Consider the following 72089-nt stretch of genomic DNA (forward strand, 5'->3'; position numbering starts at 1 on the left):
GTACGTTGAAGCTTTACTCCGAAACTTTACTGTATTTCCGGGATAATTCCTTTCTAATTCTCTTATCCAATCAAGCAACAAAAAAACTTCCAAACACAAAAGGTACCTACTCTTGAACACAACATACCCCTATTCTTTAACTTTCTATATACCAACAATTTTCCACACCTCGCAACTTTTCATAGATTTCCAATAAAGATAACTGCACAGTGGAAACTTGTTTGTGAAACATGAAAATTTTATCAATTAAAATTAATTACAGAGTTGTTTCCTTTGGGTGTGGCGATGAATTAGTAGAAGGAGGTGATGGAGGTGTAGCACATCCAGATGACGGAATTCCTGTGCGTGCTCGCGAAACGCAATAGAAAAGCGGATGAGTTGCACAGAGTTGCAATAAATTAATTATCGGGAGCTTCTCAAGCGATTAAAGTGATCTTTATTAGATACCTGTGAGCCACTTGTATTGGATTTCTATGGTGTGGAGAAGACAGCTCTAAAGGTGGAATTCACAACATGAGATGCAATACTCATAGAAATGTCTCATAAATAGCTCGATGGTGTATCCATAAAGCGGCGTATTTAATAATTCAGAGAAGCAATAAGATATTTCAAATTAAATGAACCGAGTCTGGTTGCTTCCAATATGAAATTACTTTTATAAAGTTATTTATTTCTTAATTTTAAAATGGAGCAAACCAATGTTATTTAATCACGATATTGAGGAGAGACGGAAGAGACTCTTTGGTTGTATCTTGAGGAAGTGATCTTTAGAAGAAAATTAAGAAAGTACGAAAGGAGTTTATTCTTTTCTTTAATAAGTTTCAAGAAAATCACAATACACAAAAATCAGTCACAAAAAATTAGAAAAATTTCTCAAAAAACAAAAACAATGACGTAATCATTGTGTTTTTGTTGCATTTAATTAATTAAGCATTAAAAAATTAAAAGAAATATTTTATTGCTTCGTGATGATTTAAGATGAAGCATTTTTATGTTTCAAGCCGAGCTTCAACCAATAAGAGGCAAAAAAGACAGGTGACGTCACATGTTTGTATTTTTGAAAAAAAAGTCTTTAACAATTTTATACCTATATTTTTAAATTCAAATTTGAAGAAGTTTTTATTATATTTAATTAAATATTTAAATAGCTGTAATACCGAGAATTTTTAAAGATTTTGTTACGTAAATCAAGATTTAAAAAAATTTAACTGCTTTTGCTTGAAAAATATATTTCTAAAAGATTTATTTTTTTCATTTCAAAACTTGAAATAGTTTTTAATTAAATGACTGAACAGTTGTAAATGATGAGAATTTTCAAATCTTTTGTTACTTAAATCAAAATTAAAGAAAAAATAATTTTTTAACTGCTTTTATCTGAAAAAGAAATTCTTCTGCTAAACAGAGCCGGCTTAAAATTGTGCCAGCTTGGGTCTTTTCGGTGTAAAATGTTTTTTAACCCTTTCACGTCCAACGTGAAACATAAAAACATTGAAACATGCGCTCTTTTATCGCGATTTTTATTCTATGAATTTTTTTAGAGGACTTTTCTCAGTCAGAACGTGTTCTTTGGCCTTTTATGCGAGAATTTGATGCATTTGTAATATGGAAAAACAATATCATCCATAAATAATTGAAAAAATAAAATGTTTCACATTTGGTCAGCATATGACCCAATGGACCTTAAAGGGTTAAGACTATTATTGAAAAATAGTAAAAATAATGGTCCATCTCTGAGAATGTGTTAGAGAATTTATATTTTTTCATTAAAAAATGTAAAATAAAAGGAAAATCTTTAAAACTTTTATTTTAATTGAAATAAATAAATAAAAATAATGAAAACGTCTAAAAAAAAACAATTTCCAGCATTTTTCACGAGATAGATCCTATTTTAAACAAGTCTTTAAACTTTTCCTTTAAATGATTTAATAATTTATTGCTTCATACATTGTGCATAACGTCCTTTTCGTTGGAGTTTGCAGCCCCTTGGTGGGCAATAGTGCGTAAATGGAGACATGTATAGGAGACCACTTCGATGGAAGGGCCTTCCATCATCATCGCAAGTGATACCGGACTCGTTAAAGTCGCGGTGTGAAGATGGGGAAGTACCCGATGTGGCCAGATGACTTCGACGCGTGCTCGGAATATGGTGAGGTTCCACAGCAGAGGTGTATGGAGTGCTGTCGTGCACCACATAGCAGGAGGTCTTCGTCTCACTGCCGAATCCCGGAGAGTGCGAGAGAGTTGGCCGACGCTGGCGTCGGGGCCGAATGCATATGGATGGTGGTGTACTGTAGTGTTGCTCTGGAGGAGAATCCCACGAACACTGAGGTCTTCCACCACTCGCTCATCGGTGAGCGATTCAGTACTAAGGCGAGTTCGTCGATACGTGGACCGTGGAGTGAATTAACGCTCAACTTCCGCTTGGGATTGCAGTGATTTAATCAGGAAGTGTGTAATTTTGGTGTATCACGCTGATCTGCTCTCCCGTTGTCGTCTGAGCCGGGCTCCGCGGCCGGAGTGGGGCGATGTGCCAATTGGGCATGGTGTGATGGTGAAGGTGATTGAGTTGATTGAATTATGAAAAAGACACCACAAAAGACCCCAACCGCCGAGGGGAGCACAGCATCGTGTACAGTGAATCTGGTGCTGTTCGTGCTATGCATCTCGTCGGTGGGCACCTCCTTCTATGCCAACTTCCGCCAGTCGATCCTCGAGGATCGCGTGCGGTATTTCTCACATCTCGACGATAGGCTAACCGTTGTTGAGGCAAAGTTGCAAACGCTGCAACCGAATGCCTTTGTGGAGCCACCCTTTGGGGATGTGGCCAGTGTTGTGCGGAAGCTATCGCTGGAGGTGGCGGGAATTCAGAGACTGAGACGTGATGTGTCACACTTGAAAGTAACCCGTCAACAGCGTCAGACTGCTATTCAGCAAACACCAGATTGTGTCTGCCCCCCGGGTCCACCAGGTACACACATCATCCTCCCCCATACACAACCCTTTTATTCAATTTCCTATCCCACCCGCAACATACATGTTTTGCGCGCGGAGGTGAAACCATTTCAAAAGCCATCCGAAGCACTCGGGCAACATTGTCAAATGGGTCCGCTAAGGAAAAAGAGAAACCGAGTGAGAAAACTCAATTCAGAGTTAAGAGGGTGCGAAAGGACTCAATGGGGGGAAACCGCAGAGAGAGGGTAGAAAAAAAAGCGAGTGAAAAATTGTCAGACACGTGCTTCAAATGGAAATTTACATTTCCGTGTGTTATGTTGAAGGGTAAAAAAAAACTGCAATATATCCTTGCCAGACTACTTGACATACCTACCTACCAGCCAAAGCTGGGTAGTCTGTCCTTTCTCACGACTTTTAAATTTTGATATACAGAGAGACCCTTTTTTGGGGTTCCGCACACCGGATGCCTTCAATTAGCAACCAATCAAACGATCAAAAGCCACAATACTTGACCTCAAGTACTGTCGTGGGACTATTATTATTTGTCATGAGCTGTTGAATCTCACATTGTATGCGGCAACTCTTGAACACCATGAATATACATATTTCTAAAATTATGCTTAAATGGTCGTCGAAACAGAGTGATGGAGTGCAATACTTGAGACGCTACTAGGGCCAAGCCCTGAGATACTTATCTAGAAGGACTTTCTAAAAGCAATTTCGTGGAAGTAATATGTATATGTATAATTATGTGTAGTTGAAAAGAATTATTAACTACTTTGCATAGTTCAATAATAACTCGAGTTAATTTACTCTATAGTGCGCACCAACTTGGGGGGGAATGAAAGTTTTTTTTGTTAGTAAAAGAAACTTCTTAAAAGTTTGTTAATGAGAAAATTAGCGTTATGCTATTATTGAAGTTGTGCTTTTTCTTTCTATTAAACTATATGAAAACCACAACAGAAATATTAAATTTTCATTAAGAGTTTTATCTTTATGTGCAAAGCTCATTAAGTAATTCCTAAACTTTGAAAATCCTTGAAGGTGTGGTAATGAATACATTGACAAAACATCCCAAAAATTACAAATAAGAACTAAATCAAATCAAATAGTTTGAAATAGAAATTTTCCTCAAAGAACTAAAATTTCTCTTTAACTCAATGAAACTGATTCAAACTTTAGAAACCCTCACTATGTTAGTACATACAAAAAAGCTCCCAAACCCCAAAGCAAAGCAGGGACTTTTGTGTGAGAAAGTACGGAGAACATATAGAAATTCACTACCGTCACAGGTCATCGCTTTTGGTCTGGTAAAACTTCCCACATTCACCGCATTTTCCGCACAAAACGTGATTTTTCCCATTGAAGCTACAGGAGGGAGTTGTGTCCGTAAAAGAGGAAATTATAAAGTAGAAAATTTATGCAATGTGGCAAACGAGGAGGCTGCTGCCATTGGGGGGGGGGGAGAGGTTTGATGTACAACTGCAGCGATAAAAGAGCAAAATTACCCCCGAGATGCATTAAATGAGATTACACAAATAAAACTATGTGCGCACCGAAATATGACGCTCTTCTCCTCTAAAACTAACAATGGCAGTCATTAATGCCGAAGAGACTTTTATGAGATGAATATTCCCTGTGAGAGTGGTTTGGAGTTGTAAAAAAGTGCAATGGGAGATATGGCGCGCGCGGTTATATCATGCCGTGTCGCATCTTTAATGTCTTTTTGATGGATATTCCATTTCTCGAGGCGTGAAAAATAGTCAAAAAGAACGACGGTTTAACATGATGAAGTGCCTTGTGGGCAAATTAGAATATTCTTTCTTCTTCTTCTCTATATAAGATTATTCCTCCTTCTTCACCCCTTCCCCGGGCTCCATTTGAAGATGTCTCTGCGCGGATCTGCGTGATCGTGCATGGGATGATAAATCGTGTGGCATTTGCGTGGTAATGAAAATTGTATTGAGATGGGATTTATATTGTGCGCTAAAACGGCGGCTTGAGGAGGAGACTTTCCACAAGCACACCCGCCGATAAATCAAAAATGCTTCGAGGCTGCTTTTTTTTTTGAAAGATTCCGAATTCATTTGTTGGTCTCACTTTTTTTATGAATGGGTTGGGCAGAGAGAGCAATCCCCCCTTTGGAAATCGCTTCGCAGCTGAATAAATATTATTTATTGGGTCATTTCATACAATAAAAGACACTTTAGGTATGAAATACTGGACTTTTGTCCAAATGCCAACCCCATTGTTGCCATCGATATTTATAAGTAACATCGTGTGTGGGTGGCTATTGTTGTTTTTATGACCCCTCGCACTCATTGAAGCCGAGTAAATGTCAGAAAAGGAGTTCAATTATACTCGAGTGCTTTGAAATTCAGAAGTTGATCTTCCGGAAAAAATGGGTTAGGTCTCGGTGAATGAAATATCCATTTCATGGGATCATTATAGGATTATTATGATTTTCTCGAGAAGATTTAAAGCAGCAACAGTTTGAAGAAAGAATTTATCATTAAATTCTTCAGTTAGAGGATTGAAATTCCTAAAATCTTGAAATCAAAATATTCTAACATAAGACGTTCTAGGAGTTCCAAAAGCCTAAGATCAAAAACCTAGAATTTTTTTAAATTCTTCTTTTTTAAGACAAAAGAGAGTTTCAGATTTTGCTTAAATATAAAACTTAGAAATCTAGGTCTATTCTTAAAATTTCTAGAAAGTCTTGTAAATGTCATAAAAGAATTTTTTAAGGACATCAGAGCATAAAATCTAGAAAATTTTCTAGGCTAGAATTTTTTCTATAATCCTAATTTTTTAGTTAATTATTTGGAATCTTCTTGGGAATTCTTATTTTTAAACATAATTTTACAAGACGCTAAAATATAGAATCATTCTTATAATTTCCGGTGCCAGGAAGCTATAAATTCTGTAATGTTTCTAAGTCTTTAAATTCCTTAAACAATTAACAGTTCCTTAAGTCGATCTGACTAAAGAAAACTTTAAAGAAATAACTAATTTTTAAATATTTCTTTAAACAACCGAAACAACCCCAGATGGGCCATTTCAACCCCGCATGAAACTTAATAATAAACCCAAAAGACGCGCAAGTATGCATAGAGGAGTAAATTGTGGCAAACCTCCCGGTTGTAGAGCTTCAATATCTGCATAAAAGTAATTATAAAACAAGAATAGCAATTTGTCAAAACAATGCTCACATTAAAAGCGTATAGCATAAATAAGCGGACGAGTTTGGGTGTTGGAAATGAATCCCATAACTCACATACGTAGCACACGGAGCAAATTACGCCATCAAAATTTTAATTATTACTTCGCTAAAATCCACACTCATACACACGACATCCCTAAATACCGGGGGAATGGTGTTAAAATTTCATGTTGGGTCTCCTGGTGATGCATAAAATAGGGGATATTTAGTGCAACTGCGGGAAATTCCATTGTTTTCCTTTTTTTTATTATTTTTTTGTTGTTGTACTGCAGTGTGAGTCACGTGTGGTGAATCACCTGGGGTAAATTGCATCGTCAAAGGGTCGTCGTAATTTAGTATACTTTTCCATGGAAAATTCATACACTGAGAAATCTATCTCATCGTAAATAGCGACGTAGTCATAACTTTTCACAAGAGGGTACATCAATCGAATAGCACAGTGCAACCAACCTGTTGGGATGAGGCTCAGTATGAAAAACCTCAGAGAATTCTCACAGCAAATATATTTATTAAACCCACAGACAAATATTGTGGGTACACTGAGAAAATTACTGGGTTGTTGCTCACTACATACATACATACATAGTCAATAAATTAATCCAATTCCTCATCCAATTGGTGTGCCCGATTGCGTGTGCTTGGGCAAGAGTCAATCAAAGGATTGGATTCCAGGAATTCTGCATTCGATGGACTTGATAAAGGAATGATGCATTTTATGGAATTCAAAGGTCGAAGGAAAACTATGCACATGTGTATGTTTTCCGTCGGGGAAATGAAGAGAAGCAATATGTGAAAGGCAGTACCTCCGGAGGGGGTAGTATTCACAGTCAAGCACATTCTATCCATCATGCTTGATTTCTGGTTTTGGAATTGCTTCTGATGAATTTGGCACAAGAGTATTGATTTTGCGTTTGCGTTAGATTTTCACAAATAAACCACCAAGTTTAAAATACATTCAGCTTTGAGAAGTTTTCCTGTGAATTTTCCGAAACGTTAAGGAAATTAGGACAGGTGGGAAAACATTAAATAAACTTGTTTTTATTACTCTGCATACAAGGAGGAGAATGAGAACATATTTATGCTCTGTGGTGCATTTCTTAAACTGCAAGGAAAACTCATTAAAAATTCAGAGGTTGTGGTGTTGCTTAATTTTCATACTATTGAGCTCAATTTTCAAGTGAAGGAACAATTTTAGGATTCTGAAAAATAAAATGAAAGTATCTTTTTTTATTTTTGCGTATATTTCTAATTTTGTTTAAGTTCCTTCATTTTCGTAAACCCGTCAGAAAACTACCCTTATCTTTTTTCAGACGTTGGTAAAGCAATCTTCTAGTCTGGGTAAAACTGGTTAAGACTTTACGATCTTCAAACGATCCATTGAAATTAAACTAACACACATTGTGCATGGTACCAGGCGTCTCCACTGCTTCACCTAATTTTCAAAGTTCAAACTCCTAAATATTTTAAAGGCCACCAATAAATAAGCAAAATACTTTTTTATGTCAATTTTATTAGATTTTTCAATCTCAAAAATTTACCACCCTCATCCCAGAAATGATTTCTTACTTAAAATTCAACAAGAGAACAAAATGAGTGCAATAAAATTCTGAAATTACTGCACTCTGTGAAAGTTTCATGTGGAAATTTTCTCACATTCCCGTGAAAATTCTCACAATCTCACACCCCGCTTGTGGAAGTCTTTTGCTCACCCAATCTTTTCCATGAGGGTATTAATTTTAAATCTCTCACCATAAAGATTTTGGTCATATACACAGGCTCAAGGCAGAGGAGGGGGGCTGTGTATGAGTGGAAATGTGTCTAATAAAAGAGCATTAAACAATTCGCATCATTAACTTTCTGCTATGCAAATCACATATACATTTGACTCGAAAGATGCCGGAAAAAGCGGCGTGGGAGTTGGCAGTTTTTGGTCCAAAGAATATTGTTGGTATAATATAAACTTTTCTCCTTCTCTTATGTGTTTCCGACATCCCACACCGCCGAAGTGGCAATAATTTCCATGATGGGGTACGGCGGGGGTGGTGGCAACCACATTTTCCATCTGAGTCGTTTTCCATCGGAAAACTCGGGGTGTGATGGAGAGAAAAACGGGCGTGGGGGTTTGTCGGAAAAAGACTGTTCCGGGAGGTTGATTCCGGAGCTTGGGGTGGTGTGGGTGGAGATGGTGAATGGTTTGGTTTTTGGGGGTTGCCGAAAACTCGTGGTGGAGAGGAAACTCATCTCTCTGCCATAGGAAATTATTTAAATGATGTGTGGGAATGACTCCATATGTGTCGAGAGGAGTTCCCTTGATGGGAATGTGAGCCACCGAGGCATGTTTGGAAAATTGAACGTGGCGTTTTTGCGTGCACAGGGGCCCGGGGGAGGGGGGAGGTGTGGGGAATTTCGGGGCATCCAGGGAAGGGGAATCGAAATGGTGATGAAATCCAATCACACAAGTGTATCGAAAGATGTTCCTTGTGTGTAAACACCTCAGAATTCAATGGGGATTCATTATGTTGGCTTACTGTGGGATAATACGGTGGTCCAATGCATTCCATCTCACATCTACAAACACCATCTCCATCAATGGCATCATCAAGATTACTTTTTTGAAAAGTTTACTTCCCCACACGTTGAAAATTCAATTCAATTCCTTTTCAATCACACCTTCCCGATCCCATTCTTCGCCCACCATTTCTTTTTATTGAATTTTAATCCTCCAAAAATGTTTGCTCTCATCTTCAGTCTCTCTTTTTTGTGCCTTCTTACACCGACGCGACCCAACTTCCTGACTTCCTCTCATTCCATCTTTTGAATTTTCTAAGTCGCACTTCAAACTTGATAATTTGCTACATTGTAATAAATCAACGTGTATAAAATTGTCATCTCATAGCTGCTCTAGGGAAGTTGGTATTGCTTGTTGAAAGCTCTGAAAAATCTATATTTTGAATTTAATATTTATAAATTATTTTCTTTCTAAAATTAAATGATTTTATGCTTTTAAATAGTTCTGAATGATTAAATGATAAAAAAACATAAAATTAAGTAACAAAAACTCGGAAATTTCGTCATAATAAAGCTTTTAGCTGTGATTCTTTCTTCAAAGAAGCACAGCTTCTGTGTACACTCAAAAATGCAAAGTCGTCAGATCGTGCTCAAACTTGGGATAAGCACGAATTAGGGTCCCCACATTCCAAAAAACGGTGGCGCCAAAAATTTTTCCGTCCGGCCGTCCGGCCGTCCGGAGTATAACGCTAAATTGCGCGAAAACGGTAATAGATAGAGACTTGCGGTCAACGGCAAAGTTAATATATCGGGTGAAAGAATTCCGATTATGAGGTCCAATTTTACCCCCCACCCCCCCGACCGCCATTTTGAAACACCCCTAAATTTTGTTTTCGCTATATCTCAGCCCCTGTAATAGCTAGAGAGCTGAAATTTTGATATGTTGTAGGGGCCATCAATACCTTTCCAACGATACCTTATTTTCAAAAATCGGCCAAGCCGTTTAGCCAATATGGCCGCCACAATTTTTCATCGAAAATTGGCTATAACTCGAGAACGGCTTGACCGATTTTGATCAACTCGGGCTCAAATGAAAGATATTAACGAGCCCTACAACTGCTCGAAACATCGCAAGTCCAAAAAATGACCGCAAGTGGCGCTAAAATCGAAAACAAAATTTTCGATGAGTTTTCGATGAATATCTCGAGCACGGCTTTATAGAATTGCTTCATTTTTTGATATATTATAGTTGACTATAATATCTTTCATCATGCCAAAAATGAAGAAAATTTATGTAGCCGTTCCGGAGATATCGCGTTTTAAAGTTAACATGTCATATCTTGAGTTGCATAAGTCCAACGCCCCGCGAAGCGGGGCGTTTTATATATATACATATACAAAAGTAAAGTGAAATATATGTATATACATAAATGCATAGATATATACATTATATATACATATAAAAATGCAAAGATAAATATATATAACTGCAAAGATAAAAATTAAATATAGCATGGATGGAACAGTATAAAGCGAAAGAACGGTAAGTAAAACTTACGGGCTGTGATTCTTTCTTTGTCAGTGAAATGTGAAGATGGCTGAAAATTGAGGATGGGCAAATTTTGAGGAGAGATGTACTCGTGAGCCGAATCACAGCCAACGCCCGCTAGGATTAAAGCTTTCTTCAAAATTTCTGCGCGTTGGCTGTGATTCGGCTCGCGAGTACGTCTCTCCTCAAAATTTGCCCATCCTCAATTTTCAGCCATCTTCACATTTCACTGACAAAGAAAGAATCACAGCCCGTAAGTTTTACTTACCGTTCTTTCGCTTTATACTGTTCCATCCATGCTATATTTAATTTTTATCTTTGCATTTTTATTATAATCTTTTTGATTTAAATCATTATATATAATAAAATTAATAAGACAATTATTCGCTCAGCTACCAACCCCCTGAGACATTTTCCTCTTCGTCGCTGTATGGACCATTAAATTGAAAGAGAAAAATTCAACGATATATCTCACAGATAAAATATCTAAATCTCTGTCAAAGGCAGAAGACGATGAACAAGTTGGATTTCTTTGCGTAGGAAAAAATATGCAAATATGTGCATTATTCAGTGAAATCCATCTCTGACTTTGCTATGAATATTTTAGGATCTACGGTGCATAATAGCCCGTAAAGAGCATTAAATGCAGTGATATTTATTGCGATACACGCGCAGATGAGCAATAAAAAGACAAACCATCAATCATCGAGTCTCTGTGGTGAGTTCCAACCCACTCCACATTGTGTGTCGGTCTTCTCCTCTAACTGAAAAGATGGAAAATTGCAGTAGCGAAACATTTTGCTATTCTTCATCAATTTTATATAATTCACCAAATGTGACGATGATGTTGTCACTCGGCATTAGTCGTTTACTTTACTGCTCCCTCCGCCAAGCCCGCGCGGGATGGTGATGAATGAGGCAAAGTTGAAAAACTATTGCAAGATAAAGGGCGTCTTACACAGCAACCCCCATCCACCCCCTTCTGTGGATCGCATTTCCGTGCTCCCCAATCGGCTTGACACGATATTTATTTCTCGCAAAGGGTCTTTTCATTCCCTGCGAGTCACCCTGGTTGTGTTTCTTTTTTGCTCACCGTGAACTTTATCACAAACTTCCAGCCAAGTGATTTCACCCCGTCGTGCCATCGCCCCCACAACAACCCCCAACCGTCCGCGTGATTTTTGTATTCAGTGTGACGTTTGATGTATTGTATTTATTGAAGTCACTTTGCCCACGTCCTGTCTATGTTCAACATCCCCAAAGAGAAAGGTCGGTGGCTTTCTTTCCCCAGACCACCATCACCCCCTCACCTCCCGAAGCCAGGCGTCTCTAGTTCCTTGTCATCCATACTCTTCCGCATTGACGTTGTTGGGTAAAAAGGGGAGAGGCTGGTGGAGTTTCGTGCCACCACGTCATCTTCCATAGAAGACACCACATTCTCAATTTCATGCCAAAGGGATGAGACGTCAATTTACATTTTATTGTCATCATTATCATTTTCATACGATCAAAAGTGCACTTGTAGCACAATGAGAATTTATCCGCACAGTCATTCTCATGTGATTAACAGCATTTTCATATTTTACGGCCACGCCATATTGTAATCAGTTGCAAAAGGGAAAGGTCCCGAAGGAATCTCAATGGTAGAGTTGAAAGAAAAATTCCGCGAAGGAAAATATAGTTTTTAGATAAAGAGTTTTATTCATGTTGTATGGAGTCAGTGCCTAAGATGTAACCAATTTTCGTTTTTTTTTTTATTAATCGTGTAGGATATTTTAAAGATTCAAGAAAAGTGTGTGAATTTTTCGGGAAAGTTCTGGAAAATATACGAATTTTCTCTTTTTAAAAGCAAAATTAATTTTCTTCCTATTTTTTTATACATTCATCATTAAATTACAAATTTTTCCAGAGAATTTCCGGCGAGAATAAACATCTATTACAAGTTAACCAAAAACGGAAAAATTTATACATTTTCCAGCGCTTTTCCGAGTAATGCCCACACTTTACTTGAGTCGTTGACAATGCTCTATAACAGTTTAAAATAAAAATGAAAATTCGTGTCACCTTAAGTATAGGGGAGGGCGGGGCTAATAAAGTCATTTAAGGGTTTAGAAAAAGTCTAAAATATCATATTTCCTAGATAGATAGAACAAAATGAACTGAGAAAGAGTTATAGGGCAGTAAATCTCCTAAAGAAATGAGCTATACATTTCGCTTTATCTATTTGGGAAATATGATATTTTGAGCTTTTTCCAAACCCTTAAGTGACTTTATTAGCCCCGCCCTCCCCTACTGTGTTCATTTCGGAAATTAATTCATTTAGTAAATGTTGGAAAATTTCTAGCTGCAAAATAAGCATAATTTTAGGATTTATTGAGCTATTTGTTCCTTTAGTCTCTAATCGGATCATCCCTTATTTAATTATATATGTATGTACATATGTAGTTCTTCCGTCTTGTTATTTTCCATTCTTTTTTAAAATTTCTCAAATAGAATTTTACAAGTGTTTCATTTTTGCCTAATCTTTATTCTCAAATAAAAAATAAATTAATAAATCTAGATTCTTTCAACTCTGTCAGCGACAAAAACGCCAGAGACGACAGAGAGCATGCAAGATTAAAAAAGGCATTATTTTTTCTCCACGACAATCATTCATTTATCATCGCGGTGTGGCATCAATTTTATGAAATATGACAGTGTTGTGTTTACCCAGGACAAAACACGGTGTAAGAATTGCCCACAATTCACATGATGCTCGTGGGCAAGAAATCCCCGCGACCCCTTAACTTTCGTCTTACATGTCACATGAACATGCTTTTCTGACACACATCCTCCCGTTCTCGGACACACAGCCCCGCATTTATTGGGAAAATATTTAAATTGTCTTCTGAGAAAATATTTGTCGCCTTCTGTGTGCTCGAGCCATGTTTCTCATCGATATTCCTCGTAGAGTTTGTCTTGGGGATAAATTCACTTTCATGGGCCCTTCCATTTTGCCCTTTATATGTAGGTATGTTGAACAAGCAGCATTGAATTAAGATGAAAAGTGAAAGAGATCTCGTCAATTTTGTCTCCGTAATACGGATAAAATCTTCACACCGGGTTGATGGGTTCAGAGACCTCTTGACTTCTTGATGAGAGAGGACTGAAATTTCTTGGACAGAGAGTCATTAATCAGTAATTAATTAATTCAGATTGATAATTGAGTAGCAGGAGGAATGTTTTAAATGACATGGCAAGAGTTAACGAACACTCCAAACTGGTGTAAGGTTTTTACCTGTGCGATGGAAAAACGTTAAAGAAAAAGAAAATAAAAACTCCGATGGTGAATCATGAAAAGGAATTTATTTAATCTTTTTTTTTCTCTCTCTGACAATATCCCAACCCTCTTATGTGTGGCACACTGAAGGTAGCACAGCCACTAAAGGGTAAATAAAATATTCTGTGGGAATAGTAATTTGTATCTGTCACATTGAATAACAACATTTTCTCTTATAGAGACTTTTCATTCAACCTTTCCATCCATATATAACAGAAAAAAAAGAAAAAAAAACACGATATCTCGTCTGCCCTTTTAGAGAATATAAAAACGAAGAGAATGTTTTCATTTCGAAAAACATTAATTTGCATTAAAAGGCTACCCCTGCTCAGGAATATTTTTCCTCTCTAATGCTCTGAATATAACATGAAGAGCTCTATACGTACAAAATTGGTTTTATTTTACATGAATTGAGTGAGGATATAAAATTACATGACGCTCTAAATGAAATTATCTTGTATTTTATTTAATTTCAACTTGTAAAGTTATCGCAATTGCTCGTGCTAAATTTTTAATTATGAAATTAACTTTTTTATTGTTATTTTTTCATGAATTTAGTGTGAAGTATTTTCTTAAAATTTTTTTAAAGCATTTTAATTCTTTGTTTTCTTTCAATAATTTCGCACCAAGAACTTGTTGAGAATTTTCAAAATAATTTAAATTATTTAAATTTATTAATCTTTTCCCTCTTTTCCTAATAAATTAATAAAAAAAATCACTCTGTTATTCGTGTACTTATTCACCCCCTATTAGCACGGGGAGGAGCATAAAAGTCTGCCGGAGATGAAATTAAAATGGATAAAAGTTTAATTGAACATTTTTATCGGGATCTCGTCTAAATTTCATGAGGGAAAACTTTTAAACCGTAGCGCTGAGGGCTCGATTAAAGAACATTTTGAAGCACTTAACTATGAAGTATCTGTGAAAGAAAAATCACCGTGATAGACATTTTCCGGCGATTTTCTCACACTAACCTGCGGGATTTGTCAGAGGGGTTCTTGCGCTGTGTGTGTGTGTGTGTCTAACATTGCACCCTCATCCCCCAAAATGTGATTGCCAAGGTGGAACGGATAAAAAACACACGTTTGGGTAAAGAAGTGACAAAGTTTGTTCGATCTATTCGTCTTTTCTCAAACTTTCACAGGGGGTGTGCGGGATAAATTGAGTGGTGAGCAGGAAGAAAGGAATCCTTCGGGAGGTTGGGGGTAAAAGGACTTTTTGTGGCGGGTGATTTATTGATCGAATACCCGGATAAATTAAGACGTGACTTTTTCCCGTTTTCACGCAGAACACGATAGATTTAGAGTGGAAATGCTGCTCAATGGGCTACGTACCTCATGGAGGACCTACTTTGGGGCATTGGGATTTTTTTCGGTATGTGTGCGTGCATCTAGCGAGGTCCTGTAAATCGCTATCGGCATTGTTGCGCGCCATTGAGAGTATTAAAAATGATAAATCATTTTAACGAGAATTCCACCCCTTTGTTTGCCGGTGCGTTTCACACAACCCTTTTTTTGAACAAAAAAAGTACCCTCACGCCACGACTGGTCGGTTGAAGGGTTGGTTTTGTCGCACGGCGACAAAATGAATCATTTTCAGTTTCTCCCGCACCCCTACTCTACACTCCAACAAATAGCACACACATTGCGAGATAATGCTATGGGGTGGTTGACGGTCAGTAAGGGTTGCGTCGACAGAAGTCCTCAATCCACTTTCCAGTTCATTAAGGGAACTCTCTCTCTGCCATACCCCTAACCATACCATGGACAATATATACCCTCTGGTGTGTCCTTCTCCCTTTCATCCCTCCATATAAGTACTTCCGAGAAGCAATTTTTGTCAAGCATCGTGTTTGTGGCACTTAATGAAATGGTAAATAAACTGCCCCTCGAGTTTATCTGCAGGGATTGCAGCAGACGCACAAAAAGGACATGGGAGAGAGTGGGACTGTATATGAAGGATAAATAATCTCTACCAATAATTCGGTGAATTAGATGTCCATGTGTCTGAGAAGAGAAGAAAAAATGGGACTCAACCCCTCTCTATATGAAAGACGCGCTCATATAATTTTTATCTACCCGCAAACGTTGCTCACTTGAGTGCCATCAATTTGGGCCTTGCAGGCCCTTATAATTTTCCGATAGACCGAGATTGAGATTAATGTAATTGCATGTCTCTGCCGGGAGGCTGCTCAATTGGTACTTAAAGGCCAGCATGAATTTAGGATAGAAAACAGCTTTTTAGAAAAAAAAAAAATAGGGTTTAGGGCGATATATTTTTGAAACTTATGCCGCCAGAGGCAGTCAAAAGAGCCAATTTTGAGAATGTTTTTTCTAAAGGAATAAAAGCAGATGTGAAAACACTAAAGGGGAAAGAAAAATATTAGGAAATTTTGTATTTTAAATACAGTGGGATCCCAAGAAGCAGCCTTGAATATTTTAGAGGATTTCTCTAGGAAATATTTAAGGATATTTTTTTCTCAGAAAAAGTCTGTCCCAAATGCCTTATAAAGAACATAATACGTGTCCTTTAAATTCAAAAAAAATCTTCAAGAGTTTTATAGTTGAAAGAAAAAGTTCCTGCAGAGATTTTCTATTAAATTTATTAACCGCCATTCTCCATTTTAATCTCCTTCTCTCGCTTAAAGTGTGCAAAATGCATTTTCAAAGTGTCCCCTTCATCATAATCCCACCACCCAAGTGATCATTAATCTCACTGCGAGTGTTGCGTGTGTAATGAAAATCGATTCTAGGCAAAGAATAAAGTCATTGGATGGAGAACTAGTTAGGCGATGACCGATTGACTTTTAGCTCCTCAGAGGAGACTGGCACGACATTCAGCGGCATCACCTGTCGCACCTGCGACCCCATCAACGAGTTTCCAACCACACCGATTTGTCGTGCTCGATGAATTAGTGCCGCGGAATTCACCTGATAAATCAATTAAATCAACCGCGATGGATGGCGCATTTGTCACTCTTCGCTACACCCTAATGGAAGATCCGTGTCTTCTTGGTCGTATAAGAATGCTATAATCCATTAATTTGCATTTGTGAGGGGCATCCTCTACAGGGGGTGCCACACCTCATCATTTAAAAGAGAAAAATTATACTCTGCTTGGTGAATCCCTAGAAAGTCATGAAAACTCTTAACAAAGCTATATAGAAAGTTGGGTAAAAGGTGGATTTACGTTTACTCCCTTTTTCTTAGCTGTTGATTAAATTTAATTCCATTAGCTGAGCTCTCTGATGGGAGGAAGGGTTCTTCCGAGTGGACTTTAATGCATTTTCAACACGATTGCATTTTACTTTGGAAAATATTTCCATTCTTACATTTCTTTCCCATTTACCTTAAGGACTGTGCAAGTCCTTTGGTTCAAGATTTTTTTTACATCGTTTTTCGATCAATCTTCTCTGCTCTTATGAAAGTTTTTTTTTTGAGATTCAATAATGAATTTTTCGCTGAAAGTAGAATTCTCAACTTACAACGTAATCCACCTGAAGAATTCTTGATTGTCTACAATCCCTCGGCATTGCTTCCCCACGAACAATTAGCAAGATATTGCAACTAAACCCCTTAAAGTACTCGGATGCAACGAAGATTCCTCTTGACAACGAGAAAGCAATTAGAGAGAGCAAGAGTGGGATTCCTCTCAGGATTTTCTGTTGAAAAATGGAAAAATACAGAATTTCTAGGATCTATGAGAGGACAATACCCAGCAGCATTGTCCCAATTCCATCGTTGTTTCCTGCACGTGACAGCAACCAAGTAGCGTGAAATTTAAGAGAACATCTCCCATATAGCCCCATGGCCACCCCCGAAACTTCCCAGAGAGAGAATTGCTAAATTCCCTGGTCCATGTCAGCTTTTCCGGGGGAGCCAAGCGAATTATTTCGTGAACTCAGTCTTTGATGTCAAATGCATTGCTTCTCTTACTCGCGAAAAATTGAATGCACTCGGGGGTGGAAAATTTATAGCCATGCGTGATTTTTTTCACTCGGAATTTAAAAGAGTTTTCCCCAGTTTTCCGTGGATGATTTCAAAGTGGAACTCCACTCATTTGGTAGACTGATAAGGGTTGTCTTGCTAAAGTGTTCTCGCACAAACCGCGCGTAGCTTCACTAACGAGGCAGATGTGTCGCCAGACTCAAGTTTCACCTTCCATCAGCCGCTTGTCACTCACAAAATCCTTTAGAGAATTGTAGGAGAAGATTCACGTGGAGTTGAGAGCCAAAGGGGATTTTATTTTCAAAATATTCTGCGGGGATTTTATGATTTTCTCTTTCTTCATTTGCAGGGAATTTTCAATGCTTATCCAAACTCATCTCAAACTTTATTAAGTATAGACCGCCCTCAAAAAATTTAACTCTGTAATTTTCTCTTTGCCCCGAAGATTAATTTAGGGTATTTAATAATTACTTATAAATCCTCCTTCGCCTCATCGGCCTACACCTCTTTATGTGACCTCCCTGTGCCGACGCGAAGGTATACAAAAAGGGCTTCTTTGGGCAACAACATGTCGGTGTCAAGTGGCATGCGACAGGCATTCCTTCGCCAACATCAAAAGGTCGAAAGAGAAAACCAACCCCATTAGAGGAGAAAAGAATTTTCTCGAGTTTCTCGAAGAGGTCCTATATATAAAATGTCTGTGGAGGAAGGAGAAAGGCGCGCAGACACTCTTGAAATAATAACTTTTTTTTTCCTCTCTTCACGAGCTCTCGTATTATGAAGTGAACTTGGGTAATCCGAGAAGAGGCTACGAGACACTCGCGAACCATTTCGCATCAACATAAAATGCAGAGAGTGTATTTATGGTTGAGCAATTATCGTTTGCGTATTTGATGTTGGGCAAGCAACAAACATCCTGACCTTCTCAATTGAGGCTAAAATTGATTGCTGAAAGTATCGTCCATTTATCAGCTTTTAGTGTTTTAAATGATAGCTCCTACATGCATTTTAGCTAAATGCTTCCTCTTTGTCTTCATGTTGGGAGTGTGGGGGACCTTTGAAGTCCCGGCAGAGCCAAAAATGCGCGCCCTGTTGATTGCTTGAGCGTTAACGATCCCCATGTGAGAAGATGGTGAAGAAGAATGGACCAAAAAGCCGCAATCTCGTGCCTTGTTGCTACACAATGCACATGACAGAGAACACACATAATTACGGATCATTATCAATGTTTTTCATGATAATATTTGCAACGAAATAATTTAAGACTCCATTGTCTCGCAGAAAGGTCCCTTCGTTGCACATAAATTTTCTGTTAAGAGAATGAGGAGCAATTGCGCAACGATTTTAAGTACAAAAAAGAGTCTCAAAGGCATTTTTACTTTGTTTAGCTACTGATTAGGGATAATAATTTTGTACACTATTTTGTAAATCCTTGTTCAAACTACTTTAAAACATTTAATCTCTATTGCTTTCATGAGCAGCCTCCATTAAAGCTTAAAACGCTAATTCCTTTTTCATTTGACAAGGCAACTTCCTAAAATACGAATTAATAGTTTTGTGTGCAATTTGCACTGCATTATCAATATCTGGGCGATAATACTCGCTTCGCGCGACCATGGAGGGAACAAAATCAATTTGGTGAATAAGCAATTTATTGGAATTAATCTTGCAAGCATTAAGTGGTCGGCAGCTATTAAGCAGTGTAATTATCATTGGCAATTTGTTCGCTCCTACCTCTTAATCTCTTTTCATATATGAAGTCTATATTATGAGTTATTTAAGTAGCAAATGGGCAGGTTTCTGCGTTATACTAAAAATGGACACTCTGAGCGTGATTTGATTTTGCACACACACACAATATTGTGAGAAAGCTTGACAGACTAAAGTGCTATGCAAAGTGAGATAAGTGCGTGATTATAGAAAGCATAATTAAATTCATATAAGTAGGTAAATAAGATCAAGAAAAATATCCAATAAGAATGCTTAACCTTTTCATTGAGGAAACAAGAATGAATAGAGTCCTTCAATTAATTTATAAAGAAAAAAATAAGATGAAAATTTTCTTCTCAACTGACATTCCCCCAAAGGCATTCTCCTAATCAACCAAAAAGGAAAACAAGCACATCATTTTACATTATCTTCATGCCCATAAAACGCCATGTAATTCAGCAGGATGTTCCTCGCACTTAATGCGAAAAGCATATATTGGGGGGAAAAGACATTCCCGCAGTGAAGGAGAAAATTTTCCGCGCTCAACTCCATAGCCCCGGAAAGACGTTGCCGCGTGTGTTTGTAATCAATTTCAAAGGGAACGATGTGTGCTTGGGTTCACTCCAGAAACACCACATGCATTAATTGACTCAAATTATGTGGGTGGATCGACGACAGTTTGAGCGACAAGAGTCGACATCTCAATTTCCTTACAGCCTATATGTATTGACTATGCCTCCACCGCAGCTTCAATTTATTTATCTCCCATGTGGGTGCATTTTTATTGTTATTGGAGCACTTAGTCCAGAGACACACTGCGTCGCGCTTCTTCCGCTGCTAGGTGGTCACATATCCACGAAGACACACCGTGAGCACTTTTGTCAGTGGGTGTTGTTGTTAATTAACGTGCTTTGCTCCCCTTTTTCGGAATCTGCGTGTGTAAAAAGTTGCGTGTTATTTATTTTATGCGATCGACGAGGGCTACCTACACGGCGCATTAGACTCCGGCTGGGTATCAGAGTTGATCACCGGGGTGTGGGCCATAGATTGCAATTAATTCACTGTGAGAGCTTGGACTGAGAGGTTGTGAATGCCACAAGAGAACAAAGAAATTATTGTAATAGCTTCAAAAGTTATGGCTTCACTTGAGAGGAATTAAATGTTATATAATTGAAACTAGTTTTATTGGAATAAATTACACGAACTATTTAAACTGATTTCGGGCTATCAATTTCAAGAATATTTACTTTCGAAAATGTATTAATTTCATTGTCATTCATAAGGAGTTAATTCATTTTGAGACTATTATTGTATTGAAATAGGAAAAATATTAGAAAGAATATTAATATTCTCAAGAAAGAATCAAACAGATTTTTCTTTTTAACTGAAATGCTCTGAAATTTTTTAACCCTTTCTCGTCCATATTGCAATTTCTCAATTTTAATTTGATCTAATTATTTTTCTAAGATTTAATTGCATTTAATTTACGTAGAAGATGTAAAAGAACCTGTATTGCAAATATCATGATAAAAAATCGAATGTTTCTATGTTTCATGCGATCGAGAAAGGGTTAAACCACGCCCATATTGTATCCGTATTTTTACATAAAGCAAATGCATCCATTAGATGATCTATTTCAATCCATGAACAGAAAATTTATTGATTTGAGCACTTATCCTGTCTATAAGATTTATGCAAGAAGAGAACTAAATAAAAGCCTTGAAGCATTTGTTTCATGGACAGAGAAGCAGTTGTAATGTGGGCGTGGTTAGTGATTTTATTGACAAATCTTTTATAATTAATTTAGTATTTCAGCCCAATGGCTGATTATCTTGTAATTCAACGATTTCTGTGTCTGTTATGCATCTTCTAGAATTTTTTAAAGAATCGCTGCAAAACGAATAGACTCCTTTTCTTGGATACAATAAAAAATCTGTTTTGTAAGAGATTTTGATTATCCTAAAATACATCGAAAAATCATTTCAAGATACAAAAACTGTTTGATTTTATGCTTTTCACATCCAAACAAAGTTCTTATCCAACATTTTCATAACTCTGACACGGTGTCCTTTTTTCTACATCCCCTACGAGCGCAGTTTTTGTGCATTGAGGCAAAATTATACATATATCCCACGTGTATGGACAGTATGATCGATCTGTGGTCGTTTCAGTGGCAATGTGAGATGCGTCATTGGACACAGTGTTGGATTTATGTGCTAAATTTTGCGTTGCTCAGCAGTGGTGCCCCGGCTGGCCAATGAAATTGTTTATTTTTCTCGGTATTGAAAAGAATTTTATTGCATTGTCGCGACACAATCATAAATAAAATCACGCTTAAATCTGATTAATTTGTTTCATCCGTTTTATGTGCATTTGCCTCTGTGGCGCATATATATAGTGTTGTTTTGTCCAAACTGAAAACTATATATATGGATGCGCTGCGAGGGGTGGACAGTCGGGCGAGTATGGTTTCCATATATCATGATGCTTTCAGCGTTACCCTCGCACTCTTTTTCCCATTCATACCATTTTATCTGTTTATGTTTCATTTTGGAACTCGCAAAGCGCAATTCTTGTGCACAGACAAAACATAGGATTCGCACGGCAGGAATGGGGAAAATGTGCTTGTATATGGGAAAAATACTACAAAAGCGTTGAAGTAGCACAAAAAGAGAAATATACGAAGATTTATAGATAAAATATTTTTCGGCAAATGCCTGGGTGAGGGTTTTTGTACTAATAATAAAGAGAAATTGAGTGGATATAGGCATTATTTTTGGGTTTCAATTTTAATCACATACCTCTCTTTTTCATTTCCAGGACCTCCAGGGAAGCGAGGGAAGAAGGGCAAGAAGGGTGATCCCGGCGAAATTGGACCAGCTGTAAGTTTTATCATCAAACACAAACCTCTATCTCGGTTGAGATTTAAATCAAAAACCTCCAAAACTCTCACGTCCAAAATACCACAACTCGGTGGTTATCGTGAAATTCCAAGAAATTTAATTCGCTCGTGATTTATTTGATCTCATTGGAGCTTTCGTGGGGGTTATTTTGGGGCTTCTCCAACAAACACATTTTTTATCAGCTCTTTTATTGTTTGATTTACAGGGACCCTCAGGCCTCAATGGTATTCCGGTACAAAAACATTCGCTCCATCCTCCTCACTTTTATCGTACAAAATCCTAACACATACCCTTTGTAAACTCAATAAAAATCTCAACCATACAGCCTGTGGTGTGTGTGTGGATGAGTAGAAAAAAAAGCACTTTTCCTCGCAATTGCTTCCAAGTCGCTTTGGGGAAGAAATGCAAACCATTTTAAATCACAAGAGCATGAAATGTATGAGGACAAATGGCACCATCTGAGAGTTGGAAAACTAATAGAGTGACGCCATTCGCTGTACTTTGCACCGCACCATCCATTCTCATTGTGATCCCAGCACTGAAAAATTATCCTACGCTAGGACTTCTCCCCTGGGGGGGCTATATATGCAATTATATTATAGAGAAAAAATACCCCACTGTCATAGTGTCGTAGTCAATTTCCATCAAAGTTCTTTTAAGTGGCAGTTTCTTTTCTATGTGGGAGTTTTTTTAATAGAGAAATATGAGTTAGTTCATGTTAGATGGGTCTTGCACAAGGGGTGATTATCTGTGCATAATTGTTTATATTATTTCTTGAGGAATTTGTCAATAATAAGTGATTTTTGAGGTATTAAAATTTATTGAAGCGTCGCTATATGACAGAGAATTGTAGCTGCTTCATTGATGGTCTTTCCGATTTTATTTATTTTTTATTATTCTTTGTCAATATTTGGCAAAATCTCTCAAAATCCATTTAGAACATTTATTCTAATGGGACAAGACTAGATTTTATTTTCTGTCGCTTGGTGCATCTTTTCTAAAGTTTGATGCTTCTTTTCCAACGTTTAAAGTTTATTTTATTAACAAAATTGACGTTTTATTCCTAACGATTGGAGATTCTTTTTCTAATATTTGACTTTATTTCTAAAGTTTGACGTTAATTTTATTATTCAACTTTTTCGTACATTTGACATATCTTTCTTTTGACATTTGGTTCCTTTTGTTTGACGTTCCTATTCTAAAGTATAAAGTTTATTATAACTTTTGACGTTTCATTTCTATGACGGTTCTTTTTTCTAATGTTTGACTTATCTTTACATACGTTTGACGTTTCTTTAATATTTGACATTTCATTTATTTCTAACGTTTTACGTTTATTTTCTAATGTTCAATGATCATTTTAATATATTTTATTATTATTTTAGACACTCAAAAATTATAAAAAATAAAATTTCAAAATATTCGAAAAGCCAAACGCAGGAGACAGCAAAAATTGAAGTTATTAAAATTTTGCAAAACATTATTTTTAGCAATGATCAACCCCTTAAAGTTTCACACACTGAATCTCCCCTGTTCAAAAGAATGCAAAATATCAAACACAAAAGGGAAAGTTTGTATTTCCTGCAACTTCTGAGGAAATTTTCCGGCATGCACCCCGAATGGGGGGATATGCAGAATAAATTCTAGAACACAAACGTGGTGCACCTTAAAGCTTTTGGCAATTGCAACGATTTAAAAGGGTATCTTATGAAAATTGTAGAGAATGAAGCCATATTCATGAATTTTCCAAGTAATTTGAGAGTGAGAAGTTACTTCACATAATTGGGGTGATATTAATGCTGCTTCTTCCGGGTGAGGGGGGGGGGGGGGTTTACGCAATTTTGGCATTTAGTTTAGAAATTATGGGCTGTATTTGGGAACCAATTTGGTAGACAATAAACTCCCATTCACATTGTCCTGCATAATTTATTCGGTGAGGAATGAATGTGAATTACATATGTGGCATTATTAAATGCATTTTCCTTTCGCAGAGTTTACAATTAATTAATCCCACAATGTTTTGCATTATAAATAATTTCTCATTTTCTTCTCCTCCATCATCTCCATCCATTCTGCATCCCAAGGCGGGGCATTTAATTTATTGATCGATGTATTTAATATTCAGAGTATAATTTAGGGTGAATGCCACTTCATTAGTGAATGACACGGAGTGGCGATGGTGCAAACACGGCCACAGAGAGACTCTGAGGAATTTTTTCTTTACCCCTGAAAAGAGACGAGAAAAAATGCTTTTTAAATCTCCTTGATATCAGAATTTGTACCCGCGGGGGAATTATTTTGTTCTTTTTTTTCCATTGAAATTCTTGTATCGAATAACAAGAGGATCACTGGAGGATTCTTCTTCACACAGGCAACTAAATATCTTCACGAGTAGGGCGTGTTTTTCAATAATTTTGCTCCTTCCACACATAAAAGGGTCCAAAAGAGCGCCATCCTCCGCAGCAATAATAACAATAATAGTGGGCACATCCCGCAAGCATTTGCCAAAATTTTAATCAAACCCCGCAATTTTGGTGCCAACAATGAAGTTCAACGCATAAATTTCATCTTCAATGTACCCGCACACAGAAATATCGCATAAACGGGGTTTTGATGTCCTCCGGGTTATTCCATGCTTTTGGCTTCGACTCAATGAAATTGTGTCACTGAATGCCTTCAATTAATTTATTTCATTTCTCTCTCTCTACCCATAGTGTTATATATTTTTTCTCACCACTTGCAATATTTTATCATTTTATTTAACATTGGACAATTGGAATTCTTGTGGGCGTACCATGATGTGGAATTTTTGTTCACATCACCAATCGAGAGAGCATATTATTGAATGGGCAACGCATAAATTGCAATATTTAGTGCTCCACACTATTTTTTTTCTTTCGTTTTTTTTTGCTTTTGACCCCATGGGGAGCATATGGGCAAATATTTGTGGTTTGATGGCATAAAAGTTTTTTCAGCATGTTTATTTCTGTAGTACCTAATTCATGTGTAGTAATGAAGTGGGTCATTGGGAATGTTTCAATTGGTTCTATATACGTGGTACTACGCGGTTGAATTTTTGCTGTAAAAAATAATTGCTGTTCAGCAATTTCAAATATTGTGAAAAATTCTCTGGGGCGCATTTTGAGTTGATTTTGTATGGCTGAAAGTTTTTATTTCAGTCCCAAATGCACTTGTAAATATTTTCAATAATTTGCAAAAAAAATCGCGTAAAAAATCATGGAAATGAGAATGTTTTTGTTCGTTTCTTTTTTTAAACTTTAAAAATATTTAAATTACTTTTGTTTCTTTTTGGTTCTAAAAAAAAGAAAAATGTTTTTCTCTAATAATTCGAACAATTAGAGAAAAATATTTATAGTTGAAATTAAATTCCTTTATTAAAAATTACAGAAATTTAATTATTCTCTTTCACAATTTAAAGAAAATCTTTTAATTAAAATTCGTAATAAAAAAAGACAAATTTTCAATTATCCGTTACAGTTTACGGAGTTTAAAGGAAACAAGAGTGCCTGTAAATTGCATTACAACAATTAGCCCCAGTTTCTCCTATAAATTTCTTAAATAACCATTTAAGTTTGTAAAATACCCCACACACCTGACGCTAAATGAATCTCTTTAATCAATCGTTGCAATTTCATTATCCATCAGAAAGAACCCCATTCACCTTACAGAGATTCTCATTTGCATTTTTCATCATTTCCCTTTTGCTTGTGCATTCATTCACGCCCATCGCTTTGCAGGGACCCATTGGTCTGGATGGACCGAAGGGCGAAAGTGGATCACCGGGCCTGAAGGGCCAGAAAGGCGATCTTGGGGCATTTGCCTTCGATGTGTTCTCGTCAAAAGGGCTCAAGCGCTCCGTGACGACCCTGCGCGGAGGATCACTCGGCTATGCGGAGATTGTGGCCGTGAAAGGTGAACCGGGTGCGCCGGGACCACCGGGTGAGCCTGGGCCCCCTGGGCTAGCGGGAATTCCCGGGGAAGACGGCAAAATTGGTCCAGCAGGAGCGATCGGACCACCTGGGGAACGAGGTCAACCCGGAGAAATTGGAGCACCTGGCCCGGCAGGACCAAAGGTCAGTACAAAGATGAATTCTTTCCTTTTAAATCTATATAATATGTATTCCCACACCTTCATGATTTATTTCCCCACCACCATCTTATTTCATCTTGGAAATAGAGAAATTAATAAAAATCACGTATCAATTTAAAAAGAAAAATTCCATGGCTCTTAGAGAGACACATCCATTTGATTACCTTTTCTCATGAATCATGCATTGTAGGGTGAAAAAGGTCAAGTCGGTTACAGAGGGGTGCCAGGATTTCCAGGGATGCCGGTACGTTAATTTATCATTTTAAAACAAAAAAAAAAAACACGAGAAAAAGAACACGAGAAAGAATGTGGATAAGAGGTCCTAAAAGCATCCACAGGACACGAGCTGTGTAAAATGTTTAAATTGTAATTAGTTCTATTATGTTTATCTTTGGATCTCAAACAAAAACAGGGTCTACCCGGATTTAAAGGTGAACGTGGCCCAATGGGATGGCGAGTAAGAAATTCCATCATTTATGAAGCATAATCTTATGTAAACAGAAAATCTACCTTCTCATCCCTTCTCTCATATTACCATGTATAGTATACCCTCTTAATGTTTCCGAAACTTGACTCTCAACATGCTCTCCTTGTACAAAATCCTCCTCAAAGCTTAGCGATGTACGAGACATGCCAATGGGATTGGGGAATAAAATGATGAAAAAAAAGAAACTTCTAACAATACAAGAATGTTAAATTAGTTTTCGTAGTTATATTTTGGTGATTGGCATATGATTTCTGAATACTAATTTCACGTGATGGCAGAGTTGCAAAAGGAGATCACTTTACGATTTTATAGATTAGAGATGAAGATATATTTTTTAAAGCTTTATTTAAGCTTTTAAATAAAAAGAGAAAAAAAAGAATATTTGTAAGATCTAATGGATTTTCATCGTTTCACTCACAATGTACATTATGTAGGGGAACGTGGCCCAATTGCGACCCCCTAAATTCTGTTTCAGAAGGATTGAAAAAAGTCATATTAAAATGAATTAAATCTTGCCAAGTTTGGTACCATTGGAAAGGTCATTTAATAGGCTAACTTTGTTCTATAGATGCAAACCTTCTAACTCTTACCTGTTCTGAGTAATAGTCGAATTAAAAAAAGGTGCTAAAATTGCACTTTTTCACCACGGTGTTCTAATTGCGACCCCCTGAGTGTTCCAATTGCGACCCCCTTTTTTTGCCGTAATTTGTTGGTTTTTCACTAGTAGGTCACTTTTATCACTTTTATAAATAGGAAAACTGCCATGAAATACACGGAAAAGCCGGAAAATCAAGAATTTATTTTCAATTTTCCCCACATTTGTTTTGACATTTCGCCCTTGAGGTGACTACACACACTTTCACACACACCGACAATTGCGCACTCACTGTCGTAATTCCCAGAAAATCCACGAAAATTCTTCTGAGGAATGCGTAAATTACACTAACTACACTCCCCTTTGGCTTTAGGAACATTTTCACGGAGAAAAAACTTTCAAGAAACGTAAAAAATAATGATTTTCCTGGAATCAAAACACAGGCCGATCTGTGTGAGGAAGACACTGCCACACCACTACACGCACGCGCGACAGCTTCACCGTGGTGAGTGGTGGAAATAGACGGTCTGAATTGAAACATTTTGGGGGTCGCAATTAGAACATTTTGCATGTATTACATTTTCATTTAATTACTTAAAATACCTAAAATCTTTCAAAAAATTGTAAATCAAGTAATAAACTAGACCCTCTAAGCTATAGAAACGCGGCATAATATGAGACATAATAGTGGGAAAAAAAACTCATATCAACTTAGTTTCCAAAATCAGAAAATGTCGGCCAAGTGCTGAAAATGAATTTTGATTTTTAATTCGTCCTGTTGTGTACCAAACTAAATTATTTTAGGCGCTAACATTACCTTACTATAATATCTTCATAATGTAGTGAAACTAATTTTATAATATTTCGTCATTTACGAGAAAAAGGGGAGGTCGCAATTGGGCGGGGTGGTCCGAATTGGTCCACGTTCCCCTACCTATACATAATTTAGCAAATATATATTTTTCTAATTAATAAAAGAATTAAAGCTGTAACATCTTCATCGAATTTCGCATTAAATTTATTATTTTAAATTACTTAGAATACATAAAAAAATCATCTTCAATCTACCACATATTAAGGCCAATCAACTCTGCAACGTGTTCGAATTCTTTCATTCACTTCTCATTCTGTTGTGTCTCACACGATTTCTCATCTTCATAGTGCATTAAAATTTTTATTGTATACCTTTTTCCGTTGGTGTGGGAAATTGAGATGCAACTGAGGATGTGTGGACGTTGCCGAGCGATAAAGATGCTCTTTTTACTGCCATTCCAGGGTGACAAAGGGGATCGTGGGATTGTGACAACAATCAGCAGCGATCAATTCCCCAATGGTATTATTGAGGGCCCGCCTGGACCACCTGGACCGCCAGGGGAGCCCGGTGCGAAGGGAGACCGAGGTGATGTTGGACCTGTGGGTCCTCCTGGTGGCAAAGGACCACGCGGGAAGCGCGGAAAGCGGGTAAGTGCACAATGTCAGCTACCTAATTAGATCATCTCTCATCATGCTTTAATTGAAATATCCATCCATGCTGTTACAGCAATTTGTCCACCAAAAGAGCTTTTAGAGGTACATAGCAAATGGAGAACCTCACTCTGCACCCCCTTCCTCTACCTCATTCCCCCCATTCCACACGAGGAGAAACTCCACAAAATTAATTACCAACACAATCTGGTGGTATCTCTTTAATTATCTCCCCATAGTTAGCTCCGAATGGGGAGGAAATATTAAACAGGGGCACCACACATACCCCCACACATTGGTTGGGCAAGTTGTTTGCCCAGGAGTGCAGGAGCATTTCCCAAAACAGCATAATTCCCTGGCGGAACAATGCGTGATTTGTTGCTCATTGTGTAGGCTACCGCCCCGAAAACAAACCCCAATATGCATTCCCAAATGGCGATCCAGCAGTCAACAAGCAATACCTCCAAAACCCCAAAACCTCCCCCGCACACAAGTTCACTTTGCGAATAATTTTGTGTAAATTTCCAATTATCGCGGACAAATTCTGTTGGCAATTCCATTCATATAGAGGAGAGGACAAGCCCCCCAGTATATATATGAATGTATTTTTCACGACATGAAACCCAATTCAGACCACATTGACTAATTGCCACAATTTTGCTGCGACTTCAAAAGGCATATCGGTTTGTGATTAATTACCCGCAAAGCGTTGACAAAATTCTCAATTGAATGGTTTGGACATGGAAATTCCACGCCTCAGTGCAGCAGTTCAATTGAATTCACAAATATAATTTTCGGGTGGTGTATTATATAATCGGAAAAGTTAATATGGTAAAAAGGGCATTTTCCATAGAATGAAAATTTAGCCAATATATTTGACAAAGGGGTTTTGGAGGACTTAATAGTGGGAGTAAAGTAAGGTATCACAAATATTCACGATAACTCGTAAAATAAAATCGAATAATTTCATTGAACGTATTTAAATCTAGTTCAAAAACAGATTTAGAATTTGAGAAGCTTTTAAACTCAATTTTCATGTAAATTGAAATTATTAAGAACCTTACAAAATGAATGAGAAAAGTATTCAAAGTTAGTCTGAAACCTGGATTGAATAGTCCCAATTTTAACAGATCTTCTGTATTAATTTTTTAACTTTTTATTTTCCTAATTTTCTCATATTTGTCTCTCTAACTCCTCTAACTTGTCTAACTTAATTTTATTCTTAATATATTTTTTTTAAATATTCCTTTGTATTTTATTTCTGCTTTCTAAATTATTTGTTATTTTTTTTTCTTATATAGATGCCAATTTTTTTCTTCATTTTCTCTTCCTAAGAATTCTAATAAAGTGAGCTTGAGTAAATATTTTCCACACTTATTTTTCTCTGTGTAGTTTACTCAAAACTTTTAATCCAAAAATTCTTTCCTTATTTCATAAAAAAAACTTAACTAATTAGCGGGTTTAAGTAATTCCTTAAGTAAATCTCACTCTTTTCATGATTTTAAGTACTTGAGAATACTTAAATCTTTTATTAATTTTTAATTTCCTTCTCCTTAACTCCCCTACCCACCCTCCGGCTAAAAGAAATTCAATTAACTTTAATTAAGAAGAAAAATTCCGTGAAAAGTTGCAAAAATCCATAATTCTGTAAACAACTTATAGCTGCATTTTGTTGATACATTCTCTTGCGGACTCTTTGGAAAAAGTTTATCGTGGAGCCATTTAATTACACACACCCCCACCCCACCGAGGCTACCGTCGTTGCACAAATATCCCCGGACAAAGTAATTAAACACGAGTTGCATTAATTGAAAAATTTTCATGTACCCCATTGACTGTGCAATTCGAATAAAAATTCCATGGTGCACCCTCGCGCACAAAAAAAGTGCAGCAAACTCCCGGACTAATTGTTGTTGGGGAGTAATTTTGGGGTAAAGTTGCACCATGCCATATCAACACCATGTTCGCCAGCCCCATTCACTCCGCAGGGCTAATAAATCGCGCTGCGGCACCCCGGCAAAAGAGTTTTCTGCATTGTTCGGGGTATGGACGTTGGTGGAAAGTTTTGTAATTAGTTCATTGTGTAAAAATAGTTGAAAACAGATTGTTATACAATTTTTTAGCATGCTTCTCGAGAACACCCAACCACCCTTTCCCAAAATGCTCCATATCCTGATTATTGCACCTTTCTCACGAGCTATGCGGGTTCTCCCTCTGCTGATAATCTCTGTGACTTTGTGGAAAGTATCGCGAGGAGATTGTAATTAATTGTTTTTCTCAATTTTTCTCGTCCTTTTTTCTGGGTTATTGGGATGTTTAGATAGGGAATGGCAAAGAGGAAGTAGATTACGATGATCCGGTTACGGTGCTGCGAGGCCCTCCTGGTCCACCAGGTCCTCCTGGTCCGGTGGGAATGTCCGGGAAAGATGGGCTACCAGGGCAGAAGGGAGAGCGCGGTCAAGTGGGTGAGCCTGGTTCGCTAGGACCTCGTGGATTGGACGGTCTTCCCGGAGAGCCAGGTATCGAAGGCCCACCAGGATTGCCAGGGTATCAAGGTCCAGCAGGTGAGAAGGGCGAAAGGGGAGACATTGGACCGCCTGGCCTAATGGGACCTCCTGGCTTACCCGGACCACCAGGATTTCCAGGACCTAAAGGAGACCGAGCCGATGGTGTTCAACCTGAATATGTAAGTTTTTATGATTTTTTTTTAAGTTCTAAGCATTGTTGGAACTTTTCATTAATTTATCAAGGTTAATCCTTTCTTTGATGGAAGATTTTTATTTTTATTAAAAATTAAAAAGAATTAAAAAATCTGGAGAATATGAGAAATATGAAAATGAAAAAGCATAGAATTCTAGAATAGATTTTAATAAGATTATCGAAGACAAATTAGGTTTTCCAAAGGAATTTTCATGAAAACTTAAAAAAAAAAAACTCTTTAAATCTTAAAATTAAATTCTATACGTTAAATAAGTCAGTCCACCGCATTATCCCTGAAAAATTATCGATTAAATCCCATTTGGTGTCCAAAAATGGCGGTACATAATGAAGAATTTAATTACACCATCATCACATCATCAACCCTTCCATGTCCGTGCGTACGCAAACATCTTCTCACAGTACGGTGATAATTTGTAAATGCCAGGAAAAATTAAGTTCCTCGATGCGTTAGGGACAAATTACTTGAGATAAATCATCAATTATGCGGGACATTTTCAGAAATTGAGAAAAATGAGACGAAGACAGGACGATCGGATGTCAGATGCTCCATCACGCACAAATGTTCACATTGAATATGTAAGTTGGACATGATGAATACCTCCTGTGTGTGCGGAGGTGGGAAATCATGGGGATAACGTGGATTTATTTTACAGCTACGTGGCCCACCTGGACCACCTGGGCAACAGGGGATACCAGGACATCCGGGGCAGAGGGGTGAACGCGGACCTGAGGGAAGAAAAGGAGATGTAGGACCGAAAGGGACAAAAGGCGATCAAGGTAGGTTCAAGAATTTTCTTTTCAGATCCTTTAATTAAATAAAAATTGAAAGAAACTTTGCGCAAGAAGAGTGTGAAAAATAAAATTCGTTGACAGTGTACTAGTAGACAAATAAGCAAAGATTGGGGTTAACTTTTGGGCAATTTTTAGGACCTATGGGATTACCAGGACCTATGGGAGTAATTGCAGATGACACCTTGACCCCAATGCGCCGTAGAAGCTACCCTGGTTGAGTTCAATCAACCCCCAAAAGAGAGCAAAACGAGTAAACGGAGGCCTCTGGCCAAATACGGAAAACTCAAAATGAAAAAAAAAATCGTAAAATGTGCGCAAACATCAGTGCAGTGATAAATGCAAAACATATGGATGAAAAATTTACATATTGTCACGGGTTCTTTTTTTTAATTTCTCAAATATAATATATGTGATTCGACTGTAGATTGTTAAGGAAAAAAAAAACAAAATAATAATGGAAACTGACGTGGAAAGACTTGTGGAGCAGAAGAGATCAAAATGACGACGACGATGGAATTTAACAGGCAAGGAGATTTTTCCCAAGTATTCAGTGTTTCGTTGTGTTCATTGTCCAAGCGTATTAAGGAATTTATATAAAAAAAAAACTCATTTTCAAGGCAACACAAAAGATTGAAGTTTTAAATGTAAACGAAAAAAAAGTATAGCATAAGAAAATCTCAATGTATACATTTATTAATATTTGAATGAAAAGATGAAGAAGAAAAAAAACTGGAAGGAACTTACTTATTTATAAATTATTATATAGCCCTTAATCTTCTACGGAAAATCATGCAGTCATCGATTTGTATCATTTGTAAATAACATACAGATTATACAGAGGAAATAAAACACGCATTTGCATTTTCATTGGAAAATCCATCCCTGCAGTTCCCACACCTTAATTTCATCCCTCATTGCTTGCACCGAGTTTTGAGCACCGCGAGATATATTAAAATTGGTGAACGCGGAAAAGGCGGGATCATCGTGGGGCAATTATTCCACCTTCCTCACGGATTAACAATCGAAATGAATTTTATTGAAATGTCGAAGGGAGAATTTCATTTTAGCTTATATTTGCAATGCTCAAAATGGAAATCAGGTGCGATTGCTGCAAACAACATGAAAATGAAACGTTGTACGCTCTGCGAAAAAGCTTATCACCAGGCCCCTATAGGTAGATGTAGTTTCCACAAGTACATGCAAAAATAAGGATAATTAAATAAATATTTCGTAAACGCACCTCCACAATGCGCCATGTGCTAATGAACCTTCAATTAGCCTCCCCCACTCTCTCCCTCCACTATATCACCCATTAAATTAACCTTTAACTCTCTGACATAATATTAATTAAATTCATTAACCTGAAATGACTCGACTACAATCTGATTTAATCTGATTTACGCAGAATTTCAAAACGGAAGTACCCTCGTCCAAAGTTTGCACATGCACTTCCTGTGTGAAATGTCTTGGTGGAACAGGACATAAATTTCTCACAGAATATTCATGCAAATCCACCATGAAGATGCGAGAAAATTTTAATAATTTATGCCTCAATCGTACTTCCAAGAAGCTCCACCAGTGAATCTCCTTTGCCTTCATTACTTGCATTTTATACAGTGATGCTTCGCAGGAAAACATCCTTCAATTTTATCTTTGACTGAAAATTTAGATTTTTTCGAGACGTTGTGGAAAAGGTTTATAGGTTTCTTAGTAAAACATTTTTTAGGATTTGAAGCTCTAATAAATACTCTTAATTGAAAATAAAGGGTTTTGTAATTTTTCATTTTCCGTTTTTACTGTTTCTAAGTGTTTCTGAGATTGTTTCCTTTTGTAATCAGAAAATGTTCAAAAACAATGAGGCATTTTTTTCTAATTCATTATGATCAATTTGATCGGTTAAACCTAACTACGAAAACAAATCAAAGGTCCTTAAAGGGTTCAAAGACTTAACCAAGTTGGGTAACTTGCTTACCATAACCGATTTTACCTAAAATTTTACAATTTTTGAAGTTTATAAATCGACTCAAAGTGAATTTTTAAGAATAATAGTTATCCTGCGAATCCTCACTGTATATCAAAATTCTCTTTGGCAAGTTGACTCAATCTTCAAAATGGGTGGGCAAAATCCCAAGTGGGTTGAATTTAATTTCACTTCCCGTCGCTATGTAAATTTTTCTGTGCCCAACAGTGTAGATTTATTCATTGGCATATCAATAAATTCGCCATGAAACTTTGGCGGAGTGTAGTTGTCCCTCCGTACCAAAAAAAGCCAATATAGGGAGGATCTCGTGGCCATTTATCAGCCGCGATGCGATACAATCGAGGGACAGAGTCACTGCTATGGAGCTACTTTATTGCTTCGTGAGGGTTCTGGATGGAGGAAGATGGGAAAAATGCTGAGATTGAGGGTCGATATCGCATATCTTTTGGACCTTGTTCTCCCATTTGGAACTAACGATGGAAAGCAAAAAGTAAGTTGGTTTTTTCTGCTGTAAAAGAGAATTTTAATGCATTATATTAAATTGCCTCATTTGACGATATTTTTTTCAAGTTTTAAGACTTTGGATGAATATAAAAAATTTAATTATTTTCTATAAAAATGTGATTATTTTATTCTTAATTTAGTCAGGTGTTACATACCGTTAAAGGTTTTTATTGGATAGATTTTAAAGCTAGAAAAGCATGAAAGCAGAAAAAACTACCCAATTTCTGAGTGAAAAAAAAAACGTCAGAATTATTTTTTTAAGAAAATTTTATAATTTACCGAATATTATAAATTATCCAAATATTTTGAATACTTTAAATACTTTCCACATTCTACAAATATTCCGAATTTTCTTCAAATATTCAGAATATTTTTTAATTTTTCAGAGATTAGCAATTTTTTCTTTAATATTTGTATGTATGCCCCTTACCTAGAATTTTTACAAAATCCTCCAGAAAAAAAAACATACTGAATGGCTGAAAAGCAGCATAGTTTTCTTAAGTGCCAGCATTAAAGTTTAAAAGAGCCTATAAAGGTCATCTCGCAAATTATTTTCTATTGCGCACAAGAGAGCATCCACGTAAATCACCTTAATGCCAATCATTGTTGCTAATTTATTTTTGACAAGTCTGACTGCTCCTCTCAACAGCCGTGCCAACATAAATGCATGAAAATCGTGTACTGCATTTTTCCGGTGTGTGTTCTTTTGGTGGAGTAGAAGGTGGTGTGTCTCACATGTCTTTCATTCTAAATCAAGAGGATAAATGGCTGTGTTGGAGTACATCGTAAACTGTCTGTGAACACCATCCCGTGAAAGAGATTCCGGCAATTCCGGTGCGGGGGCAGAGAAGATCATTTTGCACCGTCCACGAGTATATCATTTTTCAGAGACACTCATCTGCGCGATAGCGTGCCACGGAGAATCGGAGGCTATTTTTAAGAGCTTTTAGAAAGATATTGGAAAGATCTTCGCAGCTAAACTTAACTTTTAAAGAAGTTTTCAAACGATACCAGTTCTAAGAATTTTTTTATTAAATCATTATTTATTTTATGAACGTTTAAAGGGCAGAGAAAAAGAAAAAAATATTTAAAATTAATAATAATTTTCTTAAATAAAATTTATGGAATTTAAAATTTTGCTATTTTTTTTTACTAAAATTGTCAGTTTATTTTTTAAAATTCTAAACTAACAATTTTTCCCCTACTTCCCCTATCTTCTAATCTCAATTTAATATACAATTATTTTGTTTTATAATTTTTAAGTTTTTCTAACCGACATTTCGAATGCAGTAGCATCTTCATCAGGTCTTAGGACAAATTTTTCTAATTTTTCAATTTCATTCAAATTAATCATTTAATCTAACGTTTTAAATAATAATTGAAATTAAATTTAAGAAAAAAAGAAAAATAAAGTTTATTTTTTGTAAGACAAACATAAAATTTGAAGCAATACCAAGCCTCCAAAATATAGTCTGGGACAGTACCCAAGAGACCAGCATGTTCCGGTAAGTGAGACAAGATGAAATCATGATACTTCTGCCATGTTTATATCCACTGAGGAGATGCATTGCCGAGCACAAAAGTCCAGTAGGGGGAAGGATTACGTGGAATAATCTTTGTTGAAGCATCCCGTAACAATTGCTACAGCACGCCATGGTCGACGGGCGCGGGGGAGGAGGGTCCATGACACGGGCAGCTCATCTTTCAAATCACAAATTACACTTCTAGATCTCACGATGAGATTTTGACGCTTCCTCGAATGCAAAATTTTATTGTTCACATTCCCGTCCGAGTCTCTTTTCCTCCTTTCATCGTTCCCCCCAACACCCAGTCATCAGCATTGTTCTAGCGCGCTCCACAACCCAGCAAGTGTTGCAAAGTATTTAATTGTATTCAGTATATCGCAACATGATAACGTGAATGTGTCTCTTGTGAATAACACGAATTGTCGCAATTTCCTCGAGAGGAGTCCTCCACCATGTTGAGACAAAAGCATCCCCCTCATACTTTGCATAGCACTACACGTATCCATTTACTTGATTCCTTTCCGTGTGGGGTGGCGTTTATATTTCAAATCATGACAAACAAGAGATGGGAATACGGAACACGCTCGTGGAGGCAACAAAAGGTAAAGAAGTGTAAATGGGGAGCGATGGAAAAGAATAAGGTTTGAAAGAATGGCGGAATGTCGAGACATATCTTTTTTGCATATATTTTATATGCTTTTATTTTTATACACAACTGTGCTAGCTTGTATAGAGGAGCCTGTACAGAGCTATGAGATTGTGGACATTCAAAGGGGACGCTTTTTTTCCAGGGAGTTCTATGCAGACTAAAGAGAGTACTGGAACGTAAATATCCGAATTATTTTTAAGGTTCATTGAAGATGAATCTGAAGGATTCTTTAGACGTTATTGGTGCTTGTTTTTCAAGAATTTCAATGGTTTTTCTTCAATTGCTTTGTTTTAAAGATTAGTAACAAAAATGAAGACGGCAGGTAAAAGACGACGTCTTTAGATAAGATAAAAAGATCGTGAGATTCGTATATTTTGAAATACAAAAATAGAAATGTTTCTTAACTAATTAATTACCATCAAAATAATTATTAAATTATTGGAATTATTTTTAAGTAAAAAATTGAACTTTTTAACTAAAACTTTTTTGAAGAATTGTATAAAATGAATAATAATGATTAAGGAAAACTATTTTTAAATTAATTTAAAAACTTTTAAAAAATAGATAAACTGTTTTTTTTAAGGAAAATTAAAAAATTGTAGCTTTTCTGAACTTTCTTGCTTATGTAAAAAAAAACTAAAACTTTCACATTTATTCTATATTAGTGGTAAATGAACTATGTACTTCGAAATGGTTAGACTATAGGTATATTTCGGTTGTACATCAGTTTATGTATATTTCTGTGCAAATACTTATACTTCAGGCATATACCAAATTCAGTGTGAGTATAATAAAGGCATGAAAAAGTTCAATAACGAGGCCAATACAATTATGTTTTTTTTTGCCTTTTCTACTTTCTTATTAGTTGGTATACCACAATCGTGGCATACCAAGTATTGTAATCATCGGAAAAACCGACCACTTCAGATCGGGCTCAAACTTGGTATGAGCACGTTTTAGACATCCCACATTACGAAAATGGTGGTGGAAAATTTTTGATCCGGCCGGCCGGCCTGCCGGCCGGTGCGCCAAACTTTACCTTATAGCTCAAGAACGGTAAGAGATAGAGACTTCGGGTTTGAAGTTTTCTATAGAAATGTGGGTGTAAATTTTCATTTTTTCGCATTTTCAAAATCCAAGATGGCCGCCGTCCGCCATTTTGAAATACCGTTAACCACTTCCTTTGTAGCTAGAGGTCTGAAATTTTAGTATGTTGTAGGGCTTAGTGAGATGTTTTCATCAACAATTCACACTTGAAAATCGGTCAAGCGGTTTAGCAAATATGGCGGCCTAAAGCAAAAAGTGTTTTTTCGATATAACTCGAGAACGGCTTGACCGATTTTGATCATCTTGATATCAAATGAAAGGTATTGAGAAGCCCTACAACTGTTTAGAACATTTCAAGTTTTAAAAACATCCGCAAGAGGCGCTAAAAACAAAAACAAAAATTGCCTAACTTTAAGGAGCTATATCTCCGAATCCCCATCATAGATTTCCTTGAATTTTTGATATGTTGTAGCCTGACTCAATATCTATCACCAGTCCGAAAATGAAGAAAATCTATGTCGCCGTTTAGAAGATATGGCAATTTGAAAAATTCTTAAATTTGAAAAGTTCTAAGAGCCATATCTCTTGAACCGCTTGTCCGATTTTGCTCAATTTGGTATCAAATTAAAGGTTATGCAAAACTCTACAACTTTCTAGAACATCAAAAACCTCTAGGACCATTCCTTCAGAACGAAAAGTGAAAAAAACTGTTTTTGTTGAACAAAAATCTGCCATTTTGTGTTCTGGAGGTGACCTTGAAATGTATCGAAATATATGTCAGATTATAGCTTATTTCAATACCTTTCCAGAACTAGTCTCGAAATTTTTGTAGGTCTTGTGGAACTTGAGATATAACCATTTTTGTCTTTCGAATTGATGAATTTCATAAAAAAAATCAACTTTGCCTACTAATCCTACTTACAAATTAAATTACAACGCATAGACTGACCCATCCGCGATGTGGTATACCAACTCTAATAACTGGACGCGTTATGATTGACTTATTATTTTGCTTTCTTGTGCTACTTGCCTTACAGCTTAAAATGTTTGATCACACGTGAATTAGAGCCCAGGCTAAATTATTTTCCGTTTTTTTTTACAATTTATTTTTATAATCTAGAATGAAACTTCATTCATTTCTTCTAAATCCCGGACAGGCATTTTGTTCAACCAATCTTCTTTGGCTCGACCTCCCACACATTTTGGCACTTGTGTGTGTTTGCAATTGGAATCTGCCAAAGAAAGGTTTACCTTTCTCTATGCCCCCATTGAGGCTCCAGAGAAGAAAAAGGGGGACACATAGTCAATTTATATCTTTCTCACAGAGCCATACTCTGGAGCAGACACTCGGTGCTTCGCTAGACTAAAAGGAGAATGTCAACATGGACCAGCCACGCTCCATCGCCGCATGAATAGAAATTGAGAAATTGGCGGCTTCCCACATTTCTTTGCCATTTCCCCCGCACACCCGTCCCCGAGCCATTTACTAAACGTGTGTGTTGGTGAGAAATTTTCTTCTGCGAAGGAGTCATAAAATCCCGATTGAATTCATTCAATTTCAGCCCATTCCATTTAGCTCCTGCTTCTTTTGTCCTTACAACTGGATGCTTTTAATCGCAATCAATTTAAAGGACGAGAATGAGTTTTTGTGCGGAGACGACGGAATCGGAAATGTGAATGGGATTTTCCATGGGTGGAATGGGGGAGATTTTGTAATTTGCTGACTTTAATTAGAACCCCTAAATGTCAGTTTCTTGCAAATGAAATTGTGGACGATAAATTTAATTTATTCAACACGTCGACAACCACTAAAAGCTACTAATTAATTTCTGACAATGCATAAAACTTTCACCTCCCCAGCCATTCTCTAAATTATACTCTCGCATCCCCCTCAATGACCAATGATGAAGTATACCCGTTCTGCGATAACGTCTAATTGAATTTACAGCCTCCCCCGCGTATGGAGTGAGAAAGTTTTCAAACCCCTCAACATTTTGTATTTTTTTTATTTAATTTCCTCGCGAAACTTTTGCATTCTCTTTTGCAAAGATATTTGCTAATTTTGTAATGCACAGAACCACAGTGAAAGAGAATGCTGCCATAGACAAATAAGATTAAAAACGCGCCTTGAAACTTTTCATGACTGTTCGAGGGCATTTTGTATGTATTTGCAAGATGCTGTGCTACATATAGGTGATGTATGTAGGTATATAGTGAACATTTTCTGGAATTCTATTAATCCATCTTATGAATACAAATTCACCCACTTTTGACATTTTTCTGGATTTGCTGTCGCATGAAATTTTTATGGGATGTATATAGTGCAATGCACAACTTCCTTCACAATGTATTGTCCCAACCGACGTTCCATGAATGCGATTTACCTGACTTGGAGACTCTCCTCGGTGGCTCAGCATTTTTTTTACCACCTTCCTAGATGGAAGCAAGGACATAACTGGAATTCTTTGCAACTCTCTGCCCTAGTTTTCATTCACGAAAAGTCAAGGGGTTGGAAAATGGAAATGAATTTGAGAAAAAAAGACTGAATATTTATTGTATTTTAGAAGTTAATTGAAGAGTTTTGTTTTGCGTTTACAATAATAGGAAAAAATTGAAAATTGTTTTTATTGAATCACAATTTTCTTGATTTTTTAATTGAATTTTCATAGTTTTGGAAATATTTTAATTGCAAAATACTATATACATATGTTGGAATCTATGTATACATACATATCTATTTCCCAACATTTTGTCGCTTTTTTCCATCGATGCGGTAAATTTATTTTTCTTTAGCATCTCACCCTTTCAGCATCTTTATCTCTTCACCCCACATCGTCTTTCGCACAGAAGACAAGCTAAGTAATTTGCAGATCCCTATGCTAGATGGAATTTAAATAAATGTAGGTGGATTCACCAGCCCCCTAACATTTTCTTTTCGCGAGAGAATTTTTATTATCTCGAAACGTGAGTTGGAAGACGCAAAAAAAAGGTTTGAGCCAAAAATTTATGCTTGAAGGTAAATAAGAGCGATTTAACTCTTTCCCTCTGCAATTTCCACTTTGCTCGTGGAGAGATATTTTTCGTGAATTCTCGGCACGAGTTGCAGGAATTTCTTGCAGGATTTCCAGGGTCTTTATTCCCATTCCACAAATAGAAATCTCAGCTTCGAGAGACATTCACTTTGCAGACAGTGTGGCGCGTAATTAAATACAAATTGAAGCTATATGCGGTACTTAGCGAATGGAGTGGTTGGCAGTTCAAGTGGGTAGTGTCTTCTCCTTGGTCTTCAACCTCCTTCTGCTTCTTCTGCTCCTCAGCAGCCCCTTGTGCTATAGATACGTCTGAGGCTCCATCGTATGGAATGTCCAGAGCAAATAAGAAGTAACGTGATTGATGGCTCTCTTTTCATTTTGCTGCAAATATCGTTTAGCAGTTCTTAAATCAGGATCGAATTGTGGAGCAATAAATCGTTCCTCGCTGAGTCATCTCGTGACATGGAGGAACGCGATACTTGTCTCTCCGGAGTCCCACGGAACAACCCACCGTGGAGGAAATTTTAATTCAAAATTCCACACACATATAAGACATTGCGAATATTTGTTTAGTAGAGGAAGAGTTGTGCGCGCGAGACTAACAATTGCAACATGGAAGGCAATCTCTTCACATCAAGAAAGATCATATTATGTGAAGACGCCTCCACAGCCACCATCGTAGTCCCGTCGGAGTCACTATGTGAGCCATTAAATTGTACCCAGAGAGCACTCAAGTACAATAAATTTATGATTCGCATATAATACGCTAAATTGCACTCTGTGTCGTTGAATTAACAAGTGAAATGCACTGTAGGAGCGTGACATGATAAATAATCACGATTCACTGTCAATAATAATATTGAGAAATTTACAGTGTCTCGTCTTATAAATTGTAAACATTTTTCCTCTTTTATTCCTTTTCCTTTTGCGGTTGATGTCTGGAACTTTTGCAGCATCACTTATCGGGCAATAGAAGATGCTTCAAGGGGAAACAGAGAAGAAAACATTGAAAAGAGGACATTTCCTATTTTACAATGGGAGGAACTTGTTTTTTTTTTAAGTTTAATCGACAATTCAGGGAGGATGTGAAATGTTGACCGGAAATTTTTCTTTTTCTTTTACTTTACCAGTAAACAAATATTGAGCACAATATTGAGTCAATATAGATCCACATAGATGATCAATTATTGTGTAATCAAATTGAAAAACAATAATTGATTAATCAGATTGATAATCAATTTATCAGAAAATTTTATTTATTTTTTTATAATTGAAAAAAAGTAATCAACTCTGCCGATTTTTCGATTTTTACTATTTCTAAATCTTTGCTTTACAGAATTAAGTCTCATTTTTAAGGCACCCCGGAGTTTTTCCTCTGTGAATGTTCCATGTTTGTACGACACTGCATCTTTTGTATTTTTATTACTGCTCTTCCCGAGCGCTGTGCCTTTTTATTAATATTTTCATTTTATACATGCCCAATGGAATTTACAAAGGTCCCTATTAAATTATTTATTGACTAAACAAGAAAAAGTCATAAGTTTTTTCTTCGGCTCTTGTTTAGACTTATGACTTTTTCTTGTTTACTCCATAATATTCATATTTTGCGGACTTTTTATGTATTTTTGCAGTTCCTTAACATTTTTTTGATTTCTAAAGTATTTATAAAGTTTTTTAACTCGCAGTGTTTGTTGAAAACATGAAGCAGTCACGTTCGAGTATGTTGATTTTTTTAATATAGGTCATATTTGTTTCGAAAGGAAATGCTGACCATGTTATCCAAAATCCTGAATCGCCACACATATATACATAATCTAATTAAATAAGAAAAGCAATGGACATTATATGATGCAAATGATTTTCCGTACATAAATACACTGCTCTGAATAAATCCTTCAAGTGTTTGATTGATAAATTTTAATTCTTGTTGGTCTTTATTTTTTTTACAAAATATGTATAGTGTAAAGCATAAAAAAATGCATGATGAAGATTCATAGGGTAATATTCCGGGTAATACAATGATTTCTGAATATATTAAGAAGAGACGAAATTCCGTTTCTTTATAATAAATCTTAATCAGATTTGACTCCTTCGATTTAATTTCCTATATGTTTCATTTTTCTGAACAGTTTTATTTAGTTTAAAACTTCTAAAACCAATTGTTTCATGATATTTCTACTATCTGATAATGTTAAATGCATATATTCAAAAGGTTGTCCTGCACTATATATCATTAAGAATGTTTGCAAGCCGTGTACTTCCCTTAATATGATGAAGAAAATAGTAACCCAGATGGATGTTCTGGATTTTTAGATGAAAAAATTATCTGGACGCAGTCTAAAGGCAGACTAGACTGCGTCCAAATAATTTTTTTATCTGTATAAAACTTGGCTAAATAATCTCTTGATTTAAGAACGACGTGCCCGAAGATTATGAACCATATTCCTATCTTTTAACACAGGAGTATGGTTCATAATCTTCGGGAGCGTCGAAACAATATTCAAAATCCTTAGATTTCAATACAGTCAATGAAAATCAATTTTTATCGATTAATCCAGCACTTTACAAAATTTCAGAATCAAATATTTTCTACGCTCCTTACTTTGTCCTTCCATTTAAACTCTTCACTTATTTTCTTCACAAATTCACAAAAAACAATTTTTTAAACATGAGGTTTTCTTTTTTTAAGCTTTTTTTTAAGCTCTGAATTTACAATCAATTTCATTATCTTTTCTTAGAAACTATAAGTTTTCGACTCTCAAATTTTCTCCATACAACGAAATCTCAAACAGAAGTGCTATATACAATGGTTGTTTACCGTATTTTTTGTCTCTTTGCATAATATTACGGAATTTCTAAACATATTTCGTTTTTTTATATACTGGAGAAAAAATCATCATTTTATTTCTATTAATTTTTAATGAGTTTAAAAAATCTAGCACTTCTTCAGGTTGTTGTCTCATAAATATATTCCTACAAACAACAAAAAAGTAAAATGCCCCTCAATCCACCTATTCACCTCACCCCCACATGAGAATGACATTTTTCTCTTTTTTGCAGCAGCAGCCGATCTCAGGTGAAAATTGAACTTTTCAGCAAGAAATATAAATGTGTCTGGCTTGCATAAGAGAAAAGTTGGGGTTGCTGTGGGTTAGTCCAAGTGGAGAATGGAGTACAAAAGACACCTCCCGACTATGAATAAAATTAAAATACCTCTGTTCAGGTGCTCACCTCCACTTCAATTATGTACAACGTTAGTTATCTTGTGTTCCATTAAAACCCATTTCACCCTGACTCTATTATTGTCCAATAATGCGTGTGGAAATGCAAAGTCCCGGGGTGGGATTCCGGTGTTGGAATTTGGATGAGGAAAATATATATGGGAGGATGCTGCTGGGGGAACAAAAGTTTCCACTTAAATGTATATATTTTAGGGGTTGTATGTGGAGGGATGGCGGTGGTACTTCGTGAAAGCTTTTAACCAAGGCTAAATTAACGAAAATTGCTCTCTGTAACTCGATTGTCTTGAGGAAAAATTTCAACCTATAAATTTCATAGAGCAACTATTATCCTTTCCCTGTACCTGCAGAATTTTTCTTCCTTGTACAAGATGGGGATTAAAATTACTCTGCTGCAGACTCTCCCATCACACAAGGATGGAAAGGGGGTAGATACTGCAGATGTTCCTTTTTAAAGTACTTCTCTCAAATTCCTCAACTGCACCCTTAATTGCATGTTCCGTCGAGGATCTTACGGCGGGGGATGATCATGCAGAAAGTATAAAGTAACTCTGCACCACTGTAATTGGAGGACAAGTGAAAATCCTCTTGGGGATAAACAAGGCACCCCCGGAGAAAGTGATGGAGTGGAAAAGTTTCTCTCAATGGGAACCCCATAGTCATTCCGTATTCCATGATGTTTTCCCACACACACATTTCCTGGGCGAAAAGTGAGTGAATACTGCACCACAGAGATTACTCATTCATCAGAGCACTTTCGCGTTTCCTCTCTGCAAAAGCTCCTCACCAAGCTAATAGGGTTTGGTGGGGAAGGGCAGTGGGGGAGAAGGAAAAGGGATGTAAGAAAATCCAAAAAGTTCTCCAAAGGCACATCGACATATTAGATTGAGGATTTTACTGTTTGACTTGGCAATTTTATCCTCATTTTATTGCCCAGACTCCACACGAGATTGAATTGGGATTAATTTATCTATGTGCGGGTGAGCAAAATTGAGAATTTTATGTACAGGGATAATCGAAATATTTTTGTAGAAAATTTCCTGAAATTCTAATTAGTGTTTTTTGCATTTTTCTTTTAATTTATCTCTCTAAGATATAATTTATCTAATAATCAATTAAAGAAATTAATAAAAATTAATCTTTTTTTTTTAATAAATGGAAATAATTTATTTATTTAGTTCAATTTCATCAAGTGATTAATATTCAGATTTATGAATATTCGGATTATTCCGCATATTCGTTAAGAAATACCAAATATTTGCCAAAAAAAAATAAAATCTTTTTTTTTTCAAAACAAATTCTAAGAAAATTCTTCGGAAAACCCTGTATAATTTCAAATCATTTTCTCCTCCTCTGCCGGATAGCCAGATAGCGAAGCAGATGGCGACTGGAGAATGGGGATCTTCTTTTTTATTTTCTAAAGAACTTTAAGAAAAAACCATATGTACAAACTATAAAATATCTCATGCAATCGCTTTTGGCAATGATTTCTCATTATACCATCATCAGTTTGGCAATGAAATTACTTTGCAAATAATACCAGAGCACAATCTCCAATGCATGACGATCTGATTCCACAACAGCACTTGATGTGCTCCGTACTACCCCCTCGAGCCAGGCTATTAATCTGGTGGAAGGGAGGGCGGCAATCATCGTGTGTTCGCAATAAATGATGGAGTACATGAGGTGCGGGAGAAATTGCGGAGAGAGGAAGAAGAAAAATGCTTCACATCAAAGGAAATCGATTCCAGTATCCAATTTCAATTTTTCTCGATACCGCACGAGGATCACACATCATGTTTCCATTTAACTCCCCCGTGTACATCCTGTGGTGCTCAGAGTTTGGCCTTTCCAACATGGCACTGAGAGGAAAAGCTCAGTTAAGAGCATTTGGGGAATTTTTTGAATGATTGTCTGAGCTTTTTCAATTTTAGCTGTGTTTCTTTCAGACACAGCGTTTTTTATTTGTTGTTATTAATCAAAGAAGTTGGCAGTTTTATTTTTCCTTTTTTTTTATTATTCATTGAAATTATTCAGAGTAAAAAGTGAGCTGGAAAAAAATTAAAATCAGCTCATGAAACCACCTGTCCTCCAAAGCTCTACTCCACTATCAGCGAATGTTTATAAAATATACAATTCAATGACTTTAGAATTCTTTTAAAAAGCTCAATAATCTTCCCAAGCATGAGAAAATTGGTCAACAAATAAATTTCTATCTTTACTTCTTCTTTACAATTTGAAAAGAGAAAATTCTTTAATAGTTCTGCCAAGTCTTTTAAGAATAAAGTAGCACCCCCTCGTTGAGAGTGAACTTTGCCAAGTTGTCTACAAAGTTCTTTTTTGCCTTACTTTTTACTTTAAATCTCTCGCAAGAAATAAGCTTTTGTCTAGTGACTTCTCACCTCTCGTGTGGAATTTTCTCTCAGTGCATCACATGACCTTTTCCATCGTCTTCCCATAAGTTGCGATTATTTGTTCGCACGGAGGGACAGATAAGCTTCTGGCGAGAACACCAAACCTTCCTCTGTAGTATCCCAGCTTTGTGCCTGCAATGCGGTTGTCACCAGTTGGATGCTATGGCGCGCGGAGAAAAAAGTGCAATTCTGCACCATTATGGGAAAAGTTCCATTTGTCTGTTCTGAGTATATACATACATACATTGGGTCTGCGGAAGAGGTATTTTTAAATTACATTCCACCATTGTTAAACGTTTGTCGTGGCTGAATTTTTCGTACCATCTTTGGGTTTTTCTTGTTTTATTTCCACGAGTCCACACACATTTCCAATTCAAATAGCCCCGCCTGGTGTGGGCAAGTGCCATGTGGAAAACCCATTGACCCCATCGTGCATCGTGGAAGAGCTTCACTTTATACCTCTATGATCAAGCCATTAACATACGAAAATAGATTGTAATCGCGTGGTTATCGCGAGATATTGCAGCTGCAATAATGTGGTGGAAGACACCGCGTGGAATATCAAATGCAACCACTCTCTGCAATTACAGCCAATAATTCAAATCCGCGTGGTCACTTGCTTTTCTTGCACTGCCTGATGGTGCATTAAAGAGTATACTCGATATTGGCAAGTTCAACCCATCATGCACACAGCACAAATGCCTTCTTGCCAAGAACTCACGATAGTCATAATGTAAATATTCACCTTCCTTATATATGCTTATTTGGACAACTCGAAGGGGGTCAAAAATGTTTTCTATGGGCAATTTGTATTCGCAGCCAGACATGCGTGCCATTGGGTAAACTCATCCGCCGTTGATTTATCTTCTGCGATCAATTACACTAAATAAGCAGTGTCATCACTTTATTACGCACCTTTGCCTTGTGCAAACTCCCAATGAATTGTGTGTGTACGGATGACTTCTTGCACTATTGGAAACTTGTTTAAATTCAATTTACTCCCAAACATCTTGTTGGTGCTGAAGAAGCATTTTCAATTTACGGTGTCAAAGCACTATCACCTCAATCACACTTCCAACACACTTCAGATAATTGTTTCTGGTTTTAAAGCACTGTTCACATACATATATGGGGATTTCAGGTGCTTTTAGCAAAAGGATGGGCTTATGTGGGCTTAAATGCTTATGTAAAACATGCTACAGGATCATTTTTCATCATTCTTCCTGATAGTCTTTGAGGCGTTGATTGGATAAGACGGAGATAGTTGAAATTCCTGATTTCCTGAATAAATGTGAAAATAGTCATTTTCACATTTATAAATAGTCATTTTCACATTTATAAGCGCGCATTTTCATTTCATTCTGAAATTTTGATTTGCATTTTAGTGGGTTGGAATAACCTTTAACCCATTTGCTCCGAGAGAAGATTTTTATTTTAATTAAAATAATTGTTTTTCCCATATATTTACTTTTTAAATATTTTATTTTATATATTTTTAGTATATTTAACACATATGTATTGGATTTTTTTTGGAATATCCTGTCTTTTTCTAATATATTGTATTTTTGCTGAAAAACTTTAATTTTCTTCATGGGTCATTTCGCATTGCAAAAAGAACATTAATGTAAGTTTTAGCTGTGTTTCTTTCAGACACAGCTTTTGTGTACCGAGCAAAATCGAAAGTCGTCAGATCGGGCTCAAACTTGGGATGAGCACGAATTAGGGTCCCCACATTCCAAAAAACGTATGCGCCAAAAATTTTTTTTTTCCGGCCGGCCGTCCGTCCGTCCGTCCGGACGGCCGGCCGGATTATAAACTTAAATTGCAAGAGAACGGTAATAGATAGAGACTTGCGGTAAACGGCAAAGTTTAAATATCGACTGGAAGACGTCCGATTATGAGGTCAAATCCACCCCCCCACCCCTCCGTCCGCCATTTTGAATAACCTCAAAATTTTGTTTTCGCTATATCTCAGCCGCTATTATAGCTAGAGGGCTGAAATTTTGATATGTTGTAGGGGCCATCAATAGCTTTCCAACGATACCTCATTTTCGAAAATCGGTTAAGCCGTTTAGTCAATATGGCCGCCACAATTTTTCATCGAAAATCGACCATAACTCAAAAACGGCTTGACCGATTTTGATCAACCCGGGGTCAAATGAAAGATCTCAACAAACCCTACAACTCTCTAGAATATTCGAAGTTTCAAAAGTGACCGCTAGGGGGCCAAAAATCAAAAAACAAAATTTTCGATGAGTTTTCGATGAATATCTCGAAAACGGCGACATAAATTTTCTTCATTTTTTGATATGTTGTAGCTGACCATATTATCTAGCTTCATGCCAAAAATGAAGAAAATCTATGGATCCGTTCTCGAGATATAGCCTTCCAAAGTTGGCATGTCATATCTCGGGTTCTACAAGTCCGATCTTGATCAACTCAAGCGCAAATGAAAGGTTTCGAGAAACCCTACAAATGTCTAGAACATTGCAACTTCGAGAAATGACCGCAAGAGGCGCTAAAGTCAAAAACAAAGTTTTCGAAAATTTCGAACTCGAATTTTTCGAAAATGGCGACATAAATTTTTTTCATTTTTCGATATGTTATAGCTGACTTCAAGACCTTTCAAACAAAAAAAAAATTATGAAAATCTATGGATCCGTTCTCGAGATATGGTCTTTTAAAGATTTGTTAGCGTATGACTTTTCAACTTTTCCCGACTTTGCGCGTATTTAAATGAATTCGCGTTCTAGTTTGCTCTCACAAAATTGGTACACTGAAAGAAACACAGCTCTCGTAAGCTTGGTCAGCTTACCAGTACATTTGATCATGATTTTCTCGTCTGTTACTTATCGGAAAATTCTTTCATTTTCTTCCCACATCATTTAGCACACAAATGATGACTTTTTGTTCTTCAAAAATAAATTTAAAAAAACAATTCCACTGGCTCTCTATAAGATTCTACATCCTCTCTATAAGAGAAATAAAAAAACTAACGAGAATTTCTCAAGAAATAAAAATATTTCCTTATAGTTCTTCTCTTCAAAAGCAATTACCCTGAATTCTTCAGCAAAGAATCTTCTCCGTAGGATGCTTTTGAGAGGTATTGGGGGAATTTCTTTTGGTGGATATAGATATTCAATAAATGCGAAGAACTTTTCATCGACATGGATTTCAAATTAAGAGATATCCGAGAGCGAAGGAATTTAGTTATCTTGCACGAACAATACGAACGTGAGGCCGCTATTCAAAAGTTTATCGTTCACCAATCATACAATTAGTATGATTGAGCAATTAAATCCACGGGAAAATCTGTCCCAATTTCCCTTACACAAGAGCTTTGTTTTAAAGGGTGAGAGGAGGTGGGGGTGTGTAGTTATCACGTCATGAAGACAATTCGTATGAAAATTGAGTGAAAATTCTCGAAGAGATTTTCCACAAAATACGAAAGCAATCCATGTGTGTGGGGGAGGGCAAAATCCTAATCCTCGGAATGATGATCCCCGCCTCAAAATCCCAAAATGGCATTTGTAGAGAGAGTTTGCATTGTGTGCGGGAAGATACTTGGGTCGTACAGAGAATCCAAATAGTAAGAGTCGACAAAAGATAATATTTACTCAAATCCAAAAGAATACGAGTAGTGACAACACCGAAAATGGAGATTGTGTGGGAGAGATGCCATGAAGAAAGACGAAGAATTGTTTACCATTTTTCCCAACCACGTCAATGGCAAAAATGGTGTGTGGTAGGAAGAAAAAAAAAACTCTAGAAAGGATACGCTACAATGGTCGCTGTTTATTGAATGTCGTTGTTCGTCTAGCAGTGGAAAATGGATTAAATATTGAAGAATCAACTTTTAACATTATTTGAACACTGGATGGATTGGACACAAAAGACGTATTGTCTTTATGTAGCACTGCGTCTACTGAGGAATATTATTCTTACTTTGTGTGGGTAAGTAAGAAAAGCTTCCTTATGGTGAATTTCTCTCGTACTGAAATGGTCATACAATGAATACGGGTGGGTGTGTGAGAGAGCTTTTTCTTCCACATGACATAAATCATCCACCATAGAAATTTCATATCTCTCTCTCATCCATTGTGGTGCAATTGATTTTTATTTGATGGAAGAGATCCAGCACAGGGGTCAGCAATTGCACAAATGCTGGGACATTGTTGAAAGTTTTCAAACATTTCCTTCTCGATGTAAGTGAAGAGAAAAAAATTAAAGCAAAGTCATTCGATTTTCGCAATGATTTACCCCCTAGAGGAAGGTTTTGTCCTGCAATTCCATCTATTCCTCAAACTCTTCCTCAATTTTTCCTTTTTTAATAATTCCTTTTCATGGCGACCGCTTGTGTGTTTATTGGAGTGCAACATGTGCTTCTGGTACTTTTATATGATATCACCGCACAGAAAGCTCTCCTTACAATGTGACGCGCGGGATCCAAATACCGGAGAGAGCACGCTTGACCGCAGCCGATGTGCTCCTGTGGTGAATGTCTTATTTGTAAGTGGCGGAAAGTTTGGCGTTGGTGGTTGGGTGCTAAGAAGCAGGATTTATGACTTTGGCAACACCTTCTCATAACCGCCCCAACATGCTCCCTGTCTTGTCGCCACACAAATTATGCTCGACACTTTGTCAGCACGAAAGAAGTCCTTTCCCCTCCCTCCCTGCGCCCACATTTTTTGCACATCGTAACCCAACAGAGTATGGTGGAAAATTGATGGGGAATGAGTTGCAGAGTAATCCTTTTTTGAGGAGAGCAAGGGAGGGCGGGAGGGAGGTTTAAAAGTGAAAAACCCCAGAGCGACTTCTGAACTGGTCACATCACTGAGAGCTCATGTGGAAAGTGCAATGTTTAGTTTTGCAATTTGGCCGTGTCTGAGTAGGATAATTCACTTAGCCGAGTGGAAACACAGCTAATTGGCTGATCAAAGCGCTTCCGCCCTCACCCGTTTGCATCCTCGTCACGGATATATCCGTCTGATTGATGACATTCAACTTTTGTCCCTCTTGTCGGCTACATTGCGTAATTTCATTATTAAAATCGATGATGTTTGCTCTAAACCTCCTACACAAAGGAAGGGGGTGGAAAACCAAAATGCAAGCACACAGGGGGTTGACATTTTCCTCTATGACCATATTTTCCATGTCCATATTTCTGTTTCAAACACATAAAATAAACGTCTAAAATGAAATAATATATACTACACAATTAATCTAAATTCAACATAGCTACCTATCTACATAGCTGATGTATGTACTGTAGATATGTACATGTGTGTATTTTGTGAGAAAAATTAATTTTCTAAATTTTCTATCAACTGAAATTGCAAAGGCTTTTTAAATTAATTTTCAAAAAAAACTCATTAAAATAAAATTGGTGTTTGAATTTCAAATTAAACAAGAGATTTTCATCTTCAGTATACTCTGGAAAATTATTTCTCTTGTGATTGTTTTAAATCACACAATTTTCTTTATTTATTTTAATTATTATTATTATTATTTTTATAGAGAGATTAAAAATATTTAAATGAAAAAAAATGTACAATGGGGAACTCATTTAGTTTACAAATTAAAAAGAAAATATAACATTCTTCAAAAAAATAATTCTACAAAAAAATGTAGGTATAACAAACTAGCCCCAAACTCCTCTACAAATAAAAAGTTTCAACGAATAAACGGCTAAAAAGAAAATCAATTAAAATGTTTTTTTTCCATAAAATTGCCTAAAGTACCCGGAAACTTTTATTTTGAAGAAAAATTCAGTCTGAAAAATGCGAAAATTAAATTAGCTTTTCTTTCAAAACCCACTGGACTCTCTCTCTTCTTCTCTCTGTTAATTAATCAACACGAATTCAACATTGCGATCACGTATTGTAGCACTTCTTGTGCGCCTTTCATGTGAAACATCCGGCACACACCACACAGTCGAGATGCTGGTAGGAAGAATGTGAGAAAATATTTTCCCAAATGGAAATCCTCAGTGGTTTTCGGGTGAATTGAGAGTGAAAATATGGGGAGAAAGTGTCAGTGTCCAGACTATTGTAAATCCTCCTTCCCCTTAGGGGCCCTCATCCAGCGTCCAATGAGCATTTTGAAGATGATTTCCCTTTTATGGAAGAACAACACGAAATAGCTCTTTCTCAGTGCTGGTTCGTGTGTAAAATGCAAAACGGAAATTGAATTTGCAATCAATAGGTGTGTGAGCATGGGTGGTGCAATTTGAGGTATAAAATAAAAGCGACAGGCATCGGTAGAAGTCTCTCAATTGGTTGTGTCACGTCATTTGCATCTCTCCAGCTCTTCTGGAGGTGCTTTTAGGTCTATTGTTGAATTTCCAAAAGATATGGGAATTTTCTGGTGGATTTGTGTGATTTCTGCTTTAGTCGTGTCCCCTGCGAGTGCCATTATCAACAATTATGCCACCTCTCCGGAGATGTCGATTTACCGACTTCGGCACAAAGGGGTTGACTACCGGGCCACAGTGAAGGGTAGTAAGCGCTATAGGAAGGTGTACATTGTACCAGAAGTGGATGGGATTGCTGTGAGCAATGAAGGAGGCAAACAAGACGAGAGCGGAACACAAGAAATGGTATCGACATCTGCTCCAATAAGACAACCCATGGGGAAGAGGCAGCAATCGATTGAGGTAGTACAACCCAAAAGCCCAAGGAGGGTGTTTGTGACGACAGGGGGACAACATGCAAATCAATTCCCAGGGATTAATCATCTGAAAATTGAACGAGAACCACCGAGAAGGAACCCAGGAGGACCATCGAAAAATCCACATACACAATATATCACCATCAGACCGAGCTTTGTACCCAACACGAATGCTACAGCTGATAAAGGGATTCCAGAAAATCACCCCAATTCGCATTTGTCACCCAATCTCCGTCCATTGCCAATTCAATCGTCTCCATCGACGCTCCATCTCTTTCACCCACTACCACCGGAAAGCCCCACCATCCCTCACCCAACGAATTTTCCTACTTGCGACGTGCCCGGAAAGCTCGGGATTCATGACCGTCATCCACCACCAGATCCCTACATTCAGCTCGCCCTTTCGCACTATGGGGCTTATGGATGGCCACTGGCCTACGGATATCGATATGGTGGCCTCTACGGATATGCGGCCGGCAATGATATCCACAACAATCAACCAATTGGAAGCTACAAAGTTACAGAGGAGTATGATTGAATGGAAAATCTATTAAATCAATTTCTAGTTAAATACCAAAAGTTCAAATAAAAGAAAATGTGAAGAAAAATTATGAAATTTTTTATTGATTTCTTTTTTATTGCTGAATTAAGACTGAAAGGAGTTTATTCATAATTTTAAAAACAGTCGATAAAAGTTTTTTGTAACATATTGTCTGATTTTTGACAGTTTTTTGCTAAAATCTTGTGAAATGTTTAATAAGACAATCTTGATAGGATTTGATCAAAATTCATGTAAACTGGGACAAATAAAATATTGGGCCTTATTCAGCGACCAAGAAACCCTTGAAATTCGCTTGAAATCTTGAAATTTCAGTACAAAATTTAAAGATTTCAAGGGTTTCTTGGTCGCTGAATTAGGCCCATTGTAGGTAATAAATGTTAATGAAAAACCAAACAAATTTTTCATTTTTCACAACTGTGAATAATCTCCTTCAACTTCTCTCCTCATTGCTAATTTTAATGTTATTCATATAAAAATGTTTAAAAAAATATCTATTTTCCAGAAACAAATTTCATTTCGAGCAGATTTCAATTACAATATCATGTGATATGAGGGATGCGGATTAAAATTGCATTTTCTCAAAACTCTTAATCTGATAAAAATCACCAAAAACAAATTTAAACAAAAAAATAGTTGCAATTTTTACATTTGCGAAAACACAGCGCGTATTTTTCCCTATGTGGGTGGGTGAAAAAAAAAGTTCAATAAAATGTTATTTTGCCGAGTGGATGCTTTTTGTTTGGGTGCAATTTAATTAGTTTGTGAACGAAACTCGCTTTCGCATTTTCGTTTGCCAAAAATTCATACAGCATCGCGCGGTAATCTCCTTCTGAATTAATGAATTGTAGTGCAAAATTTTAATTACACCTCTTTTGGGTTGCGTGACTACCATTGCAATTGGCTTCTTTCTGTGGCTGGATTTCCACCCTCAGATATCTGCTTACGCGCGAGGGAGCACACTCAAGAGGAGATGGGGGTGGTTTGGATGAAAAACAATTTCCATTAGTTGACAAAGTAATATCTTGTATATCTGTTAGAGTCAATTATCACTTTGAAATGTGCTTCATGGTGCTTACCAGGCACCCATTCATGCCGTCTGGATGATGGTAGTTAGTTTACGAGCTTGTGTCTTTTCGCTATGCTATACACTGAAATTGTAACGTAATTCACTTCATGATATCAAATTGTTTCACCACCCTGTAGATTTTGAAAAGGGGGGTTGGGGGTGGGGTTCTACGCTATGGGGTATAAAAGGGAATAAATGTGGAACGTGTTTGTCTGCCTCACATGATTCGCCGTCTGCGAATTATATTTTCTATTTCCTGCTTAAATGCTCTCAAAGCATCCAAACCACCCCTCCCGTCCACACCAGACAGGGTTTCACTATTTTGTCGCTGAAACGGAAACTATATACACAGTACATACATATGTGCAATTGGCTACGATGTCTGGATGTGCACAGCAATTTACCATTCTTGATTAAAAGCTCCGAAAATAATGGGAGACAATTTCGTGAGCGTACCAATTTATACCGAAGTGATGGGGAGGACTTTTATTGCAAAATTACCTTTTTGGTTGCCCACAATCCCACTTCTGGCACCACACACTTTGCTATGTACCTTTGACAAAAAAAAACACTCCAATTTCCCAGAGACACCATACATACACACACTTGAGAAAATCCTTCTCTCTAGCGCTCTAAGCAAGCAAGAAAGGAGTGTCGAAAACGATGACAGTATCAACCCCCATTTGTGTCATATCCCTTCCCCACACACAGCCACCCCCCGCACAGTCCGCTTAATGCAATGAGAATAAACTTTTCATCTAGAGCTGAGTGTACGAGTGAGTTAAATGAGGGGAATAGAGAAGTTTTCACTCTATTTCGCATTTTCTAAAATGCTTTACTGCTGCACGCTGTGTGTATCCCAAAATTTTCACATTGTGCGCAATTTTCTTGCCTTTTCATGATAATGCGTAATGGGTGAGACGACAGCATAAATGCTGTGCCTGAGTAATTATAAATAATTTCACAATTAAGAGGCGAAAAGACAAAAAGACAGCGAGTGTCTAAAAAGCAGTCACAAATGGACACCCAGTTAAATGATGTGGCGCTTTATAATTTTCCGGAAACCTCAGAAATTCCCATTCTTCAGGGTATTGTCGTTTCTTCACGGATTCCAATGATGCCTCATTCAGGGGGTTAAAAACTTGAGGGAAAGAATGTTTTTTTTAATAAATTATTTATGAAATAGTTTTTATTTTCTTTTTCGAAAGTATTTTAACTCGGATTTTCTCATTATATTTTGCACGTTTGACAATTTTCTAAAGGTTAATTCGGTCAAAGAAACAATTTTAGAACTTCTTGTGCAAAATTCTAAGAATTTTTATTAAAAATTTACTTTTCTAAACTAATATTTAAAATACTTTTGTAATTTTTTCTCAAGAATTAAAATTATAAACCAATTTTTCTGCACTTAATTAACAAATTGTTAGCCCCTTGTCTCACAGCACCAGCAGAGGAGGCAATTGTGAGCAAAATGTCCCACTGAAAGTGTCACATCCACAGTCGGTGGCTGAAGAATGATGCGCGAGAGCAGTTAATACTGCTGGTGCCTAAATTATCGTATAATATGTATTTTTGGAAGTGGCGCAATTACTAATATTTAGTAAGAATTTACAATTTAAATGAGTGCCATTAAATTGTAATTGCGCCTTTTCTCCTCTCTTACCCGAAACGTCTTGTACTTTCAATGCGGGTACGTACCCAAGGGGCGCCCTACCAATTCCCACCATTCTCTGTTTATCTTCACGAATATTTGTGTGACTCTCATGAGGGGGAGGGGATTCCTGGCGCGCATAAGAACTCTTCCGGGAGGGTAGATGGCAAATAATTAATTAAGGGGAATCTTGGAGATACGAATTGGTGAATTATTGTAATGATGTGCCTTAAATACAAACAATGACTTCTTTCAATGAGGCCTCCTCATCACTGGCATTTCAGGGTGGGCGCCAATTGTCTCGGGGCGCACAATAAAAATCTCAGCAACAAAATCCCAGCTCTCCATGTCCATCCGAATGGACTTTCCATATTTTTCCACCCACTTCCGGGCGAACCCTCAGTTTGACATCATTTATCACACAGCGAGGGTGGATCTCCCACATACAAGAGAAAGAAAAAGTTGTCCACAAAATAAATGCGATTAGTGCCACTTGGACACCACACTTTGTCTCCAGAAGCCTCCCTTCCCCCTCTTTGTGGTGTAACAAATGTTTAGGGACCTACCATCTTCCTTGTACGCAATTTCCTCATCCAACTTGGCAGATTTCACCACTCAAATTAATGCTACATATATAGATATTGAGGGAGTACATGATAGTACAAAAAGAAGTCGGAAGTCCAAAGAAATTTCTTTTGGGAAGATTCCAATTTTTTTTGAATTCTCAATGCAATAATACAAACTACAGCCGTCCAGTCCATAGTTTGCACTTTGTGCAAGTATTGACCTACAGAACAATCCATACGATGGCAATTTGGTTAACTAACCATTGAATACAAACTATTGAGCTTGTTTCTTCCGCTTTTGGGATTCAGCAGCCAAATTGCTTCATCAATGACCCACTAACCAATGCTTGAAAATCTGTGTGAGTGGAAATGCATGAATGAAGGTAATTGAAAAGGAGTAATTCGGTATTATGGATATGACCCACAAGTTCGAGGAGAGTTGCCAAAATTTAGTTATTCAACGTATTCAATAAAACTAATTCCACATGATTACAATGCAAATAAGTAGGGTACTTGGCAAAGAATATAACTTAGCAGTGCTTCAGAATTTTGGGGAGGCAAATAAAAAATTGAAAAATCATTTGAGTTTTCTTTAAGCTATGAAAAATGAGTTTCTAGGACCTAGCGGAATATTTCTTTCGCTTTTTCATGGTTAATTTTCAGGTCTCTTTGAATAGTTTTAAGGATTATTGAAGTTCGCCTGAGGATTTTCAGGTTTCTGCGAAACATTTTTCTTCACTTTCTTGAATTAAGTAGTGAACGATCTAAAGGTATTTGGGAACAGTTTTGGGATTTATCGCGTTCCGTGAAAATATTTTTGAGTTCCTCGTATTATCTTTGAATGAATTTGTAAGTTTCTTGGATATTTTTATGATTATCAAAGTCCTGGAAACAATTTTCGAGTTCTCCGTGTTTCGCAGAAACATTTTCATGGTTTCTCCAGAATAATTATTATGCTTCATTGGAAAGTCTTGCTAACAGTTTTTTTTACGTTTATCGTATTTCGAAGAATGTAATGTACGTTTTCATAATGATTTTTGTTTTTAACGAATTCTGCGAAGCAATTTTCTCTGTTCCAAAATTCCATGAAACATTTAATGAATTTTCCACATATTGCTGTGAATTTCACATTATGGTTTACCCCCAGAAATTTTTATTGAAAACAATATTCAATCAATTTCATAGATTAATAATTTTTTGCATTTTCATCAAATAAAAAGAGAATTTCTGATATTTGTATCATATTTTTCATTAATTAAATAATGTACAAGTGAGACATACATAAATGAATTTTATTGCATACTTCCTAGAATACTGTCAAATAAAAATTTATTTGAGTACTAAATGAAATGTATTTTTAATTAAAACAGCTAATATGACAAAAAAATTTTGTTGTTGTGACAAACGTATTAAATATCAAAGAATTTTATTGCTTTTTGTCATTTATTTTGCAATATATATGGAAAAATTTTTATGACATATATAGCGGAAAATATTAGTAAGTTGTGATACTTATTTTTGATTTTCTTGTTTTTTTCCCTGAAAATCATCCCCTCAAACTACTCTTATATATGTTTCGCGTAGACAACATTCTGCAACATTCGACAACGACCCTCTGCAGAATCATCAGAAAAAATCGAGAGGAGGCTGCTGAATGAATTGAAGAGGAAAACGATGGGAATCTGATGCAGCAAATATTGTGTTGAATTATTCTTCACAGAGACTCTCTCCAAAAATGTCTTCCGCTTGAGTCTATTAAGAATACCAATATGTGTGGGGGAAGAATACATAGCATGGGGCGACTTTCTCAATTTTGTCCATTTTGTCTATATGAAATTTCACTTTGGGGTGGAATTGTGTGATGCGGAGGAATATTTATGGGATCCATTCGGGTGGAGTGTTAGTCAAATGGGGCGTAGGGGTTTCCTTCCGGTTTCCTGTGGTGGGTGAATAAAACAGAGAGAGGGGGAGATAATGCACTTCCCCGGAGGACTCTGGGATCCCATTTATTCATTTGCGGGTGTGAAAGTTGCACACTAAATTATTTAATTGACACCATTAGGAGGGTTAGAGACAGCTTAGGGAAATAGCCCTAACTGTAAAATAAATTTTCCTCCCACCCTCTCACACATCTTGATCATTCATGAAGGATTAATTCATTTGTAATGCGCTAAATGAAATAGTTTTGAAAGTTATTTAAAACAATAATTCAGTGATGAATGGAACTTAGAGGCGAAAAATGAGGAAAATTCTGCAAAAGATGCTTTTGATGGGATTATTTAAAAGTTTGCAATTCAGCCGGTTTTCACATCCGACTTGGTTCAAATACTGAGGTGTTCATTCACTTTCGTGTTATAATCAAATTGAATTTTGTCATGATATGGATGCATTAGCAACGAGCTGTGTTGCATTCGCACAACTTTTGCTGATGCTCTTTGAGATTTAAATTAAATTTTGCTACATTTGAGCATTTTGGAAACACTTTGGGACTCAACTTTTAAGCTTAATACTTTTTAATTGAGCTCGTTTGGCTTGCGAAAATTTTATTAAATCGAGATTTTACAAATTTTATCAAAGAGAGATAACCAAAAGTTTTTTATCAGAAACTCTTAACCAGATACTGACCAATGGAATTTCAAAGAAATTTTTGGATTCGACTTTATATAGATTTTCATTACGAAGAAACCACTTGCAAATTCTACTGGAAGTTGTAGCATTTTAGCTTCATCCTCACTCCATTCGAGGCATTCGTAGTAAATTCATCTTGGTTGCGAATTAATTTGTGCCCCCCGTACTTGGTGGATTGTTTTGGTGCGCGTATCAACGGAATGGCTGCAATATTGCGGAATACTCTTACCCAATATTTCACCATATTAACTTTTGGATCAATAAGTTTTCTTTGGAATTTCATTCTGTGAAGATGAAATCACCCCCACATTTGTCGGCGAACCATCTTCTCGGGAGTTATCCAAGTGAAGGAGCATCGCATCTCAATATCCCATCCACTCTCTCGCTCGTTTGCGAAGTTCTTTTGGCAATTTCAAAAGGAAAAGCAGCATATATCCCAATTCCAATCTCCCAGCAAGACGTCCATAGTCGATATTTCGAATCCACCATTCATGGGGCGATGAGAACTAACATTGCAATTTTCCGAGTCATTCCTCCATTTCAACCATGAACCCCCAAACAAAATGAAAGGGGATTTCGATTAAAATAATTGCAAACGTGTGAGAGGAGAAAATCTTTTCCATCTCAAATCCCCAAAATGTCGATTGCTGTGCGTGGGAATGTGCTTGCCTTTTTATTATTATTTGGGATAAAATTCTGTATTTCATGCTTGATTTTCTGCAACCACATGGGGCTACTGTGGACTAGCATACACAGCACAATATACTTCTATGCGCTTACACCGAGAATTTTCTTGAGATTTCTTGTGAATTTTGTATTCACAAATGTACTCCGAAATGAGATTTTATTTTCAACTTCATAAAATAATTTTTAGAGAGTCCTCGACTTTAACTAAAAGTCTGTGAGAGAGTTGAAATATGAAATTTCGGTTAATAAATTAAAAATTTCTCTACAAAATATTTTCATGCAGGATATTGTATCAATATCATTAATTAAAGCATAAAAAGTTATTTATAAAAAAATGGAAATTGTATTTTATTTAATTTAGCTACATAACAAAATCGATGGTATTTAATGCCATATATTATGTAGACTAAATCTACTATAAATCAAAAGCTAATTTAGTGTTGCTAAAGAGCCCACTGGCATTAGCATTGATAAGAATATTTAGTGATAATTGTTCAATTGTTCATCCATAATTTATAATATTTAATTTAAATGACTATTAAATTAAATAATTTTCGATATAAATTTTATGTTGAGAAATTAAACATTAAACCTTAAATTAAACTGACTTCTCTCCTACCTCGGCGGTAGGGTTGTAGTGTCAATTATGGGGGCTTAAATAAATGTCTCCATAAAGTGGGATTTTGGTGCGCGATGAGAGTATTTTGTGAAGTTTGTGCATAAACATGCTGTTGCGATAAAATTGATTGTCATCGCCTAACGACAATCGAAACGAAATTTGCCACCCTAATAGAACGACATCTAGTTTATTTAACCACTTCATTATGCTTGGCAAGCGCGCTTGACAAAAATCATTGTCGCATGAACTGCTGTGGGGGGCTTTTGGTGCGCTTTCACATCCCTTTTTGCCTGCTTCATATTATGATACATACGCCTTAATGAAGTGGAAATTGTATTGAGTTACTCTGGCGCCCTGCCCGACCCCCATTGGCTGCTCCCCTCCATCCCCATACGTGGTTCCCCCTTTTTGGTGTCTACCATGCAAAACTATATAGCGGGATGATTCATTTCGCCGCCAAAAAGGGGGCTGTTTGTGTGGGGGGGTGTCTCGTATGGCGAGGGGGGTACCGCCGGATCCGATGACGGCATAAACAAAGAATTCGAGACCCTCTCTCTCGAGGGTGTAGTTCTGCATAAGAGTGCGGCATGATTTACTAACTCCAATATACTGATGAAAAATATTTTCAACTTTTTCCACCCGATCCGGGAGTTGAAAAGGGTGCGCGCGCGGGGGTGTTTTTGGGGGCGTGTGGGCTGTATGTGAGGGATAAAAATGGATAACTTTCTCTTTCACAGTACGAAAGGCACGTCGGTGGGAAGGGATGGGAATTACATTTCTCTATCCAGTGGAGCAATAAATCCGGCTTAGCCGACAAAAGTCACGTCCTAATTTATCCGTGATGATTCCGTGTGATACGATCAATAAATCACAACCCACTTCCGATGGGTTATGGTCCGCCACCTCCGCACTACCACCATTGAAAATACTCACAAAACCCAGTGGGTACAGGGAGGGGTTGGTTATCAATTTGGACAATTTGAGTACCACCAGGACGAGATGGGACTCTGCGGGGCAGAAATCTCCACACTATAAGTGGGAGAAATCTTCAAGTTTTATTGATGCTCCTGACCGAGAAAAATCCTTCTGCCAAATGTCCCCCATCCCGCGTATCCCCCATGAGATTTATGGTATCATCCACTCGACAGTTATTACAAAAATGCCTTGGCTCTTGGGTTTTGCAATAAAAATTCCTCACCACCCCTCCAATATGGTAGGAAATCGCAGTCTCTGCACTTTGGGATTATATTTTCAATTAATCCTGTTATGCATGGACATTGAGCTTCCTCTCAAGTGGATAGGTTTTTCTGCTTATATATTCTACTATGTGTGTGTGCTATGTACTGAAGCATCATAGCTAACCCATCACTCACCTTAAAATATGATTTAGTTTATTGAAATCGATTTTTAAACTTTATGGTTTTTATTTTTAATTTAAATTCATGAGAATTTTAAAAATAATTCCTGGGTGTCTAATAATTGGGCCTAAAGGTATGATTTTTAGAGAATTTTCGGTTGTATTTTAACCCTTCATCACGCTAGGTTATTTGGTTTTGTTCATCTCAAACTTTTCTTTAGCTAAAAACAATTCTTTGATTTTACAAAAGAGTAAAAAAGTGTTATAATAAAAAAAAATCCTTGAAAAAAACTATGTGAATTAATTATTGTTATGATTTTTAATAAAAAAAAATTAAGAAACAGGAAAACGAAAAAGGGAATAAATATGTGATTTAAAAGATGTTCGGTTGTCTTCTAATCTTTCATTAGGCCTAGTTTTCTGATTTTCTCAATTTTAATTTCAATTTCTTTTTCAGTTAAGAACAAATCTTTATATTATTGTAGAAAAAGAAGCGAAATTTTCTTCCATTGTTTTCTCTGTCTTTCTCTACTTTAACGTTGTGCTTGATAATTTTCTTCGTCATCAGGTATTTAATTAAAAGGAAAACTTATCAATATTGAATTGCTTCCATAGGAAATAATTAATTCAAAATAAGACGAGAAACTAAAAATTAATCATAAGCAAACTAATTTATTTTTATTCAACGAGAGAGAGAGAAAGGAGGATAAATCAATCATCTTCAATTCTCAGAATTAATAATATTTTGGAAGATATTATCTAGAGCATAAATCATCAAAGATAAATATATCTAGTCAGTTTCTATTAGTATTATAAGAACTTTGTTATTCTATATTGAACAAACAGTAACAAGATATTGCTTCTCATAGCAAAATAACATCCACATCACAGAGTTAGTTACAAAATACTATTTTTTCCGCAACGCAATATTCGCAGAATATACTTCAATGGACTATGTGGTGAGCAAAAAAAATCCTCTATGGATGAATTAATAGGAAAATATCCATGTTTCCATGTTTCAGCTGGGGCAACAAAAAAAATCCTGGCAATCCTATCAAGCTCACAGCAAATAGGAGAATTTGTACAAGAAGTGTGAACTCGTGGCATTCCGCTTGAGTGCATTTTTTGTGCATTTGGTGCCCCAAGAAAAATGTACTGCTGAGTGTCTGCAAAGCTGAACAAATAAATGAACCAACAAATGGAACCGATTCTTGCGGAGGCACAAAGGGGCTTTCCAAGTGTATTATGTATGTCTCTTCCTCACCAAAATGTTAGTTCATTGCCTTTCATGCTAATGAACCATTCTCGGGTGTCTCGGGGAACACACGCAGATGCTCCGGGTGGGATTTTCTATATGAGAAGGGAAAGTGGATTCCCAGAGCTTGCTTTTTAATTTATGCCCTTCACATTGTCCCCCTGTAGGGAGGGCACAAAAAGGGTCCAAAATCGGAATATGGATTGAATTTATGAAAATGATAGTGAGAGGATTAAGGCCTACCACAAAAGAACGAAGAATGTTGGATTAAGTTGAGTTTTTTTTCAAGTGGGTGTCACAATAAAATTGATTCAGAAGGTCTGAATGAATATTAATGATGCATTTTTCAGATTTACGATGGGAATATAACGTTTATGTGGAACTATTGTGTGAAGTGATGCATTTAATTTAAATTATAAGATAATTATGCTGACGATCTATTCGCTTAAATGAAGAATATAGCATAAAATCAATTCCAAACCTTCATAGAACGTTTCTCATTTAATTAGAATTTATTCCAAGCCCGCAATTTGGCTTTAAGCATGAACTTGGATGACGCATAGACGCGGCATAGACTAGCTTATATAGACAGTCTTTTGGTAAATAACTATCGCCTTTCGGGGAAGAGGTTCAATTTGCATTTACGTTTTAGTATTAAGTGAGATAATATTCCACAACATGTCACATGCAGAAATCATCGTCTAAATATGGAAATAGGGTTTTGCTCTCGGGGGGCGAAAGATGGGAATCAAATTAAATTATTGCTCTAGCAAATGTATAATTAATTGGTAGAATTTTCCAGGTTGGAAGAGGTATACCGAACAAATTGAAATATATACTTCCGCTGTGTCACAAATATTTACCAGATACACACCAATGCAAATATATAGCATAAATTACAAAATTATCCCAGCGCATTGCGAAAATGTGAAATGTTTTACTTAGGAATGAGAAGAGTTTGTGGAAAGAGCATAATTTTCTTTTGGTATCCAAAGTGGAAATTCTCATCTCACATATACAGATTTTCATTTTGAAGCGTTTGATGTTGCAAAGTGTTGGTATTTCACATGCTACTTAACACCGCAACGATGATATTTATCGTGAAATCACTAAACCCCTTTTACTCAGATACGAATTCAGAGTCAAGAACTTGGTTTAAAGTACCAACATTTTTAAGGATTCACATGACAAAGGAATCTCAAAATACCTTCTTAAAGACGTTGAAGTACTAACAGTTAATTAGAGTTAATCTCAGCATAAATTTTTCGTTCTCAAATTGTTCTCTTGACGGGATAAATCGCTTTAGGGAACAAAAGGCTTCTAATTAGACTAAATAATTCCTTAAAGAGAATTTACTTAAAGAACCTTACCCCAAATACCCTGAAAACCTAGATTGATGATTTCAGAAAAATGTGCTAAAAGTCAAATAAGTTTGAAAAAAATCTTATTGTAGCCACTTCATAATTCTAGCGAGAATTATAATAAACAGGAACGAAAGGATGCTCCCTAAGGACTTTCCATATTCTATAAGAGGATTTTCTTCTTCGGATTCTCCAGGAATTATGTTTTCTTCGAAAATATACATATAAAAATCAAAAAGTCAAGAAAAGAAATCGCTGCAACAAGACATTTCTAAGAAGCAAAAGGGGTATAATAATCCTGACCAAAGGGTGAAGAGACGGAGAGATTCCTCCATAAGAAGTCGAAAAGAAGTACGTAACTTAAGAGGGTGCAATCGATCGGAAGATGCAATAAATCAGGTAACTGAATGTGTTCATGGAATTCAAAAAGCGAAAGAAAATTCCACCTGATGCAAAGATTAGGAAGGAAATAAATTTTTTTCTTGTCATTTTATTACATTTAATGGGAGGTTATATTTTAAAGTTTTATATTATATGATTGATTTGAGAAAATTTCTTTTAAAATTCCATCATAAATTGCTGATATGAATTTGAAATCAAAGCCATTGCGTTATGTGGCTAACAAGACACGTTTGGGGGATTTTCCAAGCCTCTCTTCCCAAGCAATTTCTGTACCGTCTGTACCACAAGGAGTGTCGATGAATTAATTGCATCTACAATTTCCGCCATTGTTTCAACTTTCTCCAGCATCACGATAGATTCGGTATTAAATGGTCGTTGGTGTGAACAAAAACTCCGCTCTAAATGCTGCCTTATTGAGCTGCTTTGGGCCGCTAGCATACGCGCATTGTGTGTGATTCTCCCGGACATGGAAAAGCCACAATTGTCACGGAAATGCGGAGAGTGTGGCGGAGGAAGTTTCGGGATGAGCATGGGTGTGATTTTATTTGAAAATTTTATGGTGTATTTATGCTTTGGCTGTTGGGTATATAAATCTCCCTCTCTCTCTTCCTATCGGATAGATGACGGCAAAAGTTTGTATATCGCTTGGCCCACCGGCGTTGAGCATGCAAAGCGGCACGGGGAGGATTACCGAAAAGGCATTTTATTTTTATCTCAAGACAAAATGCGTGGAAGTGTGGGGAAAGTTGACAAAGAAGTAGCGGGCAAGAGGGGGCTACAAAAAAAAATTTTCTTCACTGTTTCTTTACTCCAAAAAGGAAAACTTCCAAAGATGTTATCACTTTGGCGTTGGAGCTCAAAAGTATGTCCCGAATTTGCATAACAAAAAGCCATTTCATTGTTGGTTACCACCGTGTAGGCTTTTCCCTCCCCGGCCGTGCGATGTGATATTTATTGTTGCAAGAAATGTACACCATTTCAGAGTGAATTCTCTTGTACGCGCGCAATTCAATGGATCACCCAATGATGGCGCGGGGGGTATACCTTTTTAACTCAATTTCCACAAAGGCACCTACTCTCTCCCCCGCGAGCACCTATACAGCTGCTGCGCCAGTGAATTTCATTCACTTTAATTGAATTGACTCGCAAGGTGGATTGATGAACCTTTTCACCACCACACTCTGCAGTTTCCAAAAGTTTATTCTTCGTTTTTCGAATAGATCTGCAAAGTCAATTTTTCGAATGGAGTTTCACTGCAAAAATTAGTTCTCTTTCAAGTAAATGGATTAAAAGTACATAATTGAGATGTGATGCTTTCAGCATAAAATGTTCAAAAGGTATTGTGTTGTGAAGTAATTTTCAATGTAACATTTTCACTGGCAGATGGTGCAATTCTCTATTGGAAAAAGCAAATTCTCTAACAGTTTTTGTGTATAAAGGTTTTGTGGAAGGCCTTAGAAGTTCTAAGCAAAATTCTATATAGTTTTTCTCAATAAATTTTTCATTAGAAAACTGCTGGTTAACGATTTAAGGCGTTCATAAAATTCTAAAGACGTAAACTTATACCTATAATCGAATCATCAATTAGTAAAATAGTTATGAAAATAAGAACTACTTTTCCAGCTTTCCAGTGAATTTATTGAGAAATTATACATAGAATATTTTCCTAATTATTGTGAAGTTTAGAAATAAAACCTCTTCAAAAAAGTTTTAAAAAAAAATTAAAAGAGTGTGGACAGGGTTGTAAACTTTCAATTACCATTACTTTAATCCCCAGAAAAGATTACGATTACTTCGCAATTTGTAATTGACTTTCGGATTACGATTAAAAAGTAATCATAATTGAAAGTAATTGCAAATACATGGGAAGTAATCGGTAATCGGTTTCCCGATTACAGATTACAAAAAAATCGTAATTGAAAGTAATGACCATTACTTAGGAAGTAATCGTAATTGTAATTTTATTTAATAATTACAAAGTAATCCTAATTATAATTGAAAATGCAATTACTTGTAATCCAGTGCTCAATTACTCAAATACAACCTCGATTACTGGATTACATTTGGATTACTCGATTACGCTTCAATTACATTTTAATTACGGGATTACATTTCAATTACTTGCTGATTTTCAGTCAAATTAATGTATTACATATTCATAGGCGCGAAGCGCCTTAACACAATTTTTTTTTCATTAATAAAAAAAATATTCTCACCTTCACGAAAAATTAAACTTTTAATTTTTTGTTTTTTATAATAAAAAAATATTCTCAGGCGCGTAGCGCCTTCATTCAAATTTTTTAATTTTTTTTTATTTTTATTTAATAAAAAAATATTCTCAGGCGCATAGCGCCTTCATACAAAGCAGTGAGTTTCTTTATATTCAACCCATTTCAATAGTACTTATGCATAATTCTTAAAAACACGAAAGGTTTAAACTTAAAATTAACCATCCAAAAATAAAAGAAGATTTCGTGATAATTTGAGGTGTTTTTGGGGATTATGTGTATGTGCTATAGGATGCATAATTCTTAAAATCACCTCAAATTATCACGAAAGGTTTAAACTTAAAATTAACCATCCAAAAATAAAAGAAGTCAGAACTTCTTCTTTTTTTTGGCTGGTTAGTTTTCGGTTAACCCTTCCGTGACAATTTGAGGTGTTTTTGGGGATTATGTGTATGTGCTATAGAATTGGGTTAAATACTTTTTGCATAATTCTTAAAAACACCTCAAATTATCACGAAAGGTTTAAACTTAAAATTAACCATCCAAAAATAAAAGAAGTCAAAACTACTTTAGAGAGTTATCGTCAGCATTGCTTGCTGGTATGGTGTGGTTGGAACATCCTCTCTCTAATTTTGATGATGCGTGCGATGACATCATCTATAGAAAGAGTCCTTTCCATGCACGGTGTCCAATGCATTTTGAATTGAGGATGGAGGACCGCGGCCTCCACAGCCATGTCCACTTCCATAGAGTCTTGTAGATAAAAGAATTGTTGGAAGCGTCCCAACAGTGCAGCATGAATGTCCATGACGACGTCCTTGAAGATGTACTCAGCACCTTGAAGCCTTTTTAGCTTTGATGAAATGGACGCTAAAGTGGGAAGCAGCATCCCGTACAAGTGGGTTTCTGACCCCTGAAGGCGGTCCAATCCATCAGCTATTGGCTTCATGAATGTTGTATAATCTTCAAGGTACTTCAGATCAGCCTGTGTAAACCTTTCAAAGCTTAAAGCGTCACACAGCTGATTCATCTTGTCCTTAAAGTGAAGTAATCTGACGAAGGCATTGTACACGGAGTTCCATCGCGTTACAACTGGTGTAATCAGCGAGGACTCCAAGATATCGCGGATGAGCTGGGATGTCTTTGGCCTTCTGGATTTTTTCCACAGCGCATTGCACTTCTTGATTACCTATAAATATAATTAAGTAACAATTCATTCATAAGCATCACGCCACAACTACCAACTGCTTTGACAATTTTAGTAAATAAGACTTTAAGACATTTTAATTTTGGTTCACCACGACTAGTACTTTCGTACATACCTGCTTATGACGTCGTTCAACTGCAGCGTGAATGGGCTTCTTAAGGATCTTTATAAAATCCGTTGTCGCCAGCAAATTGAGGGTGTGACTTGCACACCGAAGATGATGAGGAAGCTCGAGAGAAATGCCGTCATTCTCTTCATCGTCTTCGCAGTTTCCTTCTGCACTTTCCTTGGCTTGATCTTGCTCCTCTTCAATCTCCGACTCAGCATCATCCTGTTCAAAATCTTCCAAAGCTTCGTCGCATTCAATCATGGCGGAAGGAGATATTCCAAAGTCTTTGAATGCCTTGACAGAATTTGTTGCGTTGTCGGTGACTGATGCAACGATTTGTGTTGAGGACAGGCTATAGTGATCATTTATTTCAGATATGATTCTATATATGTATATCAACTGCCCGATGAGGAGATCGAAAATGGCGACCTGATATTATATGTATTGCTTCACTTCGACTATGACTGAAAATTCAATACTAATGATACATAAGGCAAAGAGATCAACTCTCCCGTTATACAAAATAAACTTATGTGAGCACCGCGATCACTCAATATTAATTTGGGTTGAATATGGCACTATACAAAAATATATAATTTTGTTCATGTTAATTAATTGCCACTAAAAATCATGTGGAATTTTGCTACCTTAGCGCGGCAACCTTTTGCGTATACTTTGACTATAATTTTTTTTTCATTTTTGATATGCATAATTTTTTTTTGTGATTTTGCTTAAGTGGATCTTTAATAATAATCTGTAATCGGAAACCGATTACCGATTACTTCCCATGTATTTGCAATTACTTTCAATTACGATTACTTTTTAATCGTAATCCGAAAGTCAATTACAAATTGCGAAGTAATCGTCCCCGTAACGCATTTGTAAATGAAAGTTTACAACCCTGAGTGTGGAAAATCGTTGTTCCACCGATCAACGTCGGAAAATTGGGTCACAGCCGAGAATTGAAAATCAGTATGTCGGCTAAAAAGAAAAGAAATAAAAAATTAAAGTTTAAAGTTTTAAAACCAAGTTTAAATCAATTTTCTTTATAAAGAATCAAAAACTAATGACTTTTAGCATCAAGATCGTTTTTTCTGACGTCTTGAATTAATTACCAAGCACAAAATACTTCTTGACATAAAATCCTAAACTTCACAAAACAAACCCCCACTCTTCTTTTCCATAGCCAACCCTTAATTGCATAAATCAGAGTGGTTGATTGATGCAGCGGGGGAACGTCAGCAATCATTAGGTAAGTTTCTATCCTAAAATTGGTGCTTCGTTAGAAAACTTTCCTAATGCTTTTCGCACACGAAAGTATATCCGGAATTTATCGTGAAAAGCTCTCTGTGTATTTTGGGAAGTTTAAATAAAGTCCTATGATTGAAATCTAAATTAAATTTTGTCATAAAGGCAGTTGATGAAGGGAAAACTTGGTATCAAAAGCCACTTTCTCCCAAAGCAGAGAACTTGAAACTAAATTCATTTTGGGTTTTTGCACAAATAGAACATGTGTGTGTGTTGTTGGGAAAGAGAGTAGCTAAAACACGAGATGGAGTCTTTAATGAAAAACCCCTCTTTTGTGCACACATACGGTGTATCTAGTTGAAAATGTCTCAAGTTTTACTCATGAAAGAAAAACTTTCCTTTTGTTATTACATAAATACAATGTTGACGATGATACTGCAGCTAAGAGATCCTGCGAAACTTCTCATGCAAATCTAACAGAGAGGTTGGGGAGTTGGGAGGGGGGATGGTGGTAAGGTGGTTTTATCTTTGGGAAAGATAAAACCACATGGCTTCTTCAAAAACTCCCTTTGGGAGATTATTCGGGAGGTGTGTGTGCAGCACCCCTTTTAAAGAAAGAAACTTCAAGGGAGGGGGTTATGCGAAAAAGGAGCTTCTCTCTCTCAATGGTGGATGATGGTGCTACGACAAGCGAGACATGAATATATGCATGGTGGAAAACTTTAACGGTTGAATGAAAATATGACTCGTTGTACCCAGGCAAAATCCATGCACATTCAACAATGAACTCCTCTAACACAACTCCGAACGAAGAAGCACCTTCGAGGGTGGATATGCAGCAATGAAAATGGGGGGGTGCCCCTGAATGAACCAGTACCATTTCCCATGGGAGTAATAAAGTGGAAACTGCGACGAAAACCCCCTGGTTTTAATATAAACACCATATAAAATTGTGACTCGTATTCAGGATGCATGAATATGAGAGAATTTATGACGAATTCGTGGAAATTGACTAAAAGCATATAACACTACAAAACCTGCACCCTCCCATCTATGATTGCCCTATGTTGCCGTCGTATCATGGCTTTGATTCATCCTACCAAGAGCTTTATTCATGTTGATTGCGTGGTCTACGATACTGGTGGTACTCACATTCCTCTCCCTCTCATTCTCTCTAGGTTGCACAAACATTGGTGAAATGGTTGGTTACGGCTAGCACTTTGGTCAAATTATTATGCTTCGTATACATAACGAATACGTATAAAATCCCTGAAATTTACTTTTCTCCATCTTGCGCATTAATATTTTGCTTGTTAGTTTTATGGGCGCCATCTTTATCACAATGACAGCACCTTATTTGACAGATATTTATCTTATATGTCAATCACCCTGGCGCCATCTACCTAACTCCCTTTATTAACTGTCAAAAAGCAATTAACGCGTAAAAGAGAAACGAATTCCAATTTCCTGGCATCACAGAATCCATTTCTAACCATTTCCATATACAACATTTTATCCCACATTATCAGATGCTGTGTCACTTTAGAATAGAACACGGTGAGACATCTCGTAGGATGTCGCAATTTCTTCAGCTTATAAAATATTGCAGAGAGATCTCTCTGTAGAGATGCCTTCAGCATTCCCCATCTCGTGTGAGATTATTTATGACACGATGATATCACATGGAAAATACAATTTCGACATAAATGCGAAGAAATCCCAATTGCACCGATTTTACGACAGCCGCCTTTGGTACGTACATTTTTTTGGGGGTAAAGTGAATTCATATGAGGGGGTGATA

General features: G+C 36.7%; 1 protein-coding gene across 2 annotated transcripts; it reads left to right on the forward strand.

The window, feature by feature from the left end:
• The first annotated feature begins 2281 nt into the window (after nucleotides 1–2281).
• On the forward strand, nucleotides 2282–33132 carry LOC129787243 (collagen alpha chain CG42342-like). 2 transcript variants are annotated; one of them, XM_055822652.1, is made up of 9 exons: nucleotides 2337–2968; nucleotides 22029–22090; nucleotides 22317–22343; nucleotides 25870–26205; nucleotides 28580–28765; nucleotides 31089–31454; nucleotides 31988–32065; nucleotides 32143–32266; nucleotides 32417–33132. In XM_055822652.1, exons 1-9 carry the CDS (start codon nucleotides 2578–2580, stop codon nucleotides 32497–32499), a joined length of 1653 nt encoding a protein of 550 aa, XP_055678627.1. In that variant the 5' UTR covers nucleotides 2337–2577; the 3' UTR covers nucleotides 32500–33132. The 2 variants fall into 2 exon arrangements, with proteins under 2 accessions (XP_055678628.1, XP_055678627.1); XM_055822653.1 differs by lacking the exon at nucleotides 22317–22343 and having other exon boundaries at nucleotides 2282–2968.
• The last annotated feature ends 38957 nt before the right edge of the window (nucleotides 33133–72089 follow it).

The sequence above is a fragment of the Lutzomyia longipalpis genome, chromosome 1 (genome assembly GCF_024334085.1).
Source record: "Lutzomyia longipalpis isolate SR_M1_2022 chromosome 1, ASM2433408v1".
Taxonomy (NCBI): domain Eukaryota; kingdom Metazoa; phylum Arthropoda; class Insecta; order Diptera; family Psychodidae; genus Lutzomyia; species Lutzomyia longipalpis.

What these genes read in the sequence shown, in the direction of transcription:
- LOC129787243 (XM_055822652.1), top strand. Translation starts at nt 2,578, where the DNA reads ATGAAAAAGACACCACAAAAGACCCCAACCGCCGAGGGGAGCACAGCA. An exon ending in CTGCCCCCCGGGTCCACCAG is followed by an intron (nt 2,969 to 22,028) that starts GTACACACATCA and finishes TTTCATTTCCAG; the next exon opens with GACCTCCAGGGAAGCGAGGG. An exon ending in AGGGACAAAAGGCGATCAAG is followed by an intron (nt 32,267 to 32,416) that starts GTAGGTTCAAGA and finishes GGCAATTTTTAG; the next exon opens with GACCTATGGGATTACCAGGA.